This window comes from Rissa tridactyla, chromosome 2 (assembly GCF_028500815.1).
Source record: "Rissa tridactyla isolate bRisTri1 chromosome 2, bRisTri1.patW.cur.20221130, whole genome shotgun sequence".
Taxonomy (NCBI): domain Eukaryota; kingdom Metazoa; phylum Chordata; class Aves; order Charadriiformes; family Laridae; genus Rissa; species Rissa tridactyla.
This window is the reverse complement of record NC_071467.1, coordinates 43,805,102-43,877,190: the sequence shown is the minus strand read 5'-3', so window position 1 is coordinate 43,877,190 and position 72,089 is coordinate 43,805,102. Positions and strand designations below refer to the sequence as shown.

At 40.0% G+C, this 72,089-nt stretch overlaps 1 protein-coding gene across 2 annotated transcripts; it reads right to left on the bottom strand.

Moving 5' to 3' along the window:
* Nucleotides 1-26,200: 26,200 nt before the first annotated feature.
* On the bottom strand, nt 26,201-45,968 carry OPRK1 (opioid receptor kappa 1). 2 transcript variants are annotated; one of them, XM_054191610.1, is made up of 3 exons: nt 45,709-45,968; nt 31,411-31,763; nt 26,201-26,733 (listed from the first exon to the last, which is right to left on the bottom strand). In XM_054191610.1, exons 1-3 carry the CDS (start codon nt 45,966-45,968, stop codon nt 26,201-26,203), a joined length of 1,146 nt encoding a protein of 381 aa, XP_054047585.1. The 2 variants fall into 2 exon arrangements, with proteins under 2 accessions (XP_054047585.1, XP_054047586.1); XM_054191611.1 differs by having other exon boundaries at nt 26,201-26,723; nt 31,407-31,763; nt 45,709-45,884.
* Nucleotides 45,969-72,089: the final 26,121 nt, after the last annotated feature.

Genomic DNA, 72,089 nt, shown 5'->3' with positions numbered 1-72,089 from the left:
TGGGGCTTGGGCCTAAATCATTTATCTCACAGTAACAGTTAGTTGTTTGTGTCCTTCAGAGTTTAAGAACCTGCTTTAAATACCTCACTCCAAAAGCAGGGAGGTTATAAAAACAACTTCTATCTGGACTCCTTTCTTTTGATATATTCAATATGACTTATGAAATGAGAGAGTCTAAATTTGTTTTCTTAACATGATTTCACCAAGAGACATTATATGAAAAGGATGCCATTGATTTTTCCTACCAATCAATCAGGCCTGCTTTCTCAAAGTGACAAAATCCTGCAACTTCAGCCTCCTCAGCTACTCAGCAGGCACTCAACTGCATGTGGAGGCAGGCCTAAACCTGAAAACTTGGATGATCATGATTTTTATGAAACACACCAGAAAATCAGATTTTTATTCCTGATCTGTGGCATGCTGCACATCTACACGCTACATGTCAGGACCCAGTTTATTGGAGGTTATCAGATTCACTGATGTAAAATTAGCCCCCGACTCTATTGCTCTGCAAAAGACTTTCTATTTATTGACATCAAACTACAGTATTACAGGGCTTATTGTGCCTCCAGTAACCCAGTCACTTGAAGAGAGTACACAAAATCTGTTTCTGAGTGTGATAAATCCTGTCTGTTTGTCATGCCTGGCATATATATCTATTTAATTGTAGCCGACAGCGTGCGGGTAGGCCTGAATAGCTCCAAGTAGGAGGACAGAAATGGCAGTGACAAACTGGGATCAATACCGAGGCACAAAACTGCCTCTGAACACCCACCACAACTCAGCCCCTTCTCTTTACAGCAGTCTCCTGGAGCTGGTGTGACCCTGATCATCTGCTCCTCACACCTAACCCAAGAGAGGGGAAAAGCCAGCTTTGGATGCTTTCAGCCTAACACGAATACTGTCTTTTGTTCATGATGGTATTAAACTGTGAAGCAGATAGAAATAAAAATATGGCCACAAAGCAAGTTTTGTTTCTTTGTGAAAATTTAAGAGACATACTTTAGTACCTAGAGCTTTAACAAGCCTATTAATGCCTTTATGGCCCGACGGAGCACCGATGTGCTCCTAGGGACCCAGCACATTCATTCCCATCACCTCATGTAGAACATGTTTATGTTCTACATACAATACATCCCACACAATCCCATGCTCTTGGAGCAGCCACAACCTCTGCAGCTCTCCCATCGACTCATTTTGAGGAAGGAAAGGACCTCAGAGACAACTAGACTGCATTACAGCAGTCATATAATGCAGGGGTATATGAAAAATGATGACAAACTGGAATGGGCATTGTTCTGTAGTGTGTTGCTTGAACAATTCCTCTACCTCAAAACATTTCTATTTGGGATAGTGTAATTTTTAGAGGAGACTGTGTTAAGTATTAACCACTACTTTATATAACAGCTGAAACAATCATTAAAATTGTTTTAAATAAGTTTTGTGCAACAGAGTAATAATCTGTATCAAAATCCAATAATACCTCTTCATCATGCACTTCTCTACTGAGTTTTTGAAAAATGGCAGTCTAATTTGTTAACAGCTTTGAAAAAGTACTTCCTAATCACGTTCTGTCTTTGCTCTACGTAAATTGTTAAATAGTTACAGACCAATAACCTATTTCAACTGGTGTCATCTATATAAAATTATAGTTACAGAGAGTAATCATAGCAGAAATGGAACTTGTTTTTTGAGTGAGGCCAAAGTTTGGAAACTTGCAAGGTGATGATTTTTTATGAAATACATCAGAAATTAAGTGTTGTTATTCTTGACCTGTGACACCTTACATTTCTAAACCAAGCACGCCAGGATCCATTTATTTGATCCTACTGTTTCTGCAATTCTTAGAGAGATGACCTTTCACAAAAATACAGTAATAAATACAGGAAGATTATATAAAAAACCAATGTATAGATCAGAGCTTGTGTAAGTCTATAATTCCCGAATATACCGTTTTGGAAAATGGCTTTCTTAGAAAAAGTAATTGCTCCAGCTGAAATGTGGCAGAAGATACTCAGAGGCCAAGGGACCTGTCTACCAGGGGAGGAGTGAGATTTCACATTTTGCTTCATTTCCTTCACTTCTGCCATCACACTCTACAACTGCTTGGAGCAGGTGCTGACTCCCAAAGTCTGGTTCTCATAAGGTCAGTGGCATCTCCAGCTGGTAACTCAGAGGTTCAGAATTTTAAAATTTAAATGAAGCACCACAAAATATATGTCTCTCTGAGGGATGGTGCTCTAGCTAGGGGAATTCAGCTCCACAGTGCCATCTACCAAGGGCAGAAGTCAGATTTCACATTTCGATTCCTTTCCTTTGTTTCCAGCATCACGTTCTGCAAAGCACTGACTTTTCAAAATTGCTTATTTGAGGTCTGATCTGTTAGTGTGAGGGAAACAATTGTGTCTGGTTTTACAAGCTAATCACAGAAATATACTGAAGTTTCCTTACATATGCTACTGAGTATTTAAAATGGGGGTGGGGGGCATTCCTCTCTTTCTCTTCCTATTCACAGCCTATCTTGCCAGTATTCAAAATGCTATCAGGAATTCAAGAGGCTCATGGTTTTAGTTATTAACTGTAATTTTGTCTGTTCATTAATGTACAAGCACCTATTTTCTTCCTGCCTGGAGCTTTTCTCATTACTATCACATCTATTGTTACATGAGGACATTTTCCAAACAAAATATAGGAGGCCAGCTTCAGAATGCAGCTGAAATCTTTTCTGCCAGATCTGAAGTCACTCTTGCGTCTGTATTAGGAGAGGAATATTACTCTTTTCATTACTGTCATACGTTGCACATTTCAGTCCTCTTTATTCTTAGACTGTAGACTCTTATCTTACTGTCTTCTCACCTTCATTAGCTGCCAATCATCCTATTTTACGTGGAGCCCAGACGGTCTTAGATGCCATAATTAGCAAAATTAGTCACTGAGTACCTTAGAAGTGAGATTTCACGTGCATAGAGCTGAGACCTTATCCGTTGGTTTGGGGTGGGGTTTTTTTGTAACGAAGACTCTGAATTTGAAGAAACCTGCGTTTAAAGGTCATGTACATCTTCCACGACGCACCTTCCATGTTTATGAATGCTTCCTATGCTACGGTTTGCACTTGCTGTTGAAAGACTTTTGGTAACTTTGCAAAACTCAATGGTGTGCCACGATTCATTCATTACAAGAGAGGCCCAGCAAAAGGAAAGAAATCATTGTGCATGTACATGTGCTCATTTCTTCCGAATGGCTTTTAAACCTGGTGATCAAACGTCAATCAAATATGGCAGAAGGGCTGGCATCTCAAAAGTGTGCTGTTCCCACAAATTTCATGAGGTAATACAGCTTGTTAGAGGAGAGAAAAATCACCAAGAGAAAAGCTCTATCTTGAATTTATTAGTGTTTATAACCAGTTTTCCAGGTTTTGCATAGTACATGAGTGCTAAGATTCACAGAAGGATTCCAACAATTAATGTAGGCATAATTTAGACACTAAAGTATGAACCAGCCTGATCCTCAAAGCTTCTGCCTTGACTCATAAGCACCTGTATTTTCACTTGGTAAGTCGCTTAAACATGTAAACTCTGCTTGTGCTCACACCCAAAAGATTTTCAGTTTTTGGTGCTCAGCAGATACTTCATGCCTTTAACTGGGCCTTCTCCTGTAAAGCATCCAATTTACCAGAGAAGCTCATAAGTTCACCTAAAAAACAGGTGGTGACTGTGGTCTTCAAAGAGAGCAGAAATACCTGTCTTCACACAGTATAGCAGTCTCTTGACATAATTTTTCTTCAATGGCCTTCTGATCAGAGACCGCAACGATGCAGTTAGATTTTTCTCCAACCCAACAAAATTAAAACTATTGTCTTTTAAAGATTCAGTCAGAAAGGATCAGTACGAATAAAAGAAAAGCAACATGACTATTATTAGTGATTAGGCAGCTCCCTTGGGAAAGGGCAAAACCCTTTTTCTATCCATATTCTAAAATCTGTTGCTGCCTTTGTATTACTCAATCATTATCTAACATGTAGTCCTTAGAGTAAAAACATACCTAAAGCATCCCCAGTGTATAGCTTACTGCTCATTGCATGAACTTGAGAGTTGAGAGCTGTTTCAGACCCCTCAGGCAATGGCAAAACATAAAATAGGTAGTCCTACACTCTGGGTAAATATTTGCATCCCTATAATGATTTACTGAGAAGCGGGTTGAAACACTTCAGTTCTTTCCTAAAAGTGAATTGACTTGGACTTTCATCTTAAGAAGAAGATTTACTGAAGGAGGATAGAAGCCCATGAAGCCCAGGTTTAGATACTTGATCTCTGTATAGGAAGGACTTTAAACTTATTCCCTGCATCAAAGGATTTTCTTGTTCCTGGTTTTCTCTACTCTGCTTTCCATACACCGCATAAAGTATAAGTACCCTCTACAGGACTTGACATTTCACTGTGCAAGGTAAGTACCTAAGAATAATGGGTGCAAGGATCAGCCTTGCAATGCCCAAGCCCTGTTCTTCTGCCCAGAAGACGACATACAAAAAAAAAAGTTAACCTCTATTAGGTTATAAATCAGATGTGGTAGCTCAGGGGTCTGGGGTGCCTTCTCCTAAGAATGAACTAAGTGATCAAGCAGTGACTCTATTTAAATGTTCCCCTCCCAAAAAGAGTTGGTAAAAATGTTTTAAGACTTTCCCAAAGTTAGTTTTACAGGTTGGATCATAATTTAGGTTTGGTGAAGTGGACTGTTATGATATTGCAAAGTTGCTGAATGACAAATCTAGAATGCAGCTTAATGAAGAAAACGTTAACGAGCACTGACCAGATAGTGGTTTTACTTTAACTTAGAATATCAGAACACTGCAACACTAGAAGACCCCAAAGAGAGCAGAGAATGGAGATAAATGCACACAGAGGTAGGATTGTATACTTTTTTAGGACCAATGTCTTCATCCACCAACAGCTGCCCTCATGGTTTTAGTTTTTTAACTCTGTTTTTTCAACACCTCCCGATTCAGCCTGGCCATATACCAATCTTAGAAAAAACATGATGATCAATTGTTTAAGACCCTGAACTTCTGCTCCAGCCTTGAAAAAGAACAGCATTTGAGAATGACTGCAAGCTTTTAACATTGTTGAGAACACAGTGTACTGAATAGTGGACTCAGAGCAGAGGCCTTGTTTTTCTAAGTTTTTCCCCAGAATTCTCTTCATAATGGGTTTGTATAACACTAGTCCACTTACATGTTTTCAGGGAACATGACTGAAACCTGGAATGCCCCCAACCCCAAATGACAGCCGGCGGCAGCAGCCTCTCCAGCATGCCCGGGGCTCAGTCTGCCCCGGAGGTGGTTCTGCAGGACCATTGCCCGCTGGGTTTTCACACTGAATGTGACTCCTGAAAACCCCCAAGTTTGAGTTGCCCTGTTCACAGCCCACAGAGGCAAATAATGATTCTCACAGAGCTTTCAGCAGAAATGCACTTTGCTTTTCCAATGTTTTTGCAACTACAGTGAGAACTACAAAATGTTTTTGCACTTGGACTTTCAAGATATGTTTCCCTTAGAAAGAAAGCAGTGAAGAGATTCCTATTTCTTATTGCAGATCCACAGCTTTCAACAAATCCTATATAATCTGTAATCTTCTGATGACTTTAACAACTGAGCGAGAGGAAATCACACCATACTACAAAAAACTAACAGTAATACACACACCGAGTAGCTGCAGAACATTATTAAAGTGTTAGAGTCTTAACAATACTAAAAAAACAGAGTGAAGTCAATAAAAAGACATGAACCTATATATGGAGTCACAACAGTTTCCAGTTGCCCATGACAAGTTCTTTGCCATGTTTCTGCCTATTTACCTTTCTCCTGTCTTTGGCAAGCCTTTTTATAATTTTCATACATTGCTCTTTTACACCTCTACTCCATTTTGCATGCATGGCATGTCTACAGTCATCCACAAGCCCTTCCACATGCCCTGCATTCTTTCCACTGGTGAAGTCGCTGAGAGAGTTTCTTCTGTGATACAAAGGGAAGAGTTCCTTGTTGACCCAGTTCAGAAGCATCTGGGTGTCTTATGAACTGCTTGTTTTTAGGAAGCCAGTAAAATAATTCTCGTTTCACTGTCTTGTTCTTCCATCTCAACACTGCACTTATCTTTACAGCTATTTTTAACTGGGGGAAGGATCATGCCTACTTCTGTATTTGATGATAGAGCATTGTAGATTATACTGGAGAAATGTGCATATATAATCAAGATTGCACAACCAGCTGCTATATTTACATTTTGATACCAAAGATGTGCTTGGAAAATCAAGAGGTGCTTGGAAAATGTGGTCAAAAAGGGGTATGATCTAAAACCCAGCAAACCTAAGGGAAGACTCCCGTTGATTTTAATGAGTTTTGAAATAAACTCTTTCATACATTGTTCAGTCTGTTGTTAAAGCATTTTCTGAGGAAATTACCATTTTGCTATTACAGAAGCTTAAAATCCCACCATATAAAGTAAGCTACAATGCATAAATCATTTTAAAAAACTTCAGAAACTTTACTCAGCAGGAGGAAAGCTTGGAAAGATGAAAAAGAACAAATCTGTGCTTGCAAATTCATGTTTCTTTGAAGGCTGATGATAAAAATTAAACAGAAGCAAGAAAATTATGGCAAAGTAAGGTAGAAATTGAATAAATTTAAATTAAATTGAATTAATGCAAGGATGCTGCTAAAAATGAGTAAAAGTAATTTTTTATAAAAAGAAGCTCACACCCCCAAACCCTACCATAGTCATAACACAATATGGAGAGACATGAGAAATCAACAAATCAACTGAACATCACCAGGATCTTTGAGAATTTGATAGCCAAGAGACATGACAGATGGCTAAATAGCAAACACGCAGACATCCTTGTTCTTATGTGGAGCAAAGATTTCTCCAAATTTGCTCAAAATGTAGTTGCTTCATTTCCTGACTTAGTTTAACTCCTACATTTGGGAAATTCGTAGCAAAGAAGGGAGGAAAGTTTGCCAATTTCAGAGCATTCAGATATTTTAAAAGAGCAAGATCCAGAATCTCAAAGAGTTTTCATTCCAGCTCTGCAGATGGAGAAACTGAGGAACAGATGGATTGAGAGAGCCTCTTGTGCACTGAGAAACTCCCCTTGAATTCAGTCAGCGGTGAAGGCAGATTTGGTGAAAACAAGATTGCACAGCAGAGCTAACAACTACTGGAGTTAGCAACAGGATCTAACAGCTCCCGCAGCCTCACGCTTCAGGCGCTAGGTCAAAACAAATCTCTCCTCCCAAAATAAGAACCCGATAGCTTTTCAGAGCCCGTTCTCTGCTATTGGTTGCATGAGGTTTAATATCCCAGAAGAACACCCACTAATCTGTTGTTTCTTAAAACAAATAGTTTTCTGACTTGCCTTTGCCATAGAAATGTGGAGATGGACCTGATTTTTGAAAAGGGAGGTCTAATGTATTGCACTTTACTTTGGCTGACTTAAAAGATTTATATGCAAAAAAAGGGCAGATTTTGATGCGTTTTTTTGGGGGGAGATACCTGATAGTGTTGGCATATTTGGAAGAACTTCCACAGGCCTAGACAACCCTTCTCTGCCGCTCAAACCTATTTCCCGTGATTTCAGTCTTTTCACCAACAGCGTCTAGAATAAAACAATCTGTCCACCTAGATCCAACAGGCTTAACTGAAGGCACATAACTGCCTTGTCTTAGGCTTCTCACGTGGCCAACACTGTGGGATGTGCCCAGAGTTAAACAGAGGGTATCTAGACCTCGATAAGGAAAACGTTGTTGATATGACTACACTGCATTTCAGTTCCTGAAAGGAGTGTGCTCTCTAAGCTAGTGTCACTGTTGTCACACCTCTGCCTCACCTCACAGAGACATGGCGGAGCTCTCAGGCTTGCAGAGATGCATCTGGCAACCAACCTACCGGATGGCTCCAGATGCAAATCCCTCCCGTGCTCCAGCTGCTAACGGGCGCAGAGGCCACGGGTGAGTGCCCCAGGGCAAAACCAAGGGACATGCCCCTGAAAGACATATGTTGTGAACATTGGGTTCTCAGCACCTGCCGTTTCACTCCATAAATCCACTCATACTGAACCACGCTGTTTGCTAATGCAGACATAGCTAACTCCAGAACCAGATGCAAAAGAATTTCTTGTCTTGTATCAAAAGAAACACCATGATCCTAAAAAATCATTAAAATTGATTAAATCATCTATGCTATTTAGATCATTTAAAATATTTCCACTCAGGTTTTATTTACATTTGAAATTATCTAAATAAAATGTTTCATCTTGGGTTTGTTTGAGGATGTTTCTGTGGTAGGGTTTGGGGTTTTTTTTCTGTATGTTAGAAATAGTGAGTTAGACTCAGCTCATTTCAGAAACACATCTTCAGATGGTGATCTATCCCTCTGTTCTCCAACACTGGTTGTAGGATAGAAGAGATTAATCCCTGAAGATCTACTTCACTGGTTACTCAAGAAGCCTAGAAGTGAAATTTAGATTAGAAAAACAATATGTAAATACATACAGTGAAGCAAGGTGAACCAAGGCCTACATTTCATAATAAAAAGACATTTGATTCCCAACTTTATTTCATTTCTACAAATCTGAAATCAAATATGATAATAATAATAATTTCATAGCTCAAAAGAGAAGAAGTGCCAGTGAGAAAAATCCTTTTCCATAAACAGTTTTGATCTAAAATAACACTTTTTGCAACAACCTCCCCGTGTTTTAGTATATAAATATTTTGGTTAAGCAGGGTCAAACTGGACTTAACTCTAAGTTAATCAAGCGATTTATAGCCATGCCAGATATAGTGTTAATAAAAATGTAAATTACCTGAGAAATGAATAGGTCTGCTACCGCAGACAACTTTTAGCCCTTCTAGGCTCTATCTTAAAATTATAACCAAAAGTATATGGCATAATCTTTTTGCGTGCTCACAACACATCATTTCTTCTTCCATGAAAAACTTATTTTGCTGAGTTAGCATATTGTTATTTTTTACAATAGCCATACTAAATAAGCTTAGAAGTGAATGTCACAAATAATGTGACATTTTGTTAGCTTAATATGCAGTGCTGAGGGGGTATTGCCGAGCCCCTCTGTTCCCAGTCTACATGATGGGAAATGTGATAGAGAGCAACCATAAGGCCCATTTCCTCTTGCCCCTTCCTTCACCTTGAAGTGGTGAGTACAAGCCCATAGATGACCTGGGTCAGCTTTGTGTCTCTCTGCCCAGGGTAGGCACAGAGAGCTGATTGCCAAGCTGCAGAAAGATGCTGATATGAACCGTAAACAGTGAAGACTTCTCAGAACCAAAATGAGTCTTCTGGGGATCATGGAAAAATAATACTGATAATGTTTAGGATAAGCACTGAGGTTTATCAGTAATTTAAAAATATAAACAAAGGTGAACTCATGAATGAAGGACAATTTTGGCACAGCTGTTCCAGTGAGAACCAATTCTATTTACATCAATATGGGTGAAAATAGGAATAACTTGGCTTGAAGTTAATGGTACCACACTGATCTTAATCAGGGTCATGTTTATATAAAGGGCATTTTTGAGTTATGAGGCTGGTGTAAGGACCTGGAGCTGGCACAGTACAGGGGGCAAAATAAAGGTGGAGTTCTGAGTGCACGTTACTCTGCTTAGTTCAAGGTAAAACAATAAACAGCAGAAAAAATGTGTCTGCAGGAACTAAGAATGAAGGTAACTCAGACAAAAAGAAATTCATAGAAGTCTAGAAGACTATTAGACTCTAGAAACAGATGCATGCTGATTTTCCTACAAGTCATTAAATCCACAAAGGAGGTTGAGGACTATGGAGAATACTTTCGTAAACTTCATAACATAATACATTGGTAATAAAGTTTGTAATTCACATTCCTGTCAAGGCTAATGTTATTCATACCAGGAAAAAGGATGAAAGCTGACAAACTGCACTTTGCAAATATCACAGCAGGTACCAGAGATAACAAAGCATTTCCAAGGTCATCTAAGAGTATGTATGAATATGCATTATACTCAGTAATTTCTGCAGAAACTATTGCTGACTTTCCACAATCATCTTTAAAAGAGAGCTGGAATACATAATATTACTCAGGGAATTTCATTTGAATCAGATAACTTAGCTACAAATTTAAATACATTAATTAAACAGAATTAAATCTCTGAGTGGACAGTTTCATTCAAAATTAAAGTGACATCAATAGTGTGTAGCATAATTAATTTTCAAAGTGAATTAAGCAAAACCAAATTAAGGCTGTCTTAGTTCTAAGAAAAAAAAATCCCTGCAGATGTTCACTGGAATCTAAGCAGTCAATTTTAAGAGTTACTTTCTTAGTGTCATCTTCTAGTCTATTCTCTGGGCTTCCCTGAATTAACCCGGAAAGAATTTTAATAATGTATGAAAAATCTCAAGTCAGATTCGGTATTATTCATGCAAGGCAAATTCCCAGAAATTTAACAAATCATAAAATAAATTATAAGGCATATTCAACATATGATCTTCCTTTTCCACAGGAAAAACAATTAACAGCAACTACTTCTCAAATTAACAAACAAAAGAAAATCTTATTAACTAGTAAGGTAATTTAGTGAATTCAGTTCAGAAACATAAAATTCATGTTTATGAAGACAGCAGTCCTGGCAAATATGTGTTTATATATTAGTGGTTAAAATTAGGTGGGACACAGCCATTTTTCTATTATGAGATGCTCTATCCTAGTCCTCCATCTGAATTTGCCCTATGGAATTATGAATCATGACGAACCCATCATCCATGTCTCTTACTCCAATGGCTTCTTAAATACTGGGGAATGATTTTGGAGCTTTCCTTGCCAGATTAAGCCCTTTCAAAAAGTCCATTCTCAGGCAACTGCTGATAAGAAAACCAACTGGGAAGTTTGCTTGTATAACCTTAAATTACAAGGGTTTTTTGTGAAAACCAATAGCACAGTCAGTTCTATGGCACTTCATGTTCACTAATGCAATATTTTCCATATCCATGTGGTTAGTTTACAAGTAATGTTCCACTGATTTTTATCCCTATACATAACCAGCAAAAACAAGGCCAACTTGATTTCTTTCAATCTCATCTTTAATAAAAGGTTAAATTCCACTCTAAAAGTATATCCACACAATAATCATGAGAGGGGCAAAAGCAAACAGCTACTCAAGCAAGCTGAGTCAAGTCAAGTCAAGCTAAGGACCTTAACTGTCTGGTCAGGTGGGTGCAGATTTGAGCACCGGCTAATTTACCACACCCTGATGTATACCAATTATAACCATGAAGCACCTTGGTCTTCAGTGTGATATTGACCTACAAAGTCTCTTACCGTTGTGTTTGCACAGGTATAACTATTTTCATTAGGAATGTAGTACATTTACGTATTTAGGATTTTTTTCCAGAAGGAAAAGTAGTATCCAAATCATTTACTTTTAGAGTTCTAAGGTGTTCAATAGCAAAAGCAAGAGTGAAAATTTACTTTTTCAACAAAAGCAAGAAGATAAGCCTGGAATGGATAGTAAGTAGAAGAACAACCCCAAAAAAAAGTACCATGGCTGTAGTCTACTCTCTCAAAATAACCCCCAGCTATCAGTGGTTATGTTTGTATTTTTAATTTACATTATCAAATTATCATGCAGTACCCACAGTCAAGAAAAAACCCACATGAATTGAAATTAACAAGCTACAGTACTGAATTACAGCAACCTAAAATAAACTACCCTATAGAACAGAGATTAAAACTCAGTTATTCTTAGGAGGTAATGAATTCAATTAGACTCCATATTTCATTGGAAGAAAATCAGCAAAGTTCTCAAATCCTGGACAAAGAGTTTAAAGCCCGAATTATGTTGGCAATGTTCTAACAAGTGTAAGGGTTGTTTTTTCAGTCCAGGACTTTTATATAACAGACTAATAATTCATAGAAATTAAAGTGACATTTTGATCCTGACAAAAACCACAAACAATACCACAAGCACAGTCAGTGATAAGCTCTACTGCCCCAAAATAAAAAATCCCTGGAGATATGACTGTGGCTTTGTCTTCTATAATATTCTTTTACGTTAATCATATTGTTCTCTCATATTCCACTCCCCTTGCCTATTTGGAGACCTCATTTTGGCTTTGGTGAGGTTTTACGTTTGTCCTTGTGAGGAACAGGAATTTTATAACTAAAAAGCATGAAAAGGTTAAGAGAAACATTTCCTTCCCTGTTCCTTCCATCGAACAGCATCCCGAGAACACTGATGACGCAGATCATGGAAGAAATAGTGCCCAAGATAGGAAGGTTGTAGTCAACAGTAGCAAGATTAGCAAAAAAAATTCCTACAGCAAGGTACAAATAAAAGTTTGAGTAAGGAATGTTTGTCAGGAGATACAAGTTCTTATAACGGATAAAAATGAAAAATCTTTCTGGCATAGAATCCGAACAAAGAAATGAGTCAATATGTCATTACAGTCACAATATATATAATTCAGCATAAACTATCATTCGAAAGACAGAAGACTGAAAAAAATTACAAGGATAAGTTTTTTCTACTGTTCTGGATAAATTATTGATAAATGTAAAATCTGGGTGTCTGGACTGAAAAAATAAATAGCTATTTTATCATTAAATATTTGCTTCTGGATGTCACTTTTGATAATTCTTGGAAATCCATAAAAACTAGCACAAAAATAGGCAAGTAGGTTTAAAATGGTTTTGAATTAGTTTTATTAACATGTCACATACTACTTTAACTTCTGTTTCATGACTGGAGGTTCATGATGGTATAGGTTGGTACAGAAAAAAAATCAAAGATCCAAGTTTTCAATATCTCTGTTCTGTTACTGAACCACAGTTTTGTGTTGAAGGTGTTTCTTAGCAGCTGTTGTCTTTGCTCTGCTTAGTTGACAAGCTGTCCTGAGATTTTGCCAGTCATTGTTTGATGATCCTTTGGTTCCCCAGTAGGGTATATTATTTAAAAGCAAATAATAAATCAAAAAGAAGGCAAAGTAGAGTAGCTTCTGTATGAGATACTTGGAAACTGCTCATTTTAAGAGTGAGAACTGTATTCTGTTTTAAAAGAGTGCATTTCCCATTTTTAAAAAGCATTAATCCCTATATTCTTATCAAAGTTCAGTAGACTCTACAGAGCCTACAGAGAGTTATTTTTTTATTGAAAACAAGGTGTTCAGCTGCAAATATAGGTGTTTCTACCATGTTCAGTTCTCTATAATATGTCTAAACCATATGATTTTCATCAGTTTATCCATATCTTTATCTCCACACTTGCATCTACCCATCTTGAGGGTGAGGTAAGGAGTACAAGACTTGTTTTAAAGCCCTCAATGTTAAGGAAGGTTTCTCTAAAAAACTGTGAAGAATTTCTAATGGCCACCTTCTGATTCTTATCTCAAAATTCTATACCATAAAAAGGGTAAGCCAAGTGCGGCTGATGATATAAAACTAAAGAGTGAAGGTTCATAGCATGCCTACTTCGGGGCTACCCAAAATATGTCTACAGCCACCTCAGTGCTTGGAAAGGTCAAAGGTTACACATATGGCCTATGTGAATTGTTGCACGCACCTAAAACATATGGCAGAAATACTTCTGAAGGGGCCAAAATATTGGATAAAATTATGCAGTTTTGAAGCTCTGCAAAAAAAAAAATAGTATGTTAAAACTAAATAACTCATCAGCATTTGGGAGAATAAACACCAGAAGGAGCTCTCCAGAAGATGTGCCTCTTACAGCATTTTAAACAAATATCAAAGTAGTTAACTTTCATGATAAATACACTGTCACTTGATATCATTAATTTCTTAAAGGGAACAAAATTATATTTGTTTATCTCAAACAATTACCGAAATTGCCTAAGTTGCTCTGTTATTTTCAAGCACCATTTCAGTCCCAAGCACAAATTACAGAGGATAATTTCTGTTGTATTTCAAATGCTTTTGAACCACAAATTGTCCTACACAGGGAATTCATGCTCCATAAGCTTTCTGTGCAGAATTAATGCTATGCAAACACACTCTTCACCATTTTTTATCCCATCATATGCTAGCTATATCCTCACACTCACGTCTAGTGCTAATTGGACTACTTAAAAAATCAGATTTTTAATCATCAGATCTATGTTCTTGGAACCCACCTACCCCAACCCTGTCTCTGCAGTACTTAAGTCATGTGAGATTGTCATGGGTAGAAACAGGATTTTTTCATGGTTCAGCCCCTACGTGTGTCTCATATTAGGTCTTGAGTCACGCTCCCAACCAGTTCTGTCTGCAGCCACATACCCCAGGTAGGGGGCTCCTGGTCCCACCTGCCCATCACAGTCAGACCTATAGTAAGACGCTTTCTTCAGCCAACAGGAGGTGGTACCATTACAGCTATGAAATTACTTAAATCCTATAGACCATCTTTGCAAAGGTATTTGAAAACGCCGATAAGCCTCCAGTGTTATTTTTAAAACATACTGTCACACAACCCCTTCGGGGAGGCAGCTGCCTAAGCATTTCCAAATTAATCTTGCTTGAAACTACCTTGCAAAATTTGCCCACCTGTTTCCTTTGATCTTCCAACAAGTACCTGCGACAGTGTCCAGGAGCAAGCTCCAGTTTGACAAACGCTGGTTCAGGGTACCTGCAGGATCATCTTTCCACTCCTGAAGCTGCTAATTGAAAACCTAAACTATAAGCTTTGTTAGGGACAAAACATTACCAGCTTTTTTCTTTTTTTTTTTTTTTGTAAGCGCCACAAATATATCAATAGCTTCTGTTAAGAGGAAATTTTGAATTCATAGACAATTTCCACCAATACGAGTTTCCCATGGATATTATTTAGCTTCACTTGTTGAAAGTGAATTAACAATATTGTGTGGTACAGACGTCTGCGCGTTCACTTATGCCCAACACCCTGTGCTTTGGCATATGATACACCAAAAAATGAATTCTTACATGATCAAATCTCAGATAAATCAAAGCATTGCCTATATGAACTCTTACTAACAAAGCAGAGAGTAAAGAAATAAAGAGATGGAAAAAGAGGATAACTCTCTCTTCAACTGGAAGCAGCTGCTCAGGCTGTCTGAAAACAAGAATTCAATTTGTAGCAACAAAACTGAGACCACTTGAAAATGTTCAAGGAGAGAGAGAAAAATCCTCAACTCCAGACCTGACAGGCCTCCCACGCTTAGTGAGACACTCGTGCAGCTGGCTCCCATCTTGAGCTCCTCCTCAAGCAGAGCTGTATCCCACCTCTTTGCAGCGCAGTGTCACGGCCTCTCTCCTGCTCCATGACAGATGTGTCCTCGGGTGTCTCACCCAGCAGGTCTGACACTGCCTGGGCACTTTCCATGGAGCCCAGCTAAAAGGCTGTGTCCTGCCTTCACAACCCCTTGCGATAACGTAGCTTTTCCGAAGCCCCTCATGCAGGTCATTTCTTCCATGGGATGAGCCATTCCTGGGTCTGACATGCCTCCAGAGGAGAGGTTCGCATAACTGGAAAGTGACTGCCAAAGGATTTCATTTAGTCCAGGGATTAAGCTGCTACCTAGGACGTGGGAGATCCACGTTACAGGCCCTGAACACACCTTTGCAGCTGTACTATACCCTGTCTCCTGCATCCCCAGTAAGCTCGAGCACCTGAACTACAGCCCTTCTGGAGGCTGTCATGTTTGTTTTCACTAAAAATTACACCCTTCTCAAAGAAATCTCCCCTAGAAAAGTTTTATCAGAGCAAATATATTTACAAAGAATTTCAGTTTTGACAAAACAATACTTGATAGTGATAAGTACAGCTCTCATGGTTGCATCCTAGTGCATCAATGTGTGCTAATTACTGGGATGTGGTGAGCTTTGTTCGCTGTTTACAAAAACGAAAGCATAGGCATGAACTCTTTCTGTCAACTGTCAGAATTAGCAATAAGCTAGTGTTCACCGATGAAAGTTTCTGGCAAGTTGTCAACCAGAAAATTGAAAATCAGAAAGAGAACATCTATCAGACTTTAAAAACAAGTGTAGCATTTAAGCATGCTTAATGCAAGACGTGCTTTCCGTGCATACAGCTGATCCGTGAGGAGTGGAGTGGAAACAAACAGAAATGGGTATCTGTTGAGAGAGAAGGGAAGAGATTAGCCGACAAGGGGAAAAGTGTTATGGGAATTTGCAGGAAGGTCTAAAGCATCCAGTTTATCTTGTTTACTAAGTTGGAAATTTCTGGATGCAGCCCTTCCTTACCTGACCAATTTTGCATACTTGCTACACAAGTGTTTTTCATCTGGAGGCTCACAGTGAAGACATAATGGGCACAAGCTAGAACATGGGAAATTCCAGTAAGGTACAAGGAAAAAATAATTCATCAGAATGTTGGTCAAACACTGGAAAAGGTGTTCCGGAGAGTCTGTGGGATTTCCATCCTCACAGATACTCAAAACTACATTGGACATGGCTGCCACATAGTTGTCTCTGCTTTAAGCAGTGGTGGGATTAGATTGCCTCCAGATTTCCCTTCCAACCTGAATTATTATGAGATTCTATGACAAGCAGTTAATGAGATTAAATTACAGTAAGGCAGCTTGTTAGACAGGTAGATAAAACTTTCCAACATCAGGAAGAGTGAAACTCTGAAATCACTTGCCTACAACTCTGAAATCACTTTTCTACAGAGTATGAACATCACTAGAGGTTCCCCAAGAACAGTGTAGGGGAAAATGTCAGATAGGTGTCATTGGTCCTGTTTTGGGGTGGGATACTGGGAGCTCTACTTCTGTTCAGTGTTTAGACGATTTGCCTTAATGTCTTAAGCGAAAAGCCTCAATACCCCTTTTTAACATTCTGTGAGAAAGGAGAAAGATATTGACCTAATTAAGCCATTTAAAGGTTAAAATAAACACACGTAAATCAGATCTATCAACACGTCAAGCTCCAACTTTGAAATATGGTGCTAGAGAAAGGTAATGAGTCAAAAAATGTTCTTATATGAAACAGAAAATGCTGTCAGATTAACTCCTTAGAGGACATGCATAGAGAAGCATGAGACTGGTAATGGAGAGATTTCTGGTTTAACCCATTTTCCACAATAAAAAGGACAGACCTGGAATTGCATCTAGTCTTCCAAAATACCAACTTTGGGACTAACCTGAATCATTTCACTTTAATAAAAAAAGTTTTCAAGCAATGTAGCCTGAAGAGGCATTACCAAAGGTATTACCTTTTTCAGTTTAGCTGACTGAATTGCTCACAGTGCATTTGGGACAGCATAGTCTTTTCTGTGCATGTCACTTTTTATCTTGCCATGAGGTGCCACAAAGTTTGTTAGACTGCCATAAAATAGAATGACATACAATAAATAAAAAAAAGTATAAGTTCCTGGTGTCTGTAATGTTGAATGATTTATGACTAGAGCCAATACTGATAGACTGGATCAGATGAAAAAGTGATCTCTATTACTTAACTACGCTTCTCTCACAAACAAAAAAAAATCTTAATTCTAGTCATTGTATAAATTTAACTTAAGCTTTTTATAGCATCTATGAACAATATGGTGGCAGAGGAAAAGGAAAAGGTAAAGTAGAATAATATATCACAATTAAAACAAAAGCCTGCACTAAAAACTTGATAATTGTTAGGATGCAAATGGTACTACTCCATCTTCTCACCTGAGAATGGCAGTGCCCATGTACCCAAGGTACTCCTGCCTATATCAGCTTCTCAATCAGAGATCTCCAACACCGAAACTCATCCTCACTGGGATGGAGCATAGGAATCAAAGCCTTTTGAATACAAAGAGGTGTAAACCAAGGCCACTCCAGCAATACCTCTGTAGGTGCTTCAGCCTTTGCATTGCCTTAACCAGATACAGTTATTCCATAAAACAGGAGGTCCTCAAAGTACCATCTGAGGGATTAAGTATCTTCCAACCAACGTATCTTCCAGTCCTGTATCCTGCATGTTTCCTTCTACTTGGTCAAACCAATCCCTTTCCCTTTTCATGAGCCGCCGTTTGCCCTTTGGGAACATTTCTGCTGTAGAGAGATGCAAACCCCGTCTGCTCATTTTCTGCAAAACTACAGCATTTCCTTCAAAGGGGCTGGCCAGTTATAAGCCTGGCAATTCACCCACCTGAAATTCTCTGGCTTTGCATCTAAACAAAAAGGTCTTTTCACTTCTCTCAATAACCAAACAGCATGCTGCATTTCTTCAGCAGGAAAGAAATTTCTATTCATTGTATGTGTTTTGTAAAGTGCCTTGGGATCCCTCCAAATGAAAAGGGATATAAAAAGATACAGTTTTATTATTTTAATTTATTTAAGCTCTGTGTTGTTTGCTGAGACCAAAATGCTTCCTACAGAACAGCATAATGCTTGTCCTACCATCTGATTTTTTTAAGCGATATAAATGAGAAATATCCATTTATAAAACCTTTCTACCTTTTCCTATACTGGTTAAGAATTGAACAAAAATGTTATACATGTGTTGTACAGTGGTTGTATGAGGGAATTTAATCTGGCATGTTGCATGTGTGACACCAGGCGATATTACTTGAATAGGTAGGATTCAATTTGTGTGCTCCTGGCCAGAGCTGGTATGAAGAGTTAAGCTTGTAAGTTCATAAAACGAGGTCTATATTAGTCATCTGTTAATGGGCTTTGAGTTGCAGCTGTGATGTTCATGAGGTCTATGTGATTTAGCTGTATTTTATTTTCTGTTTAAAATTCATTTATCAGAGTGAAATCAGAAACGGGGTTTCTGTCACCCACAGATTACTTTCAGTACAAAACCTGTGAAGAGAAACATCTGCTTCTCTTTAGAGAATAGGTAGAATTTAACAGAATTTTGTATGCCAGCAGCATGCTTTCTATATCTTGCCCAGCTGCCATTTAACACCACAGAAATCTATTTAACATTACATAAACCTATAGGCATATACTTTTTCCTGAAGGTTTCTACATACCCAGATTTTTGCTTTGTGTATGCTGAGCCTGTGCCCAAGCCAAGCAACTCCTTGCCCAATTCATGCTTTTGCCTGACAGTTGTGGCTTGGGAACCTCTCCCACACGCCTCTTGGGGTTCAACACAATGAGCAGTTGCAGCTGCCACCATTTGGTGTTCAAGCAGGTGAAAATAACCCTCTAGTAACAGAATTGATCTGGGGACTGAGCACTCTACACCATGCTGAAATCCAGTGCTGAGATCTACAATGTGAGGTTCAAACTTGCACCGCTCTCTCAGCTGAAAGCACCCTGATAATGCACACAGAAACTCCTCTGTGTTGCAGAGGTTTGCTGAAAGTGGAAGTTGTAGGGATTTTTATACAGCCGATAACGAAAGCTTTTCCACTGTATAAAAACAAATAAAGCCTGTTGGCCGTAGCTGAAGTGTTCTCCTGGGATGAGAAGCGCCACTGTTCTCCCCCTGAGCCCAGACACAGTACATGCATTTTTTCATTAAATGAATGAAATGTCTCAAATGTCTCATTTTGTCAAGAAAAATATTTCAACTACTTTCATAACATTTTATATGATCCATTTATTATGATTGTTGTTATTATTATTACTCACTCTTATGGCCACCACACTGAGGAATCAATTTCTATGTATCTCTGGATTATGGCACAATCAATAACAAAACATTTTTAAAATGCACAAACACAAGCACAATTAAGAACTATTTATGTCATCACATGGTGCTGATATCTACAGGGTGCAGTAGAGCAGCTAAATTTCACTTTGCCCTGTCAGATAAGAAAAGAGAAACTCCATACCAAGAAACAGCTGCCGGGGAGCACTGTATGCGCGTACTTACATATGGGGCAGAACTGTAACACCTGCCACAGTCCACATAAGGTCAAGGAGCTGTATTTTTAATGTAATTCATATAGGTGAAGGTAATCACTGAGTTTTGGGGATATATAGGAGTTGCTAAAATGAAAAGAAAAAAAGAAGGGGGGAAAAGGAAGATGGGGATGTACAGATAACAGCTTTATGCCTACATATAAAATTTCTAAGTCCTTTTTTTCAGACGAGAAGACGACAGGAATTGGAGCAGGAGTGGCAAGAAGCGGCGGGGAGTGATACGGTCGGTAAACCTAATCCCTGGGTAGGAGCTGTGCTGCCTGTGGCAGCACCAGCAGCAGATCCTTCCTCAGCTGGTGCCATGACCCATTGCTGAGCATCGAATGGCCCATGCTTCTCCCCATCCCACCCGGGACACTTCTTGCACAGTGACACAAACCAGAGATAAGAGACATCACCAGACCGAGGAAAAAGGTGCTCTGAGAGCATGAAATACCAATTTACCTACTACAGAGGGCAGTATACTATTTTTGCATACTATGCATAATGCTATTTTTGAGCTGAATAAAGGCATTTTTGAATAAGGACATTTTTTGCCATACGAAATTCTTCTTCTAGAAGGGAAGACAGAGGGGAGGTATGTATCCCTAAAATCCGTCCTGACATTTCCTTGGCTAATTAACAGTGGTTTTGCCAACTACACAGTATAAGAGTATTTTCACAGATCAACCAAACAATTGTCCAACAGATGCAGAATTTCAATGCTGTGTTTCAGATTTTTAGAAATAGAAAATAAATACAGTCAACAGGTTTCTTGCCCATACTAAGCAATAACTAAAGAGCAACCTTTAGTCCCAGGTCTATCCTCAGAGTCCCTTCATGATTGCTTCCTGGTATTGCTTTTTGAAAACCCTGTACAGCAAAATATTTTAAGAATGGTCATGGCTTTTTTGGAGACAGACCGCTTAAGTATTTGCTTTGACAGGAGACAGTCTGGAACAAAACACCTCAGCAGTAATAAGTAGTCTTCTTCTGAGACACGTCTTCTTCCAAGACTTGATGGCCTCTACCAAGAAATTTGCAGTATTTCACAAAAGTTTCCAAACTCCCTTTTTACCTTGCACCTTTTTCCCACTATAGCAGGTCTTTGATATTTGAGTACCCACCTTTTCTACTTTATCTGCATACACTGTGGTCCTCTAAATTGTTTGTGTTTTCAAACCTTTTCAAACGTATTTCAAATTATTTGAAGAAACATAGGTTGCTTTTTTGCTGAAGTGATAGGAGGAAATATAAACTTCCGTCTTTCAGAAAATACATACAATTCTTTCAGGTTTTTTCTGAAAAGCTATTATTTTTCAAATATCATTTTCTTCAATTGTGAGTTTGTTTGAAAGGGAAATATGTTTATTATTCTTTGTCTGTGCCATAAGAGAAAATGCAAATTAAACAATTGTCATTTCAGATCAAAATATAAAATCGTTCTTCTATTAAAATCTTTTTAAATGAGATATAAATAGCACTTTGGAGTGCCATCCCATCTCTACCATTATTCCTCAAAGCCACATTGAAAATTTTCCTTTGTTAATAGTTTCTCTTCAATTTTATACCCCTCAGAATTTTGCGCTTCCCTTCAGAAGAGGAGAATATTTATTTGCTTCCTTGCTAGCAAAGCAAGGAAACTCAGACCCCAAATGTTAATGTGAGCAGGAGACTCTGAAACTGGTGCTTTCTAATTATCAGTTGCCTCTCAGTCTTGAGCTAACGCAGGGACATACTCAAAGCCATCAGATTCCCATTTAGGAGGCACAGGGGGCAAGGTTCCCATAATTTCTAATTAGCGCTGAAAACGTGATAAATTATTACAGACAAAAAAATCTTGATCTCTTACCTCCTTGATGTAGTCATATCTAACTACATGCTTTATGAGAAAGTTTCAGCCTTAGCATTTTACTTGCAATCACAGTTAAAAAGCTTCACCTCTTGAGATACTTTCATCAAATATGGTATCAAGTAATGCTGAGCAACATACCCTGCTGTTTGCGCGTGGTATGAACGCAGCAAGAGAGAGGAAACTGTTTATTTTCCCAGTTATGCTATAATCAGCCACTTGAGTAATTCGTGACAAATATTTATATTGATTTTGAAGATGTGGACAAAACGTGTGCCTTTTGAAAACAAGATTATTTTGTCAATTATCCCCACATCACACATGCAAAGCACTATTGCAGATACTGAAGGGGAAACATGGTTTTCACCTCTTTTATTTTTTGCAATTAGATCATTTTACACATAATACAGTATTGGCACTAGGGTAACAAGGTTTTAAAAGTAGTATATAGATCAAAATGTAGCACAGAATATAAAAGTATAAGGAAGAAATTATTAGCTGTTAAAAATAGCTGGTTGGTCAAACATTGCTGTGCTTCTTTATTCCCCAGAATTTACTTTATGAAAATGTCCATCTTTTCTTTTTTTAGCTTCCTAAAAGAGCACTTCTTTATTGTCCAGCAGATACAGAATGCCTTGGCACATACACCAAAGTACATCATCAGCTATTCCTTTCCTGAGCAATAGCTCTCATTTTAGATTCCATTTTAAAATTGTGGTTTCTCAGCCCTTAGGAAAAGCTGCTTCTTATAACTCGTTTCCCTTCCCTTTTTACATTGTAGTTCAGCCTAAAATTCCTGGGTATCCTTTCCAGAGCAGTATCTACTAAAATGTCCTGCTGCACTGAGCAGGGGCTTGCAACAAAGCTGGACACCAACTTTCCAGGACATTTGAGACACATGGATTTCACTGGGATTTTCCCCCAACTTTAAAAAAAACTAAAACAAACCCACTATTATTCCTTGTGGTGCAATTCTAATACACAAATGTGCAGAATGAGTTAAATCCCCAGGAACAGAAAGTTTTCGATAAGGTTTTCGATAAGGTTTCTAGTTATTTTTTACACCTAGTTGTTCTTTTGCAATCTTCCTTAAAAAGCACACAAAATTAACTATAGGGGTTGTCTAGTGGCAGCTGTAGAGTATTTAAATGTTAAGGACAGTTAAACTTACAGTGGAGAGAGAGGTGAGAGGGAAACAGCCCTCCACTCTCTAGTTAATCTGGTACCTCAACACTGCAAAAGTCTGAGATTTCAGAAAAGATGCTTAATCTGCAAACTTCAGTAACTCCGTGGTAATGCTCTTTTGCTCTGCTGCTCTCCAAAGCTGACTCCAAAGCCCTGAACCACAACACTGGTTTCCACACAAAAGACCTCTAGATGAAAAGAAGCAGGGAACAGAGAAGGTGACAACCTAATATCTACACCAGTTGTTTGGAAATTAACACCACTAGGAGGTCAAATAAGCATGTACCATACTTTTGCAACACCAAATTTTTGGAACCCCGCCTGATGGGAAGAGAGGTGAGATTGGGTGCAGCAGGTATGGCGGGTTCCCAGGCTGCCTGCACGTGTGCCCCATCTTGTTGCCTTCTCCCAGGACCCATGGGACAGCACAGCCTGTCCCTGCCGCTCCACCCCCTTCCCAGCGCTACAACGGCTGGACCAGGCAGCTCTTACCCCTTCCTCCATTTCTTGCTGCCTCTTGGAGATACAAGAGCAGCCCGACCACTCAAGAATGAAGGCAAGTCATTTGTCTGGAGTTACACAGAAAGTGAGGTGCTTTACAAGGCTTATATACAAGTTTCCGAAGTCACCATGCGCGTCCCTGTGAGAATAACTGATTTTGCCTGCTAGTCATTCCAGTCTGGGAACCGCTGAACAAACAAAGAGAACTTAATCATCTGGAAGCAGATTCTGTGAGCAAAAACATAGTATTATTTTTCAAAATACTTTCTCAGCTATAAAAAAAATCTTGGCCAGATTTCCTTTGTTGTTCAATGAAGTGTGATAAGCTGCCTAATTTGACAAGAAAACCTCCAAGACTCTTCTCTGCTGCATCCGGACTAATTTGTCTGTTAATGTTCCATGAAAGAAATAAATCTTTAGAACATGTTCTTATATCACTTTTCAAGCCTCATATTTCCATACCACAGAAAAATTACTAAGATCTCATATTTTCCTCCCACTATTATAGGGAAGACGGTCTCCTTACTAAAAAAATAATCACAAAATAAATAATAATTTATGATTACAAAGCTCCTTTTTACAAATTAGGAATATTGATTTTTCATTACAATGTTGAGCACTGCATATAATGTATATATATATAATATATATATAAAATAACTCTGTTGGAACACAGATATACATATGCAAATGGTAAATCATGAACAAGAGCACAGGTTATTTGAAATGACAATAATTCATTAGGGCTTGATTCTTTCACAGTTCATTTGCTCCTAACTTGATGAATAGCGTGGATGTTCAATTTTTACCTTAAACACTCTCTTTTTGTGACTGTTTAAGGTCAGAACCTTATTTAGAAAGGCGTATGCATGTAAACAAAAGAAAGAGGGACAGAGTAGGAAGATAGACTCACTCAATCAATTGTGTGAGCATCATTCATTTCCCCAGGTACATCAAGTGTCCTGAGATCAGCTATTCACTCATCATGTAGAAACAATCAGAGAGTGCTAGATTTGTCCAGAAAGGATTATCTTGCATATTTTCATTAACAAAGATAACTGCATTAGAGCAGCTAGTTCTGCAGTACCAGACTCCGTGGCCTGAATCTCACAGCTCTGCTCCACACAGCAGCGCCACTGGAAGGCTGTGAAAACCTCTGACTGTTCAGGATTGGTTTGGTACTGCAAGATGAATGTAGGAGCACTGCATTTATCAACCTGATATCAAAAATGTTTACATGCATGACTGTGTTAACCAAAACAATATGGAAGTTATGCAGAGTTATGCAGAGAAGTTATGCTCTACAGCGTTTCCACAGGAACTGTACTGCCAGCTACAAGAGCAAATGTCATGATTTATACTGGTACGCATAACCAGTAGGACCAAACCAGACGGCACTTCTGAGAAAACTTGCCCTGCAGTGAAGGCACCCACCTTATTCATGATATTGCATAAAGAACAAAGTTACCAGGAAGATGTCTGATGACCAGATCTGTTCCCGGTGAAGACAATGAGAGCATTCCTCCAAACGTCAGCAATAGCAGAAGTGGGGGTAGTAATATGTAACAATTAGGAAGACAAAAAACTACAGACTGAAAGTTAGGCTCAGTTTTACCATAAACTTACCTTCAGCAAGCCAGCAACTTGTGTAGCTGTGCCTTGGCATCTCCATCTTCACAGGAAAACAGGGGAATTTACTGAATTCATAGGACTTTCAAAGAAAATGTATCACCATCAATAAAATGGGAACATTTCCAGTGAAGTGCCACTAAAGCATACAGTATATTTGATCTTCATTTCCTTTGTATCAATCCAGTTAATCCATGCGCTAATTCACTAGTTTCTAATTCATCAAATATTTATTTTATTTTGTTTACAAATTGTCCAGGAAAACAAGTACAGCATTATTTTTAAGTGTGTCCGTTTGTCCCCTTTACTGAAAATGGAATGTGATTATCTCCCCCCATGGAATGACTGTGGCATGGGTTTTCATCAGTTTTGTAACAAGTGAAGTATTTGAAGTTTTCCTAGCCTTTTGTTCAAAATACACTCTGAAAATGCATATTATATTGTTCACAATCAATAGATATACAGTCACCTTGAAAAAACACACATAGAAAACATTACACACAGGTGATTAAACACGTGCTAAAAATATACTAACAATTCTCCTTAAATCCCAATATTTTTAAATGCCAAGATGCTTTACCATACGCAGGCACAATAAAATCACTTTGGTATGTAGGCAGATCATGCTTAAATTGGATTTCCACAGCACAGACAAATGTTACAGATATATTAGTTGAGGACAATATTGATTATAGCTCCGGCATTGTTCTACAGAAACCTAAACTGTCAAAGAGCATGACAGAGCAAGTTGGCAAACTACATAGTTCAGAAGCAATCACTGTTGGGGCAAAACTGTGTTTCCAGCATAACTCAGCGTTATGACCGAATGTTGCTTAATATAACCTTACATATTGTAAAGAGAAAAGCCAGACATTTTGTTACCCAGAATCAGCTGATACAACACTACCTCCTGTCTCCCCAAAAGTGCTTATTAGTACCGGCTCAAGTACAGCAAACATGGTGCCAAAAACTGACCATCAGACAGGTCCTTTTCATTTGAGCTTATTTTCAGGAGGTTCTTCTTCATTGATAATTGTGGTTTGAACTACTGGGATTTCTGAGATATTCCAGAAACGTCTGTCTGGGTGACTCTAGTTCAAACTGCAGTGGTAATCTGCGTCAGTCCTAGGTCGTTGGACTCTTCTCTCTCTGGAGGACAGTAAGACGACATTTCCACGACTAGTCATACAGGTTTGTTTGTCCCATCTGCTTCCCTCATATAAGCTGGGTCTTGCACAGTGTTTCGGACTCTGCTGGTGCTCTGCCTGTCCATCCTCATCTTAAAGGGGAAGCAGAAGTCCTTGAAACATCTCTTGAAGTTTTCATCCAAAAAAGCGTAAAGGATTGGATTGAGGCTGCTGTTGGTGTAACCCAGAGCGATACAGAAGTAATAGCTGGATATAGCGGCAGTACTGTGGGACACATCCCCTAAGGCTTCAACCAGCACAAAAATGTGAATAGGAGTCCAACAGATAATAAAAACTGCCACAACCACAAGAACCAACCTGGTGATGCGGCGCAGGTTTCGATCTTTTTCTCGAGACCCTGAGAGAAGCCGTACACTTTTCAGGCGCAGGATCATCAGAGTATAGCAAACAATTATAATGAGAACTGGAATAACAAATGCGAAGACAAAGACACAGATTTTCATGAAGATGTCCCACCACATGTAATCTCTGTCTGGAAATTGCAAGGAGCATTCAGTGCTAGCAGTATCTAGGAATGAAAGAAGCAAGAAAAAGAAAATTGCTTTATTATTAGATATTCTAAACAATGTAATAATCATAGCATAAGCTAGGAAAAGTGATTATCATGTAATGTGATACTAATAAATGGAGTTATCATTAAATCACCCCAAGGAAAGCTTTCAATTACTATTGAAACTGGTTTTATGCAGCTGTCTCCAGAAATTACTTAGAGAGATAGGGGCTTTTTAAAATCCATAATGTTGTATAAAATTTGTTTCCCATGGGAAGATCTAAAAACACGGGGTACAAAAATAAAAATTTGTAAAGATGTTTTCATTTGAATCTCACTGAGATTTAAAGCCAGAATGAGTACCCTGTTCAATGGAGTAGATATTTCATAATTATTATCAAACTACATATGGTTTTGTCTGTGGGTGGAGACAGACTTTTGGTATCATGAATGGTGAGAGCCAAATGAGGTTTTGATCATCAGAAGATTTTGCCAATATATTAAAATTTTGTAATAATCTTTTCCCACGTGCCTTCTTCAGTGCAATTGGAATACGCGTAAGTGCTTGCATTCAGAAAAAAACTTATTTCCCGGCTACAGCTTCTTTTCAGTTAAATAGAAGCAAATAAAATATGTGTGCATGCGGAGTCAAATGGAAGCTGCTCTTTTTTGCAGATCACAACATTGAAAATTCAGCCTGCACAGAGCCTGCAGGATGTGGGCCGCTGACACCAGCCCCCTCCCTTTCTGATTGCCCATGCCAGGATTCAGAGACACAGGCTGTCACTTGATTTTACGTCCCAGAAATATTCTATCTGACAAGAGGCTGCCAAGGGATGAAATATTTGAGGTTTCATTTGCTGACCTCACTGGAGCCTTCCAGCATATAAAACATATGGAAAACCAAGAAATAAGATAAATGGCAAGTCAAGAGAAGGTATAAATTTACAACTACTATCAGCAGTCAAACTCTACTGAAGACAAGTCAAAGTAACACAGGGATTTTTCACTGAATTGTAGCTTAGATTTTATCCTCTTGAGCACTGTATTATTCTTTGGATTTTTTTCATCTTCCTTACTGAATTTTGTCATTCCTCCACAAATTATTATGTATTGGCTTTTACTGAATCAGATCTAAGAGTTGAATGATTCAATATAGTCCTGCACATCACTTTTTCATATCTGCCTCCAGCGGAACTAGTCAAAAAAATTCCTTCAAGCCATATTTCCCTGCTATTGAAATACTTCACAAATCAAGATGATATTGCAGAGAATTTTTTTTGAAAAACAACTAGGGGAGAAGTTATTATTATGGTATCATATAGACATTTCAGCAGTTAGATACCAGAAAGCTGTTACTGGGTGATACTGAATACTAAAACATTTAAATAAAAAAATTGAAATCAAAGCTAAATATTTTGAGGTTTTATTTTAAATAATACAACAACTAATGAATGATTCTGAAAGCTGAAAAGTGAAAAGATATCTTTCAAGCCTGATGGAGGACGCTAAGCCAACGGCACAAGCATGACCTAACAGGGACTTGACACTCAGTCAACTTTTCTAAATCCTTTATGATCTAGGTTGTCATAAGTCTAGCTGCTTTTACTTAATTTTATTCTAGAAATGTCAACAATCATCTTCAAATTTGTTTTCATGTTGATTATTACTGTTATCTGTAGTAGATCATGGCCTAGCAGCAACAATAAAATCAGGAGGCAGCTACAATATCTAGACTAGCAAAGCTGCATCCAGATGTGCAGTTCTGGATGAAAGTGAGGTGTGATCAGGGATGACTGCTCCGGACCACATCCAGCTGCTCACAGGAACCCCCTCCCAGAGGAAAATGCCTCTTCAGGTCTACTGACGTGATTTCATATATTTATGAAAATGAGTAGGTTGTTGGCTACATTTTAATACAATTTGTAGTTGACAATGGTATTTTAGAATTCTAAATGATCGAATACAAATGTAATGATTGTCTTATATCTCATTACAGTTGACTTTCTATGGAAAATCTTATTCTATATTTATTAATATTTGTGTGTTTCACTTGATGTATATAATGCTATGAATTGTATTGAACCCATTTACATTTTCCCAGTTTGCAACTGGCAAACAATCAACAAAGATCCTTGTCATAATTCACAATATCATAATAATTTTCAGGAACTTTGGAAGAGAATAAAATTCAGTTTATATTTTATTCTTACTGCCTGAAAAGTTGCAGAATGAAGTGCAGCATCACAAGCAGAGTATTTGAGATCTCATTCAGACTTTCTCCATTCTGAAAGCCAAATATTCCAAATACATTGATATATTTAAGGAAAAATACTCCATTCTAGATGGTATTTTAGTATAAATATATTTTAAAATGTGTTTGATAAACTACCATTGAGGATTAATCTTAATCCTGACACAGGAAATATATTTCTGTTAGGTACATTATTAATTACATCACCTTCTGGCATCCGTACTCCTCTGTACTCAAATGGAACCTTAATGCCATTACTGAGAACACTAATAGCACCTCTAAATTTTTAATTTTTTTTAAGTGAATGATTCTTCAGCAAAAAAGGCTCTATTGAGGCCAGAGAAGGAAAATTTACACAGATGTAAACTTTATTCTGCGGGGAAAATGTATCCAGAAGGACTCCCCTGAGAGCAATCCTGAACTGCGAGAACAAAAGGGACTAACTGAGCATGGGGTGGGAACTTTAAGTATAACCACTTTCCATTTGATGTTTTGTTTAAACTTGAATGCAACAGAGGCCTTGCAGCATGTAAACAACAACTGTTTGGACTAAAATAGAGTTTCAGTCCCCAGCTCCAGGTGGCAAAAGGATTTTTTTTCCCCCTTCACCATTTATCAGTGCAATTCGTGAACACACCAGGCGAGATAATTGGCAGCAAATGCTCACGAGAGACCTTAGATCAGACAAACAGGGCTGAACAGTGGGGGCTGACAAGCATTTGCCAATAATTTCCAACCTCATTTGGCCCAGCTGAGCAGTGTATTACTAGCCCTCTGTTTCAGGAGGAAAAAAAAGGCTGTCTGTCACGTGGCATGGAAAAGGCATTTAATCATTGCTGGCCTCGGAGCAGCCCCTTGATCTAAATGTGACGCTTACAGCGAATGACAGTAATATTCTGCTAGTTAAACACACTCCTACAAAACACCTGACCGAGACAATGTCCCATGGCCTTCAAGATCTCATACGCAATGAAACAATCATTCTTCCCAAATGAAGATGCACAGAAGTGAATGTTTCCTGACCTAGAGATTGTTTTATAGAGCCTGTCAAAACTTTCCCAGGGAGAAGATTTACAGCACTGCAGACCAGTGATCCCCCAAAGGGCTGAAAGAAGAGTTTCCAGAGGACTCTCCTGTCACCTACCCACCAGAAGACCAACAGCCAGAAGAAAACCTATACATCTTCAGCCAATCAGCCCTTGAGCAGCTGTTACTGAAATGTTTTGTTTGCATTGATCTATGCCAAACAGTTTAACACACAGCATTTATTGTCTCTGCCAGATAAAAGTTTACCATTTGTCTTGCAGGGAGTGAAGCCTTTCTAATAGAAAAGGTTGCTAATTCAGGAATTTATTAATCATTCTTCAAAAGATTATTTACATCTCAAACAAGACTACCACCAATTAAATATGCATGTCTTGTATTTTATCGAGCCATTCTTAACAGATGGCCCCAACACAAAGAACATCTTTAGAGGCCTCAAGCTTTTTGGAGACACTGAGGTGCTCCTGCACCAATGTCATGCTTGTGGGTATGAAGCATATGTGTGAGAGAATGCTTCTCCTCCTTCCTTCTCAAGGAGGATTCAAAACAAGATTAACTCCATAGCAGGGCAATTTTGGTAATGAGTCACCAGTTACAGGGGCTAAATCCACAGCCCTTCACAGATTATAGATTTCAAGCAGAGCCTACAGGTGGTCTGCATACAGATCTTATTGACTTCACGTTCTTGTAGTTGCTTCCTTGACATGGTCTGTATTCCCAGTTCCTCTGCTGATCCTTATTCTCAGCCTTTCCAAGTCTCCATGTACATCCCCATCCCTTTTAAACAAGAAGTTGAGATGCTGTCATTTTCACAGAATTTAGCTTCTCTGTCCAGCTACTGGCTTTTTTCCTTTCTTCACCCCACCTTCAAGTTCTGTGAAATGGCTGCTGATAATAAGCTCCCAAGTCTTACTACTACTGATAGTTTTAATACTAATACTAATGATAAACAGTCTAGTTTCTACTTTTGGAGCTTCAGCAGAACTACTCTCACAACACCTACAAAAAAGCAGCTTAAGCACTTATTTCAAGTTTCATTCTAAACTGATCTTTGATCTGTCCACTGTGATCTAATTCCTGATTATTTTTCCCTGGTGTCTGCTATTAGTTTTTCATGGTCTCATTCTAGCACAGACAATGTTTCAAAGTGAATTTTGTTCTTTTACTTGGCAAAGGCATCTGAGCTTAAAGGATTTATATGTCATACTGTAATGTTCCACAATATATTTCAAAATGTCAGAAATTTGACATACTTTTTGAACCAAGGAATGCGTAAGGACATGCTGAGCATGCACGAGTTACTGAAAAAGGAATCAGTCAGGCTTAGCCAATATTACAAGCCACATTTTACATCATTTGAGAAACAGAGAGACTCAATTTTGAAGGCTCATACTCACCTTCCCTGACTTTGGTACCTCCAAGAACTATCGCAGATATGCCAACAGATGAGGACAATAGCCAGATACAGATGTTGATAATCTTTGCCTTGAGAGGCGTACGGAAGTCCAGAGCCTTCACAGGGTGACACACAGCAATGTATCGATCGACACTCATCATGGTCAGTGTGAATATGCTGGTAAACATGTTGTAATAGTCAATCGAAATAACTATTTTGCACAGCACATCACCAAAGGGCCAAGAGTTCATCAGGTACTCAGTGCTTTGGAATGGCATAGTCGTGGTAACTAGCGCATCTGCCATCGCCAGATTGAAAATGTAGATGTTGGTTGCTGTCTTCATCTTTGTGTACCTGAAGAACAAAAAAAGGAAGGTTTTATTATTTCAAAATATGATTATGCACATTCAGATATGTAACAGTTTATTAGTCAGGCTTTGCCATAGTTGTGGTTTTTTCTGTCATTTCTAATTTATGACAGAAGCGCACACAAATGCAAGACTCTTGCGATAATAACAAATACATTTGACTCGGTCTCTCAGCACCTGCATTAGCAGGTAGAACTATTCACCACAGGCAAAACCAGGTATATAAATACATTTAACTTGACTAGCGAAATGCTGGTTTCAGTTCTATCTTCTCAAATCTTTCTACAAGAAAATATCATTGTTACATTTGCAAGTGATCAAAATGTTTTGTGTTTCCTTTTCTTACAGCTAACTGTCGGTGATTGTGAGCTTTCTGGGTTTGTTTTGTGGAAGGACCAGTTATCCCATTCTCCAGTTAGAATCCATGTTAACTGTTACATCTGCCGAGCCGCATTGCCTCTTATATGAATGTTTCTTTTCCTTGAATTCACTGCAAAGATGTCAGCTTATACAAGTTTTAGTCATTTCCCTTCTTTGCTCCTTCATTTCCAATTTCTCCTCCTTTCTTATCCTCAGCTTTTCCCGGACCTCGCTTTTGTGACTGCTAATGTAAAAGATGACTGTTGTTTAAGTAGGATACCACGGGGGGGGGGGGGCGTGGGGGGAATGATCATAGCATTTTTTGCTGCATCCTTTAATTTCACAAAATTGAAGCACTTGTTTTGTCCAGCTGGTAAGAACCTGAGGATCTGTTTTTTTGAGACAGCGCTCTGCTTTGTTCTGCCCTGGGGACAGCCTGACTCTGTGACACAGCCTGTGTCCCAGGGCGTGGAGGACCGCTTCCAGCTCTGTTACGGGCACAACGGATGAAGGAGAACTTGTTAACATAGGGATATACCTAGCTCTCCTTTCAGAAATGCTTCCTCCCCCTAGTTGCTTTTGATCATTGCTATTAATTTATTTTGAGAGTCAATGACAGATTTTCCTTTTTCAGAACTGTTTCACTCACATATTTTGAACGTGTATCCAAACCACAAGGTGCACATGTAACACACACAGAAATGTATCTAGCTAGATTTTTATATGTATCATTAATAATTTATAGTGGAAATATCAGATTTGACCAGTCCAGCTAATGAACATTTAGGGCAACATGTCTATTTCCCTTTAAAGCTTTGATGTGTAAAATAAAAAATAATTTGGAAAAAAGGTGTTGATAAAATGCGCCCAATAAGTAAATTAGCTATAAATTAAAATATGGGCATAAATGTCATTTTATGACCAACACAAAACGTTAAAAATAACATCAGTTTTTGTAAAGCACTCTAATTACGACTTATTGAGAAAATGAAACCAAATGCTGGTTCAAAGCATAGAAAAGAGAACTGCAAGGGAAAAGAAAGTAAACCCGTCTCCCCCAAATACCATGCCCAGGCTCACGCCTTGAACAAAGCCATAGCCAGTGGAGCATTAGAACTCTCTGAGCAAAGACAGCCAAAAGGAAGCAGCGACAAAAGCTCTGCACTGGTGGTGTGACCCCCATGGTCTAGACTCTGTCTGCCCCAGTTTGAGCTTCTCCAAGATCAAAGGCAGAGCAAGGAGACACCTGCCAGTCAGAGCTGGGCATCTGCCCCCTCCCACATCCACCTCCTCAACAGGCCCTCCAGCAAAGGAGGCAGTCTCTCCTGTAGGTCACACTGTAGCTGGTAAGGCACGATTCAAACACAAATATGAGAGTACACAGCTGGAAGAAACAGATATAAGACACCTTAACAAACTAGGAGCTTTCCTCCTGATTAAAAAAAAAAAAAAAAAAAGCAGCTCCAAGTGCATCTCAGCTGTAAGACTGAACAAAAACTCACAAAACACTCAGATTGCAAATGTGTGCTAAAATGGACTTATTTCCATTAAATGACTGAAAAGGCACAGTAGAAAGGTGATTTTGCTTCTACGGACATCACTGATGATATTTGGAATTGTTGTCTTGTTCATATTGAAAAAAAAGAAAAAGACTATGAAAAGTTGCAAAGGATGCATAAAGATCACCACAAAATAAGTGAAAGGACTGGAGAAAATTCTTACTGTGAGTAACTTAAAGAGCTCAACACATTTAGTTTATCAAAAAGAACACTGAGAGGTGACTTGATTACAGTGTCTGAAGACCTCCACAGGGAGAAAATAGCAGGTACTGAAGAGCTCTTTCAGGCTGCAAAGAAAGGCGTAACAAGGACAAATACGTAAAAGTCAAAGCCAGACAAACTCAGCTTAGAAACAATGACGGATTTTTCCTGACAGCTAAGGTGATTATTATTGGGAACAAATTACACAAGAACGGAGTAATTTTTCCACCTTTTGATGCCTCCAAACCAATGTCTGCTGCTTTGCAAAGGGTGTGCTTCAGTCGAATACAAGTTACTAGACTCAATACAGGAATATTTAAATGAAATGCAATGGCCTGTGATAAGCAGAGGTGACGTAACTAATGGTTTTTCTGAATCATTACTTCTGTAGATCTGTAAATACTTCCCCAAGGGTTTGGATAGGGAAAGTTTATTTTCACATATAGAAGAATCGATTCAATGTTTTTGTGTGTTTGATGCTGTGACCATATATACCATATTTTCCCACTACCCTTTTCCCTTCTCCCTCCAGCCTTCCAGTGGCAGAATAGGAAAGACCCTCTGCAAAATAGAACTAGTTTTTTAGGTAACGTCAAAATTCAAATTTTTGAAGCTGCAACATAAAGTATGTTCTCTGTATATGTACTGCTTATACATGGAAAGTGATCAGTTTTGATTTTTTGGACTATGCAGCACATACACATATAAGAAAATTAATTTTCCTCACTGCTGTTGATCCAACAGGCAGGATGTCTTGTCATTCACAGGTAGTAAGAAATATAGAGTCACTCCAGTATCAGTATTTATCAACTTCCAGTGTAACCAAATCAAAGCTACGTAAGGCAGTGAAAAAGTAGCGGGGAAAAGAAAAAACCCACAGAGCGCCATTCTTCCCACAAAGCTCTGTGAAAGCTTTAGCTCATTTCAGGGGCACACATACACGTAACAATCCCAGCTTTGATAGCCTTGCCTGGTGTGCACCTAGTGCTTCCCCACAGCTCGCCAGCCTGGCAGTCTCATGAGTAGCTGGCCTTGTCCAAATCCACCCCAGTTCACAGACCACAGATGCCTCCTCGCACCACTCATTCTGAGCCAGAATAGGCACCTGACCCCTTTTCTGCCAGACTTTGAACAAGAAGGTGTGAGACCAATAAATACTACTCTGATATATATTTTATTACAGTTAGGCAATCAATTCCCCTAGGCACTGCAGAGGGATCATGTGTACCTAACTCAGGCATGGATGGTGCACTGGTTAACCTCAGCAATTCTAAGTCCAAGCACATTTTACTGATGCAACCTTAAAACTCATTGATCTCACGCTAATAATGTAAAGAGCTTGATTACTTTCACCTGAAGGCATTGGCCTCTGTGTAAATGAGATGTTGGCCTTTAAAACTGCTAGGCAATATAGATTAAATCATACATTCATTTAGAAGTTCATAAAATTCAGAAATGCCTTTGAGAATCTGGACTCAGTCATCCAAACTCCGTTCAATGTTTTTAATTAAACAGCTACAAATTATTAAATGCCTGCATGACTCTGAAGATACGTGCTTGCAGGCTTAATCAGAAGTCCAGTTAACTTACTGGAGTGAATGCTGTTGCTGTCAGACCCTTTGAAGTGGACCCTGATAGAATTTTGACTCAAACACGAGATGAGGTGCTTTTCTACAACTCATTCCACTGCACCAAAATACAGGAGGCCATATTTTATGTGGTTTGGGTTTTTCCCACCGTACCCTTCATTCACACAAATCTGCACTTGAGCAAGGTCAAAATGGTGATGGAGCAAGGGAATCTTGTCTTCCTTTGCAAAATTAAAGTTCTTGATCAAATACCTGAATTTCATTTAGGGAAAAAATACTGCTATCTGCTTTAATTAGTGTAGCAGAGCACACAGGGGAAACCTGAACATAACTACAGCATAGATGGCCCAGTGGTAATTAACGACAAAGATTTTCTTTGTGTCTTTGAGATTTGACTTTCAAAGACAATTAAAATATTAATAAACTATTGTTGTATAACTGTTTATGGGAAATCCTGTGTCTAGAAAATGGTTTCTTAAATGCTGGGATTTCAAAACAAGATGACAGCTTTTCTAATACTACATAGGAATGGAAGGTTCCTCTCTTAAATCAGGTGCTAGAATCTAACTTCAAGAGACAGAAAAACCTCTGATGAATGAAGCTAATTTGGTGGATCTCGAGATTGCTTGTCAAGCTACAAGCAGGCCTCAAGGCTCTGTAGACTTTAAATAACTGGAAGATATATGGAAACCCTGCAGAAAAATAGTCAAGATGAAAAATAAAAGTTTGGTTTGGATGTTTTGGGGTTTTTTTTAAGGATATGAGAGTTTTTAAGGAACAAGATTTAAATTACGTCTACTTGTCAAAATTTGCAAAACTATCACAACATAGGCTAAGTCCACTTTCCAAAAGTTCTTAGAGACTAACTTTAGACCGACCCTTAGAAAATTTCCCCTATTTCTCAGTTGACTCATTATTACTGCACTTTTCCTTCTGGAGTAGAATATACTTTGCATGTTTTTTTAAGACAGTAAAGAGGAAGAAATCACACCTCCAGACTACGCTTCTCAATGACACGGTGGTAAGAGAAGAAGGAAGAATGCTATTAAAAAGTTGGTGTGCCTTCAGAAAAACATCAAAATGCATTACCAGATCTGCTAGTAGAGCCCCTTAAAGTCATTATCTCAAGCAGAGGAGAGGAGTGTGATTCTAAAGTACACCGTAACATTAGTAAAGATAACAAGAGCTGAGAAGGAGGCTCTGGTGAAATTTTTTTCATGTGACTGTAATAGGCTGAAATGTTCCTTGCAGTATGAAATGAGGGATAGGGAGGGGAGCAAGACTAACAAATATACTGCAACAACATTGTCCAGTAGCAGAGTGGAAGTACAAAAACATGAAATACAACGAGGTGTAACAAACACATATTTTTGGCAGATACCCGAGTCAGTAAATGAAAATGAAAGTTAAAGCACATCTAAAAGCAAATTACAAAAACACCTATCAGCAGGATGCAGACTCTGTTCCACTAGGTTGCTCTGAATGAAGTATATATGGAGATCAAGCAGCTGAAAAGCTTAGTCAGGAAAGCTCTAAATCTCAAGGCTATATTCGGGGCACACACAATATCATACTGCGTCAGAACAGGGGGGGGGAAAAAAAACCAAACACAAAGAAACAACCCAGGAGGATCTATTCCAAATACATACCATGTCAAAAGGATGGCTCAGCTATCTTTTGGATCTTCATAAGTCAATATAAAAGGCTTATGCCAGTACAAAACTAAGACTGAGGTCTTCTAAAGAATGTAGAAATCAATATGCTGCAGTTTCAGTGTTCACATTGGGTTATATGCTATTACCTCATTTTGAATGACAGCCAGATTTTAGCAAGGGATAGGACCTCGGAAAACACTTTAAAGAAAGGCAATCTTTGTTACTGCACACATTTAATGGTTGCCTGTCTTTAACATCAAAATTGTTACGACCCTACAAAAAATCGTACATGTTGCCTACAAAATAGTATCCTAAAATGGAATTCTCTTTATTAACAAGCACCTGTAGATATCTATTTTCAAGCGGCTTAAAGAAGAAAAGCATGATCTTGTCTTTTATGCTCCCCTCAGGGAGGGGATGTCAGAATGTCAGAAGGTATCATTAAAATCCTTACAATTTACCACTACCATTACTCCTTTGAGCTAGCCGTAAACTGAGCCTGAACAAGATCTTGCAGATTTAGAGTAGATGTGGAAGCTTTCCTTCTTGAGTTAAAGAAACAGCTTCTGAATTATTGACAAGAAGTTCAAGTCTACATATATCCTGGTCAAAATGAAGAAAAATTCACACTACTTAACAAAAATGAACCTTTTTTCCTCCTTCTAATAAGGACTTTTAATATTTTATGTGAGTTTAAGAGCCTCTTTTTGAAGAAATATTCTCAATGCTTGAAACACCAATACTGCGGAGTTTGTGCTTCCGTGATTTTGTTAGGGGAGCTCAGAGAATTGCCAAGGTGCTGTGATTTATTGTGGCTTAAACTGAAATAGTGATAATGCAGAATTTTACAAAATCAGTACTTTATCCAAAACCAGTATGTCTAATATTATTATTAGAGAGCCTGGACAATTATCTTAGACTATGTACCTGATTTTTGACCTCTTTTGGTAAGTAAGATGAATCCAGACCTTGTCAAGCAGCTGACTCCGTCTCTTGAGAAACTTTATGCTGCTGCAGGTATTTCCCAGTGACCAGTTGTGCTATGGGGAGTTCCCAGGTTGTTGCACGGCCCGTCCTAATACTTCTTACTTGCCACAGGTATATTGCCCTGATGAGTGCTGACTCTCTGTCTTTGGTAACATCCACCTTTCACATTGCTCTTCTCTCTTGGAAGGAGTATTTTTTTTCATGAAGGACACGAGCTCCCTCAGCAGAGCACAGTGCTTCCTATGTGTTTGTGGAAGAGGGAAGCATTGTCTGGCAAAGAGAATAAATCTCATTGCTCAAGGGAATAGGGGTAGCAGCTCCAGCAGAAGATTTTTCAGGGTCTTACTTTCCCTCTTACTGACTGGAGAGGCTCTGATCTCCATAGGCATTTATGTATGCAGAAGCTGGTTGGAAGTAGACAAATGTTATTGAACATTTGCTTCCCCTACATGTTTCTGCAGGAGAGAAATAATGAAAGAATTCAGAAATCTCTCACAAAGGGGTCTTGGGGTGTGGGTATCACTCTTGTTCTCAAAATAAGGCACCTGGACTCCATTCTACCACAGGGATGAATAATAACTGCCACTGCTGGGAGTGTTTTATAGGACAACTACACGCTCAGATGTATGGAGACCTGAAGCTCTGGTCAGCACTCCTGTAATAAATTCGAATGGGAGATAAGGGACCTCACTCTATAACAAGTATAAGATTATGTGGTAAGGCAACAAATGCATGTATCAGTAGTGAGCCAGCTCAGGGAAAAGTCATCAGTGCCTCATAGGAGGCAGCTGGAAGGCTTTCTCTGGACTCTACCCATTCATCTGTTTTCCTCACCTGCCTCACCTCTCCTTCCCAAAGGAGATGATACAAGTGAAATGCAGAAAACTTTAAGACGCAGTCAACTGAACAGCAGTTCAGTTATAGCTGAATAGCTTCCATGGTGAAAATATTCTTCTTCTCCTGTGCACTGTAACAAGTCACTCATTCTGAAAGGCCTGTGTAAGCCTAAGTCCTGAGGCTGTCCATCAGCCAGCAGCATGGTAAAAAAATTTTTCTGGGTGTGAACACTAAATGAACACTGAATAGCTTGTCTGAACTAATCCAACCATGCAGATTCCCATCTGTCGCTACTTAAGGAGGCCTTTCCCAGTTGCCCTATGGTAGCCACAGTGGCTAGGCTACCTACAACGCAGTGGGAAGTGGATTTAGCTATGTAGTAAGACAGGAAATATAAAATCCTCTGTCTTCCAGGTGCACAGTAACTAAGTTTAGGAACCCTAGATATTCACTCATAATGTACTGCTGAATGGCACTGACTTTTAGAGCAGAGAGGAGCAGCCAGGCAGAGCACCATGTGTTGCACAGGTGGACTGGTATGAGGCACAGAGAAAACAGAAAGAGTCTGCACATGTTATTGTCACGTATTAGTGGAAACTCGTGCACTGAAGTAAATCATGTTAGGCTCTCATACTCATGCCGAGAAGACAGAGGTTTCATTGTAAATAATGTCTCAAAACTGAAAAAAGCAAACAGTCTACAATTAATTTTCAATTCCCTGGGGATTAGAAGGTGAATCTAATGAAAGCTGAACCATCTGGCTTCAGGAAAAAGAAATATTTCAAAGATGATACACGGGCTAGCATGCAAATTTCCCAATAGGACTGTGGAAATGCTGTGTACCCTTACATATTCTTTACATGTATTCTTTTTACATCTTGCAGAATGCTGCCATGGTCAGATACTCCTCTTTCCATGTTTCATCTATACACAGCCCTTCCCCACAGCTAATTCAGTTTGTGCACTCACATCTGTCCGTAGACAAAATGACATTCATGCTGCCATTTCCTCGTGCCTCTCAAACTCCACAAAAGAGACTAACAATAAGCAAATCACAAAGTCTTCCTTGAGGAGAGGAGCACTGAGCTCACACTTTGCAAGAATTACCTGATTTTCATAGATGGGAGGACGAAAACAGAGACGTGAAGTAAACTTCACAGAAGTAGAGTTTACTAAAGTTTTTCTGGATGCTTTTCCTTTAGAAAGCAATATGTAAGTGAAATCAAAACTCTCCTTGGGAACTCATCTGTTTCAGAGCATTTCACTTAAGGGACAAACTAGTCACAGTTTGACTAGACAATGAGAGTCAGCAAGCCAGGAAGATTATCTTCCCTTGCTCTTAGCACATCCCAGGCCACCCAAAGTCACCAAGTTAAGAATTTCCTGCCACAATATCTTTCCATCAAATTCAAAATCCTCTGTTGGGAAAAATCAAATGAAGGGTCCCCACTCTTCCCTTGCTCTGTCCCCTTCACCAGAAGGGCTTAGCCAGGCTGCCCCCTACAACACCATCTCCACACTGTGCGGCCTCCCTGGGTTTCAGCCAGGAGCATGAGCTTCCCCACCCTCTCCTGGCTGAGGACAGGCAAGTTATCTCCAGCTTTCTGCCTTGCCAGCAGCCAAACTGGAAAGTTCTTGTAAGTTTTCACTTTCTGCCAGTCCAAAAGAGCTCCCCGTAATTTGTCTTGCTTCCAGACATTGATTCCAGTTATGCCTTTCTCTGAAATAAATGACTACCTGTCTGCTAGCCCAGCGGAAGTGACTGGATGGATACCAAATACTTTTCAGAAGCCAAACAGATTACTCACTATAAACTATAGCCTCTCTCTAATACTGTCTCTAGTAAATGTCCCTTCCAACCCTTTCCTGTGCTCTCTCTGCTTTTTCAGTATCTGCTCTTCTTATCTTAGCATCATATTGGGAACTCACGTTGAGATTCTTGTCAGCTTAAAAACCCCAGGTCCCACTTAGTCATTGTCTACCAGAGTATTAAAAGTATTAGAAATGTTCAAATTGTGATTAAATAAGCTGTGCTTGTCAAACTACCAACACTGTTTTTTAAACCTGTCCTCTTCCCTGTTTCCGGTTACCCTGGTCTTTGTGTCATCTGTAAAAGCTGTTCGTAATGATCAGTCTTCAAAGTCGTGATGAAAATTATGCCAGCTTTGGCCAAACCCTGAAAGAACCTGCCAAAATTACCTCCATTCAGTGAGGTAAGGCCAGATGCTCTTTGAGGTCCTGAGATGAATTACTACCAATCCATTTGATGCCTCTGTACTGATAATAGTAAGGTGTCAAATGTTTGATCATGTAAAGAAAGCTTAAAAGCCATCAAATTCACAAAGTATAGTACAGTTTGACCTTTACTTTTAGCAGCCAGACCCTTGATTTCATAAAAGAATGAAATCATACCAACTGCAAGTAATAAAGAACAGGTAATTAAGTTAGGTTGACTCTTCTGGACCTTCATTTTTCATTTCAAAACAATATTCTTTCCAACTATAATTTAATAAAATTAGAACAATAAATTTAATCAAATTAGCAAGTAATCTTTTGATGTTATCAAAATCTATTATTGATTTAAATGAATATATTGAATCAATTTCATTTCTTTATCCTTTTTTTTTAATACTTTCATTCCCGTTTGGAATGAATGATGGAGAAGATTTAAAAACAACCTGGAAAGGAGTTAATTTTATATGACATTTCTTAATAGACTCTTCCTGTTACATAAGATGCCACTCGGTTTGATGAATATAAGAACAAAAATGTATTACTAGTTCCATTTTTTATTTCAACATTAGACTAAGCAGAGGAATACAAGCTTTCTCTTTTCCCTTAGGAATGAATCTACATATCTGTGACACAACCTCTTGTTAAAACTGTTTTTAATTGTAGAAAATTATTCCGTTCACTGGAAGCTTGAAAGATAATTTTAAAAGAAATACAGGATTGGCTATTTAGGATCCTGATGATAGCAGCTGCTCTCAGTAAATGACTTCAGGAACAATGGGGGTTAGGTGCATACATAGAAAAAGTGAATCTGGAGTGGGTAAAAAGACAGCATCTCCCAGAGTTTTTGCCAGAGTATGTTTACAGTTTTGATAAGGGCAAATCCATAATTAAAGTTGTAACTTTAGTCAGGAGACTTTACTTCCCCTCCAGCTGTCACAAGAAAATACCGTTTTCTTTAAAGTCAGCACGAAATTTTAGAGAAATAAAGTCAGTAGGGAGGAAGAAAGGAAAAAGAGTTATGCTTCCAAGGACAAGTCATTTTATCTATCAACTTCAGTGAACTATTTCACCTCCAGAAATATCTTCTAAGACCTCAGAGGTAAAGCTAATCTCAAAAGAAAAGCTCTGGGGTTGAGATAGATTCTGATCCTTCCAGGACACACGTAGCTGTATAACTTCACTCAGGTGAGGTCACATAAATTCACCTGGTTCCTACAAACCCATTTCATGCCTCCTCTCCTCCTCCACAGGGTGGGGACTGTGCTTCCCACACGGTATCTGCATTTCCCACCAGTGCAAGAGGGAACGTGGTGCTCTCTTTCTCTCTAACCCTCTCCCCAGGAAAATCAGCAGCCACAGGAGAGCGTTACATCCCATGTGCCATGGCTTGGCGTGAGCTGGCCTGACAGCAGACACCCTGGGGATGGTACACGTGCCTCACAGCTGGTGCCAACACCGGGAGTGTTCCTGCAAACCATCCACACCGTGAGAGACGCCTGCAATGGGCGTGCAAAGAGCACAGGTTGCACTGCATACCCAACACAGAGCTTTTTCTGCACATTAAAAACAACCTTTCTCAATATGCCTGAAGAGTCTGGGGCGCTTACAGTAGTCCTGGTCTTGATCTGTTAGGATTTTTAGTGACTGGTCTTTGGCTTTTAAATCTAACAGTTGCTGTGTGTTTAAAGACAGTGAACCCCAGTATCTCTCTTTTACAAATGAGGAAACCAAGTCACAGGGTCATGAATTGACCTTCTTAAGACAGGACAAAGTGTTGAAGCATGGTAGTAAAACCAACGGAAGAATCCAGGTCCCCTGAGATATAGTTTAACAGGCCAAGCTGCCACCATCATACTAACGTACCATAACCATTCTGCTTTCAACACAAATCTCTACAGGAGCTGTACCAACTCAGTTACTTTTCTTTCAGGAGCTTGTACATGTCACCACAGTGCCTTATTTTTCCCTCTGAGGGAATTCTGAGTGGGTTTTTCCTCTCAGTAGAAACACATCCCACCACACTTGGAGGAGATTTTGGACACCCAGCACTCTGCATGCAGGCTGCTCAGATGCTGACTCGCTGGTCTCCATGAGCTTCTTCAGCAGCCCTTGTGCAGAAGTAGCAAAACAACCCCTGACAGGGCACTAAAACAAGGAACAGGCCAAGGCCTGCCTACGCCACAGCTTATGGCTGAATGTCAGCCTGTTTCTGAGGCATCTCAAGACTGTTTGGAGTCTCCTAAATCTACCACAGCATCAGTGTCAGCCCTGAAGTGGTCAGGCAGTTGGATTGGGTGATCATTGTAGATCCTTTCCAGCTGAACTATTCTAATGATATCAGCTGTTGTTTAAAAGAGCAAAGGGAGGAGGAGCTGTGCCTACTGGTCCAGAAGGGGTTAGGAAGAGGAGAGCAGATCTGGAACTCAGAGAGATGAGAAAAGGCAATGAGGGGTCTCACACAAACCGTGTGCTCAGCTGGAGGGTAAATTAGAGTTGTGGCAGCTGGAGGAGAGGCAATGTGGGATGCCTGGGGGACACAATCCCCCTCTCCCTTGCCACCTTCCTTCACAAACTTCCCACAGACCTTGGCTTTCCATACAAAAGGACATCACTCCAGCTATGTTTTTCAACAGGTCATGAAAATCCATCTTGAGATGCAATCACGCAGAGAGTGGATGTGAGTGAAAGAGAGAGGGAGTGAGAGCTTAGGACAGAAATGAAGAAAATACACCTCTTGCACGAATAATTTGGAATATTTCAAAATCATAAGAAATGTTTGAAACTGTATGTTTGTGTATGCATGCACTTCATCTATGATTCTAGCAGTGTTTAAAGCATTTGCCACAGGGAAAACCTGGGAGACAGGGATACTGAAAAAAAAAAAGAAAAAAACAACAGGTGTTTTGTCATACTTTTTTTTTTTTTTGATCATGTAATCAAGAGATGGACCAAGAGGAAACTGAAGCAAAAAGCTAATGTAGGAACTGGTAGGAGAGCAAGCCATAGCTAGCTGGACGCTCAAAAAATAATCTTAGGAGGGTAACAGAGGGAGAGAAAAAAGGAAATGCATATGCACCAATATAATCCATACTTGCTAACTCTTAGGTCTCTGGCTAAGTTTGAATTTATTTCCACTGTCCAGGCCAGTTAATCATTGTTAGTGACAGATGGCTTAGAAAATCTCTGTCTTTGCAGCTGTGTGTGTGTCAAGTATGGAGTCCTTCTTCTTGCAAGAGAAACGCAAAAAGAAATGAAATCTCTACTCTGAATGAAGGGCAAAAGGGCATGCGGGAGTATAAAATTACAGCATCACAAAGCTAGAGCAAACCAGTTTCTCCATACTGACCACAGGCACCTTTATTTATTGCACTGACTATTAAAGGGGATTTTATTTCCATTATTCAAGGGTATTCACCTAGTTATAACGCATCCTTCATAAAGTACCTCATCAATAACTTCACTGCCTCGAGTTAACTTCCCCCTATGTCAAGTCTGACAGTTATTTCACCATCCTGCAGTTGCTCGACCCTTATCACGCATGTTTTACTAACAAGATCCCTTCCAATACGTCCATTTTTTTTTTCTGTGTACAAGCTGATTTCATTGGAGCAATGAATACTCCACAGATGGGTTTTTTTCAGAATTTTTTGCAGGATTCAAAAAAACTGTGAAGTAAGAGTCCAAAAAGTTGCTTGATTTCAGTCCCCTTGATTGCTCATTATTGCCCTGCTGATCTGCACTGTCCAAAAATTTTTATAAATTGCTAGTGAAAAGGACCAAAAGAGGGAGAAATCATAGTGCAAGTTAAAATATACACCAATACACAAGTGTAAGTGCAAGTATTGCTGCATTTCAGTAAGTAGTTTAATATGAAAAACTAACTCAGATACATAGCTTTCTCCTGTTTCCTGAAAAACAATAGGAAAGGTATTTCAGCATCTGCTTTTCTTTCTTCAGTCCAACACCAACCACTGGAGTTAAACACCACTAGACAGAAAAACAACATCCCTTGCTTTACATTAAGCATTTCCACATATCTTTATCGTTTCCTTTTTTCCCCACCTTATTAAACAAGCCACTGGGTGACAAGGCAGCAATGTATAAGTGTCCACACGATTAGACATAAGATTAGACGTAAGCCATCCCTCGGGGACTCCTCACAGGGGAAAAAAAGCTACCTTGCAGAAGTTCCTTTCTTCCGCTTGAGCTTTCCCTCGGATGCGAGCAGCCTCTCATCCCTAGAGGGCACCCAATGAACACAGCTCCAGGGCACAAAGTGCCTTTTCCACTGGCCGCAGGATTTATCACTTTTAAACAGCTTCTCCCTTCTAACTGCACGTCCAGGCAAACCACTGGGACTGAAAATGTTTGGGTCATTCCAGTTACTTTCTCCCAACTCCTCATGTAAGCACACCCAGAGAGCATCCATAACCTACCCCCTCCCTCCACTGCCAAATTTAGGGACGGCCATTTGCACCTCTTCCAACAGGTACTCCAAAGGCCCTTACCTTATGATGACAAACATGACCAGAGAGTTTCCCACCAAGCCGACAACGAAGACCACCGAGTAGACAGCGGTGATGATGATGGGGATGGCGGGGGAGATGCTGGTGTGGTTGTGCTGGGCGTCCCCGAAGGCCCCGGTGGCATTGCTGTCGTAGTCCGCCCAGCCCAGGAGCCAGCTGCTGCTGGTGCTGGGGGGACGACAGGGCCCTGGGGAGCAGGTGGAGTCCGGCTCCTCCCGGAAAATCTGTACAGGGGCATCCATAGGGGCACAGCCCCCACGGGCAGGAGGGAGAACGGGAGGAGAGTGCAGACAAGCAGGAGGCAAGTACACTGGAAAGAGGGAAGAAAGGGAAAGAAACAGAAGTGCTATTACAGCCACTGGACTTTAACACCTCTAAAAATGTTCACATATTAAGGGGAGCTCTGCTGGGATGGGAACTGTAATTTGCCAAGCGGAGATTTAAGCAAGCCACATTCATATTAAATAATTACAAGTTTTACATCTGGCTATGTAACAGGTAAGTGCTGCTCCTCCAGGTGCACAACAAAAGTTTTCCTCCACTTGCAGAGATTACACAGAGAAACAAATCAGATGGGAAACAGCTCAGATCCACCCACACACTTTAACCCTGTCTCTCCCATCCTCCATATTTTAAGTCAAACAGTATCCTAATGACAGGGGCTCCTTCCTGCCTAAGCTCTAGTATAAAGGGGGAGAGAAAAAGAAACTCACCACCTCCCTGTACATCTGCTTTGACACCCCACTCTGAGTTATTTTGTTCCAAATCCCATAGCTGCTTTCAAAGAAGAGACACATTAATGACACAAAATACCTCTTTCTGTCCAGGAAAAGGAGCGGAGTCCTCAAACAGATGTTCTTGGCAGGAAAAGTGAAAAAATAAAGCAGCCGCTTGGCTCCTGGAAGTACCACCGACCTTCTTAGGACTTCTGAACCCGAGGCACCTGCGCCTTCAGAGAGGAGTGCTGGCAGCGGAGCTGATTCCCAGGCACGAGCTGCGACGTGGTAGCAGCAGTTGCTGCTGTTCCAGCTCCCACCACTTCTCCTTCTCCCTCTCAGGCTCCCTCTGCCTCCCTCCTGCTCTGCCGGGGCTCCAGCAGCACTCTGCACTGATGCACACGTTCGCCTCTGTCTCTGTCCCTGCAGCTCAGAAGCTCACATGACTTCTCTCTAAACACTGAGAGGCAGATAAATTAAAAGGCGAGCAAAACACAAGTTCTGCAATGAATGAATGCTTATTCCTAATACACTTTTCCAAGTTGCTTTTCCTCATTCCCCCTGCACTCCCAGGCCTCCAGTAATGATCCTCTCTGCCTTATTGAATCCCACATGCTTTTACAGACCAGTAGGTGCTGAATAAAACAGGAGTTTTCAGCTTAGATGCCTTGCCTGCTCCATCAGCTCTTTCGTGCCTCAGCTCCACGATTGTGCATCCAAAAACACTTCTCGCTGGGTGGCTGTGCCCCTGTTCCTTTACTCCTTTAACTTGGAGGAAAGTCAGAAGCTGGCTACCAAAACAGAGAAAGACACCCCTATTACTGTCCTTAGTTTATTCGCGCTGTCCCACACCATGTGAGAAGCCAAGAATTCTGTATCACTGCCAGAGCTCTGCTCTCCCCAGGCTCCAGCTGCAGCCACGGATGGAGAGACGGTGTGTGCAGAAACCACATCCCTCAGAGCTTGTCCCTAATATACTCCATCAAGCAGGGGCTGGGAGTGCACCAATCTGTGTTCAGGATATCCCTTAATCTGCAAACAGACTTTGAAATCTCCAGCAGGAGTCCCTCCAAATGGCAAATTGGAGAGGTGAGGCAAGACCCTGAATTGTTCCCACTCCCTTGGAAGAGGTTGGGAACAGCCAGGCTGGCTGGATCTCAAAGTGCGTAGCAGGAAAGCAGGTCTCTGCAGGGAACAGCAGATGGTCATGGCTGTCTGGGAATTTGGTGAAGAGTAGATGGCTGGGAAAGGGGTTGTGGGTTTCCTTCATCCTTTTCTAATGTTGAAACTTTACTTTGTGCTCCTCTTGTTGAGTGCTATCAGGCTGAGGTTTCTATTTCTAAAACAAATTTTTTCTAAACCTATAATCAAGATGAGAAATTATATCAGCTGTAGAGTCAAAAGTCATGAAGGAGGTTTAAAAGGAACAGAATCCCCTCTCTTAGAGGCAGAGGCTTGTGCAAACCTGGTGATGGCTTTGACTGCAGTCACTGCTTTCTCCAGAACATCAGCATCTGCTCACTATCATCCTTGCAGAGCTGTCTAAAAGTTTCATCCTCAACGAAGATGCAAAAAAATGCAAAACAGCAAATGTGACAAAAACACCCCCAAGCCAAATACATTTTAAGGATGGAACACAGACCTGCAATGATAATAATTTCTTGGAAGATAAAGGGAGACCCTAACATAAATGTACCCCTGTCGCGTTTTTAATCTCTGCAATTCATGGGCTCTTGCAAATGTACTGAAGGGAATTACTACTGTTGCTTCTTCTCATACATGGTTTTACTTGGCAATTTTCAACTTCTTGTTAACATCTTCCCCAGACTTCTCCGCATTCCAGAAGTAAAATATACAGGAGAGCTGCAAGATAGCGATATCTTAGCATTCATCAATAATTAATCCCCTATGAGCAATCATTTTCTTTGGATAAGCACCTTAAAGTTGTGGATGCCCCACCCCTGGAAGTGTTCAAGGCCAAGTTGGATGGGGTTTTGAGCAACCTGGTCTAGTGGGAGGTGTCCCTGCCCAGGGCAGGGGGGTTGGAACTAGGTGATCTTTAAGGTCCCTTCCAACCCTAATCATTCTATGATTCTATGACTCTAAATTTGAGCATATGCAGCTGCAAAATCATCAATCAAATGGATTCTAAGGGTTAGGCTGAAGTGAGGGACAAAGAAGCAACAGTTTGTCACTCTGCAATTGCTACAGGTGGATCAGAAACTTCTATATGGGGAAGAAAAGTCTATTATTGCTCTGCATAAATCTAAAGTACAAATGATGTAAAAAACTCGGTAAGATTAATAGCAGACTCAAAGCTTTTTCAAGCATCAGTGGCTGGACATTAAGCTACTCTTTCTCTACCTAAATTATGTGCTGAAACTCTCCAGTGATCTTAGAGGTAGCCCAAAAAAGATGTGCTCACAGATATGGTCACTGACCCTTAATGGAGAGTGCATTGCAACTACATGGGACCGGCATGCGGTGGAGTTTGACCACAACACTGGAAATTACAGGGTGAGCCCAAGACAACATTTAAGTTGCCCGGTGCTTTCTGTCTGTGTGGGCTCCACGTTGGAGGTTCAACTCTGGCTCTTGGTATCTGTAGGCCTAAAGAAAGCATTGGGCTAGATAAAGGCCTTTTCATCTGGAAGTCAAGTGAAATTCATATAAACAGTTGAAAATAATCTTTTCCTTTCTTGTGTTTGCTTTCTTGATGAAAACTTTAGTATCTGGATTATCAGCAGAAACTGGTCTCACCACAGGTACTGGAAACACCTGCAGTGATATCAACAGAAAAAACAAGGGTAGAGGGAGAGCCACGCTCCATCACAATCTTCCTCTCCTTCAACACATAGCTGCTCAGCACCTCTGTGCCCTTCCCCATAGTCCTGCGGAAAACACCAGGAGTCTCCTGAAGTCATGAAGGAAGAGAAAGAAATGATCTGCAGGTGATCCAACCTGGTCTGTCCACGCACCGATGACAGAAGTCCCTAATCCCTCTGAGGGATCGCATTAGAAAAAAGGCCCTGTTCTTTCAAAGGAAAGCAAGGAAAGGTTTCAGGAAGACAGACAGCATAAAAGCACAGTCTCACCGCTCAGCTACAACCTTCCTCCAGTGCTGTTGTTACAGACCCGTGCCTCACATGCCCCCAGATTTTTTCACTACAGCACTGTAGAGTCAGTGTTCACCTCACAGGACTTTGGGAGATGCAACAGAAATCACCTGGACCTTCTTTCATTAAAATGCAAAACCATATACCAAATTCTATATTTAGGGAACATCGTTTAAGCTGTGAATTACAGCCCTCAGAGGTAAAGAAATTCCACACTCAGTTGTCCAACACCTAAGCACTACAATACATGTGCATTTACACAACTTTTTTTTCTGCCTCCTCTGACTCCTTCACAGGTCAGCTACACAATATTGATACAGTTAAGTGGAAGGACAATCATAAATTGGGAATTTTGTACCTGTAAAGAATTCTCTTTTGCAATCCTAGTGAAATTCTTTGAATGAAAAAGGAACATGGGGGGAGGGAGATATGTGATACTTCACAATAGTGGGTAGGAAGGGCTTCAGCGTTGCCTTTTTTATTACCAAAAACTAAAGTAAAGAGCTGCCCCCATCAGCGCGCTTCTTCAAAAGCTTAACAATGTGCCAGGACATTAATTCAGCCCTGACTCAGAGGTAAGAATGAACTGCACTGAATCACCGGCACGACTCCGTGCGGCACTCGCTCTCTGTGCCGCAGCAAAGACCCAGCTCCATCCCTCCAGCACATGCAGGCTTTGAGCGAAAGCTGCCTAGTTGCCGACATTGTTCCCTAGAGCACTGTGGCACTTCCTAGGTCTAAGTTAAATGTGCAGGATAGGGCAGACCTTGAAGTTCAACCATGAATTGTAACACTGGATACTTTGATACGGGATCATTTGCAGAGGTCACTTTTTGTCCTAAAGGTTGGGAGAGAGGCCAGATGAGTTAAGTGGAGCAGGCTATCGAGATGCTTTTTTTAGCTCATAATTGGTTTTACTACCTTATTGACCAAAGGCTACAATAATAGTGCACCTGAGTAAAGGGAGGAGATGCTGGAAACACTTTCTGGTGGCTCCAGTTGCCAGGGCAACAAAGTTCTCCTGGCTCTCTGCATCCATAAACATTATCTGTCTGTGTGAATGCAGCTCTCAGGAAATGGTGTATTTTGTCCTCCTCAAAGACCAGCAAGGGAGAGGAAGGGGAAAAAGAGAGTTTTTGTACACATATTTCGGTCATAGCAGACTGTAAATATTCAATGTAAGACTTGTGCGTTGTTGTTTACTTGTAGATGGCAGAAGTTTGTGTTACATTTAAATTAAATTAGTAGTGCAGATCTTCATTCTTACCTTCAGAACCAACACAATAAGACCCTGAGCTCTGGGGCAGCTTCTGTGGCCTGTCCCAAGCCACATCCATCTTCCATGGGAAAGACCTTGGGAGGGGAGGGTGCAACCAGCCAGCTGCAGGGAGGCACTGGGCGGCTATTGAAAGGTTTCTGACCCCAGAACTTAAAAAAGGAAGGCTGTCGTACAAACAGAAGTTAACGGACAGCAAAGAGGTTGGCATCTGGGACTAAGGAGTTCAGCAGGTGATAACAGAAGGCCATTTGCTCTGCTGTCCTGTCACCCTGCTGCTCCCTAGTCATCTCTGGCACACAGGCCAGCACCTCAGAGCAGGGGCAGAGTTGTCAAAGCAGGTCCCCACTTTGCCGTCTTCCTTGGATTTCATTTCATCAAGGTCCCCAGCTGGAAGTTTTGTATCTTCCCACTTTTCTGGAGCAGGCTACAGCTGTGACTCCCAGAGGAGATGCAAGGATGCTGAGGGAGGTTGAACATGGGCTGAAGAGCAAATTTTAGTGCCTCTCTTTAAACCATAAAATTGTAGTATTCCTCAGGTATCTGTAGAACAGATACAGATATCTGGTCTACAGACCAGGTCATCTGATCTAGGTGGGTTTTTTTAACTAAAAAAAGAAACTCAACAAAACCAAGTCTCTCTAATTATTATTTACAATTGCTTCTCCTGTGGGGCGCTATCAGTTAATCATCTGTCACAGCAAGTTGGCTTTCCAGCATGTGAAGTGTGGTTCTGCTGGTAGCTGGTACTCTGCTCCAGTGAGGGAATGGGGATCACCTAATGCAACCTGAACTTCCACCCAGCCTCGGCTCTGAGACACCAAGTACTGTTGATGCCATTGATAAGTTTTGTGGAAATAAATAAAAGTCATTTTAAGATTAGCCTGGTCGTTTCTTTTTGGGATGATCCCAGTGGATTATGTGGGATAAATACTGACTTCTCCCCAAAGAGCTCGAGCTCCCGCAGAGCCTTCTCTTTAGCTTTCTGACAAGAAAAGAAAGATGATTCATTTTCAGGAGGTAAGAGCTGTGTTGATTATATGCCAACGATACACAAATCTTAATCTTCTTTGCTTCAGACTTGGAATTGTTTGTTCGCTTTTTCTGATGCCTGGCAGAAGTAAGAATCCGACTGCAAACAAATGGTGCAGCTGGAGCTAGAGAGAAGCAAATTTTATATACACAACCCCTAAACCTCGCCCCTCCCACCTCCTCTGACTCCTGATTTTAGCACCTCCATTCATACATAATTAATTGCTTGAGCACAACAGCGCTGTGATAAAAAAGGGGTGAATTTAGTTCTCTGAATAAGGGGTTGTTGTACCTGCACCAGCTGACTAAACTGTCTCTGCCGACTCCAGGATAGAGCAGGGAAGGCTAAAGGTCCTTTAGCCACCCTCCCTTCCTTTTTCCCCATTAATCGAGTCCCGTTAGTTTCTCAGTCGATACCACCGAGAACCTAATGGAGCTGTAGGAGTGAACAGCATGTGAACAGTGACGCCGAGACCAAAGAGCATCAAGAAAAATCAAGCGTGGAGGACAAAGCTTTCCCCAGTGCAGGAGCAGGAGTGACGAGAAAGAGGGATTTTTTTTTAAATACATATTTACCCGTGATACTCGCAAACCAAACCCCGAATTGCTGGAGGCTGATTGGGTTTATTGGAGCCCCGCCGAACAAAGGGCTAAGAACAAGCAAGCAACTACTCAAACACAAGGCTCGGGGGGTGGCGGGGCGGGGGGGAAGCCTGAAATTTGTCAAACTGCAGAAGGAGCTCATTTAGCCAGGGGGACGCCCGGAGAAACGCCAGCCCGGTACGCGGCGGGGCGGGAGCACCCGCGGGAGGAGGCACCGAGCACCCGCGGGAGGGGGCAGCCGGGGCCCGGGGGAGGAGGCAGCCGGTCCCCGCCCTCGGCGCTGTTTTCAGAAGGAACAGCAGAGGGTGTCGGTGCCCCGACACGGTGCCACCGAGCAAAGCAACCTCCAGCCTGGGGACCCGTCCCTTGTGTCCTCCCCCGGCCTCGCCCGGTTGCGGGGTCGCTGCCCGGCCGGGCTCCCTGTGCGGGACCCTGGCGGGGGTGGGGGGTCTGTCATGTACCCGTGTTCATTAATTTTCCCCTGGTAATACTTCTAATTACGCATCAGTGTCAAGCGGTAGAAGACATACTTTAAGCCTTTCGCAGCCATTTGCTTCAGGGTACGAAATAGCAACATCTGTTAGACGATAAAGAAAAAAGACGTTTAAGCTCACGTACAAAATGTCACGAGGAGGACAAATGGGCACATTACGCTATATTGTTTGTTGCTGTTACTAAATTGTAGATTACTAAGTGTGAAAATCAATCTGAAAACTCATGCCAATGTTTTGTAGCGCATGAGACGCTTGTTTAAATAAGTGATGCAAGAAGAAAATGAGCCTGGGATCAATTTGTCCATTGCTTACAGCCGAGTTCGGTATCAAACTGGAAAAACTGTTGCTTCGCTTAGAATGGTACTAAGTGGGTCACATAAAATCCCAAAGCCCAATTTTATTGCCATTACTTGCTGTATGTAGTGACACTAAATTCAGTAATGCTGCTCATGGAGTAAAAATACCAGGCTAAAAATTTCTTTTCTAAAAGACAAGGAGGAGGGGAAGGAAAAGAAGATTCTCACTGGAAGTATAACACAGGAAATTGCAAGAGCAACCCAAGCCGAACAAAACCCGCAGAAGGAGAAAACGTTGACTAGGTATCATTAGTGGCACCAAAAAGAAACATCCAGTGTAAACTGAGACTTTGGCAGGAGAACAAAAGAAATCATCAAAGGCTTAAACATTACACTGAAGTATATAGCATGTGACTGAGCTGTCTTCACCTTTTTTTCTGATTTCACCTCTTTTACTGTTATTATAACTGCCTATTATTACAAATTATCAGCATATTCATAAAGTAAATGGCACCAAGGCAGTTCCTTTTTATCTGAATAAATTAGAATCCCATACCAGCTAATTTTCCAAAGTACTTTTCAATTGTGGTGAAAGAAGATTACTAATTGCTTTACATCACTAATTGCTCTATGTACTGAAGGATATTTTTTTCATAAATGCAAAGATCCTTCGAAACCTCAAGAACAGAAAGTGTTTTAGTGCCCAATGTTTTTATTTCCATTGTTTTAATGTAAGGCTTTAAGTGAAGACACCCATGTGCCTTTACTGCCTGTGACTTCTTACTTGTTCTGTCACGCAAAATGCCAGAAACTGCTGCTTTCTACCAGTAGGGAGAGTTGGCCAGTCAGGCATTTTACACAGCTGGCTGTTACTGATGGAACAATCTGGGTTTTGTCCACACTGGCTATTAAAGGACAAGGTATTAAATATGCTTATAAGTGCTTATTTCATATGACACAAACAAATCACTGATTAGCTTTAGAAACCACAAGACGTGCATACCGCCTGTCACATTCCTGACATGTAACCCTTTGGTTCATTTGCATCCTACAGACAGGAACTCTCCTAATATCCACCTTAGAGGGATGGAGACCAGCCACCAGCTTCTTATGCAGATATGCAACTTCTAAGAAAATCTGCATCATAACTAAAACTGGTGTTACTCCTAAAATTTGCTTACAGGTAACCAGAACATAGAAAGCTTTTTATAAGCTCTAAGTAATTTTGCACAACAGACAGACAAATTTCCCTGAGACTGGCCTGTGATCAGCTGGCAAAGATACTGTCTTGTATAGCAGGTTTTCCTCAAGCCAGACAAGCTCAAGTCTGCAAATAACCCACTTCCGAATTTCTTGAACACAAAATTTGTAGAAATTATTTCGATGGCACTTTGTTACTGCTGACAATGGAAGATGGATGCATATACACAAATACAGGGAGAGTGAGAGAGAGGGAGCTCCAGCATCTGAGGCTGGCAAATGGGTTAGGGTTACAGAAACAAACCATCTTTAGGCTTTAGCCTTTCCTCTTGGAGCCGGTTCCTTGCAGATAAAAAGGTATTCAGAGAAAGACAGGCTGCTGTCTAGTCTAGTAGCTAAAACTCCTGCTAGACATGTAGAAAGCCAAGGCTCATTTCCTTCCTCCAAACGAGATATCATAACCATCTTGATCACCCACATGCTGGACAAGAGAGCCCGTCCTTGTTGTCTTCCGCTGGTAATGTGTTTGTCCAGAACATTCCCATTTAAATTGCCAATTTCTTCAGTAGCCTGTAAATTCTAGTAATAAAATTTAACTATTTCGACGTAAAAGATAAAATCATTTTGCTAAATTTTCAGATGTGAATCTGGGTGCCTAACCTCAGTCATTCAAATAAGAAGTTTTGACTGTAGATTTCGACTTATATTTACCTTGAATTTTACCAAGTGTTTAGGGGTTGTTGCATAGTTTAAAGCCACACAATGCTTGTAGAATGCTTAATCCACCTCCTAAACTGATGAAGAATTAGGGAAGTCTCAAAACGCATTCAGATTAAATTTACTCTGTTAGCAGTCAACAATAAATTCAGACACAATTATGGGTCCTATAGCAAGATGGGTTTATTATTTATGATGTTAAAATTGATATGGAAGAGGCTAAAAGTTATAAAGAAGAACTTCAAGATAAAAACTGTTCTACTGTTCTGGAATAGTTAGGCAAGTCTGGGAGGATCGAAATATTTATTGCAGCATTATAACATCTGTGTCCTGCTAATGCTGCATGGCAGTGACCCGCACAGTATTGTTTCAGAAATCACAACTCACACACGTCATCTCAGAAGAGAGTTTCAGAGATCGTCTTAGATGATTGCAGGGATGAATCCGTGTTCCACATAAATGAGGGTCTGGGTTTTATAGACAGGTCTAGTGAGTGCAGAGGATCACGGTGAAGTGTTCTTTACGATATTTCAGAACAATGCAGGATACCTCTTGTCATTAACTTTCCCTCCATTATTAGAAATACCAAAAATACAGGACCAGCTTTTAGGAACCGAACCGGATGAAAGAAGAGGGAAGAGCTATTCTACAGAAGGGGCGACACTCTAAATTTTGTGTATGGTCTGGACAATACAAGAATGAACCATTTGAAAGTAGACAGCATCAAACAGAGGCCTCTGCTCTTGTGCCTTTGTTTCCTCTGGAAAAAAATATTTGAATGAGCCAAAGACTGCCACAAAGAGTTACATTCCTGGGTTTCTGTAAGTGTCTTGAAGGGAAGAAAGCAGATAAGCTGTTCTTATAAATTACTTGTTTTTCTTCTTTTGTGTGTCTATGGCAACAAAATAACCAGGGATTTTCAGAGTTCATGGTCATCCCTGCTGTTCATCCCAGCCCTGCGGGCAAGATCAGTCCCACCATCCCTGGAAGTGCTCCAGGCAGGCACGCTAGGTTTTAAGGTGAAGGCCCTCTTTCGTGGATGTTGCCATGGAAGCTTCTTAGTAACTCGTCTCCAATAAGCCTTTACTGCACAATTGCCAGCTGGCGGTTTGGCTCAAAAAGCCCACAGTCCCTCGGCACTGTGATTAATCCAAAGACCCATGGTGTGTTTCAGCTGGTATCATGCCCCTGTGGTTTTGCTTGACTTGTTAGCCCTCATGGTTTTCCTGGTTACCCGTTCTCCCTGTAATTCCTACTCTGTAGCTGCTGGTTTATCCCCATGGGTTAGTACATTATACTGTATCTTAAGGAGGAAATCATTTAACGATAAACTATGGTAACTCAACCATCTCTGTACACCTAAGACAATATGATAGTCATAATCAGGTGAAATAGTAATCTTGTCTGCATAACCTGAGCCTTCTAGAGACCATTTCTGCAGCAATTTATTTTGACAAATTGAAGGCCAGTTGTATTTAGTAGTGTCCTTTCACAGATTTTGTCACTTGAAAGGATAAATAAGAATTTACAGTTTCCAGATAAATAATTCCTCCTGAAGAGAAGGTGTTTCTGGGAAAGGATTCAGGTTCAACATTTTTGAACGTACATACCATATATACACACAGTTGCTGCTTTCCCTCTGTGGCTGCCCCATGTTGCTTTATAGCAATGCACTAAATGGATTTTGGGGGTACACTCCACTAAAGCAATTTTCCTCATAATAATGTGTCCAGACAGGTAGAGGATTTTTAAATCCCCCGACTCTTCTTTTATTTCCCTATGGGCCTGCATAACTGGGCACAATTAAATAGATTCTGCCAGCAAAATTGTCTGAACCAGCCCTGCATGGAGGAAGAAGGGAAACGCCACTAGTGGTGGAGGCTTTCTGCATTTTGTGCATTCTGGTTAATTCTAGCACAGTGTTTTAGAAGCTGCTTGAGCACTGCAATAATGCTGTCAGGCAAATAGAGTAAAAAGACTCACCATCTGTAAGACGGAGAAAACACATAAAGGTTATACTGTGTTTCCAGACATACAGAAGGAGTCAACAAGAGAGCCATAAGCAGACTCTAAAGTCTTTTTCCTTATTCTTTCCTTTAGCAGATGATGTGCCTGGCCTTTCTGCAAGCTTTCCTGTCATTCCTCTTCCTAAAGCTTTTTCCCCACGTTAATATTACTGGCGAGTTGTGCATCAGACCTGTGAACCCACTGTGGGTCAAATAGTCCATCTCTATCAAAAGCTATCCACCAGAGGCTGGCAGGACTTGGTCCAAATAGCCCTGCTAGTAAGGTCCTGCAGGACACGCCTTTTAAAATAGTCGATTTTTCTACGATCCCAGATCAATAAGAACAATAGAAAATAAAAACACGCCTAACACCATACCCTGTTAAAACGTTTATTTTTACTATTTCTCACCACCTGCATATTTGGGAAATTATTGGCTTTCGTAGTCTGAATGCAGTTCTTTACCATGCAGGAGAAAGAAAGGGGTTATGTCAGTGCCATGTATTCAACTCCAGACTGACAGGAATTTTACTGGTATAAAATCCATATGCTATTGGTGCTGTAACTTTATGACAGAAAGAATTATTAATTAGCGTGCACAAGAATAATTTCAGAAACAGCAGTCCCAGCAGCTAACTTATGCCTCAGACACCAGTCTTCAAAAAAACCCAAAAAACTGTTTCCACAAATAAAAATATATATACTCAATACATATATAATTAATAATTAGCACTGGCATTGCTGGTTTACTTTGAAAGATATAAGCAATAAGTAATTACAACTATAAAAAAACCCAAAATATGTCATTTGCCTTTCTAGTTTTCATTTTACTTCCCAGAAAATAAATAAATTGTACATGATCTCATCACACCTATATTTTGGTAAGATTTTGTACATCTTTGAGGTTTGGAAAAGATGGCTTAGGAAGCATTAATTGTTACATTAATTGCTACGTGCAAATCTTCAAGGTTGTTTAGCCTTAAGTCCTTTTCAGTGCAACCAAGAAATAAGAAAACCAGAAAATAAGAAAGGATGACACATTTAGTTTTGACACTGATATATCTGTAAGGTACAACCACCATAGATATGAAATACAGTTACCAAATCATAATTTACCCCTCTTGGGGAAGATTTAAATTTGGGGGCTTTAAAAATTTATCCAATATTAAAATAGAATTGAAAAATGGCTCCAAAGTAACTTATTCATTCTTAAATAACTGACTCCATAGCTCTTCTTCTACAATAGATGTTGCACATATTTTTTGCTCCTAAAATATTATAGGTGGACACATCTTTCTTCCTATGATCATCTCCTCAGACTGCATTGGTATTAAACCTTTCCCATTCTTATTTTAAGAAAGTGTTTTTCTTTCATCTTTCTTCATTTTACACTCAGCAGAAAAGAAATACTTCCTTTTCAATCAATTCTGCTGCAACTAAATTCTGAACATATAATTACTAATCCCTTGACCACGAGATCCACAACTTAATCTCCACTATATACCTATTTGCCTCTTGAGACAGGGACATAGATGTGTGGGAGATGCAATATGAGACACCATGGTATAATAGATTCCTTGGTTCAAATTTGGAATTTTTATCCTCTGGAGTACCAAATTTGTCCAAATCTAATGAGCTTAGCAACCCTTCCTCAATAAAACAATTTTGTTTTACACCCATCAAGTATTTCATTTTTATAGCATATATACAGTTATATATGAAAAACACTGATAGGTGATATTAAAAAACTTCAGACAGTTTTACCAATACTATCATTCTCATTTTCCTGTAAAGTCAAATTGTCAGTAGTTAAAAATCATCAAACTCACAAAAGACAGGTAGTGCCTGGCTAGCAAGGAGAACACTTCCAGAATGAATAATATTTTAAAAGCATATTTAACCTGCCCTGGCCTAAATATGCTTCCACTGAAAACAGGAAGAACAGAATAAACATTTTAAAAATATGCTTCCATTCAAAAATGTTCCCAATGACTTTGATGGCTACAATTAGTTGGCAGGACTAAGCTATTTTGCTGAATTACCAAATTCAGCAAAACAAGCACAAGTTTGTGGCCCCCCCTCGCCTTGCCCTACAGCAGCCAACAAAAAACTATCAGCAGCAATCCTTGGAGAAAAATGGGTGACATCCCTCTACAACAAGCAAAGAAAGTATCCTCCTGCCCCTTCCCACAGCCTCCGGTGGGAGGCTATTCCTAGAGAGTTTCAAATCAGCCTTTAAGAAGTTACTCCTGCAGTAGGTAGAGATGCTCAACCATTGCCATCTGAGAGACAGTATTTTTCAGTTTTCAGACAAACTTTTCATACTAGATCTGTTTGGTTTTTTCTTCATGTTAACTTTCTGCCCTTAGCCTAATGATTTTGAGAGAAACTGGTGAAGAAGAAAAGCATTTAGCCACTTCAGAGAACAAGGTTAGGCAGTTTGGGTTTACCTTGTCTTTTTGCTGAGGCCCTCTGGTGTTAACACATCTTAGCAGAAAGACTCCATATTTTTCAGAACGCAGTCACCTTGAGCTATGAGAGCACTGCTCGTATGGAAATTTCCCCAAACGGTGCTACGTTGAAAGCTTTTGAAAAATCTCACTTAGTAAGTGCCTCGAGGAAACTTGTCAGACCATGGGAAGGTGACACCTCCATAGAGTTTGCTCACCCCCAGCAGGTTGACTCCAGCTGAACACAGCAATCTCAGCTCATCAGGTCCTGCCCCGGTGCCGAGGCAGCGAAGAGGAAAAGAGAAGCACCAAGGGAAAGGAAGGGAAGGAGAATTGGGCTTGGATTAGATGACCTCTAAAGGTCCCTTCCAACCCAACGCATTCTATGATTCTATGATTCTATAAGGCTGCTGAAACTGGACAAAGAAAGAGGCAGAGACGGACAAAAGCAGCTGCCTGTTTGCCTGCTGCCTTAACTTAGGAGACGTAATAACTGTAGACCCTACATGGAAAAACAGATTTTTAATTATAATCTCTGCAGAGAGATTGCAGTCTAGCAAAATAGGCTGTGATTATTTTTTTTGCTTTTTAAGAGAGACAGTAAACATAGTTCTGATTACTTGAATACTTTTTCCTACCTATTCCACTTTAGAATTTCTTTTGACATGTATCCTTATTTTCAGTAGCCACTCACCACACAAATAATTGAATAACATAGAATAAATCAAGTTAAAAATGCAAAGATTGGAATGGTATCTCCCCAAGATTTTCCAAAATCCAGCCACAGGGCAATAACTTTCAGAAGCTTTGGTCTGCCTGGTCTGGAGCTAGCCATGTCTCCAAGTCAGACTACAGGGAATTACTACTACAGAGAAAAACAGCTAACTACTTCCAGTAGCCAACAGGGCTAATAAAATGGAGGTAATAAAAACTGGAGTAAAAATAGAGGGAAAATCCTGACCATTTTCCAGTCAAGAGAAAAATACCCATTGACTGCATCACCATCATGACTGTGCCTGTAACTTCCAGTAGTTATAGGTTTTAGAAAACATTAAAAGGGAAATTTTTAGTATGTGAAAGATGGAAATTTCCTACACTGAATTCTTCCTAACTGCATATCCTGCCTTTTTTAAAAATATTTAGACACTTTTTCACGAAGGTCTTAAAAGGAAACCTTTCATGTAAGTTTTCACAAGACGAGTTCACTGAATTGCTTCTTTGTTGTTAATAAAAATATCTGAATTTGGAAGGGCAGTTATGTTGACATTTGGGTGTTTATAGTTAAATATACATAAATTAACCACCATGCATAAGTGCCTAAGGAAAATAACATTGATTTAGTATGAAAGCATGGCGTGTTTTTTTTTTTTTAATTTTCAAGCCTATTTTGATTATGGACATGATTTTAAGAAGTATTTAATATTTTAAAAGGGGACCAAGGATGGATATCAAGTGACACTTTTTAATACTAGAAAAATGTACAGATAACAAACATTTATTTTGCAATGAGGCTAACACAATCTTCATGGCCAAGCTAGAAGGCAAAGCTATAAACCAATATAACAGTCTGTCTGGTTTATATATGTTCTACAGAGATGACATGCTTCCAGTCTAGAGAAAAACGGAGAACAACGTGTTGTTACTGAAGTTAATCAACATGCTATTCCCAGAGAACCACTCAATCACAGGCTTAGATGCAGTAATGGATTGGCAAAAATGCACTGTTCCAAGTGGATAAACGGTGCTCAAACTGGCATTTGAAAAACACAAATTTATTAAACACTTCATCATATAGTGCATTTTTAAGTGAACTTGCTTTGGAAGGAATTAGGCACCCATCACTTCTGTCTGTTTCTATTATTTCCCGATATAAATAATAAAATAGGACACTGTGCCCCAGACAACTAGTCTAAGCCAAGCCAGGTCAGTGATCATCATGGAGATCTTTAAGAACTCATAAAAGCTTTAAAAATAAAATAAGTTGTCCTAGAAGAATTGGAACAATTCCTGTCCCGTTTAAAACCTCCTTCATCAGCCCCTCCCTTATATGGGGCTCCTAATGTGTGCTCTCTTCTCCATCCAACCATTCAATTTCACTAAACTTGTCTCACATGTATTAAATCGTTTTGATTATTCTTTTACAAGCTGGGTTAAAATTTGCCAATGGCTTTAAAAGCCACTAGGAGAAAAAGACAGAAAGATACATGTGGTACTTGGTTCTGTTCTTCTTACCCAAAAACAAGTAATGCAATTTGATACCTTCTGAACTGTAGGTGTTCTGTATGTAGCACAATAAGACTATGGCACTGCCAGTAATGGCATACCTTCAAAATTAACCAATATCCTATGGTTGGAGATTAAAAGAAGATATTTTTCTGAAAACAGTGTTTTCCTACCCTCCAGTTCCAATGGAGTTGAGATTTTATAAATAGGAACTGGCCTCAGAGAAGTTAAAGATGCATAGAAATTTCTCCTGTTTCAAGACAAATGTGATGCAGAAAAATGAGACCCTATAGTGGAATGTAGTGGAATGCACTGGAGATATGGATTGTAGCAACAGCAGGAAGAATGAACTATCTTCCAGCAATGACCATCTAATCCATTTTCTTGAGAGGTACAAAGTAATGACAGAGACTGCAACGTGAGTTCTGATCCACTGCTTCCACCTGCCAGAAGAGGAAGATGACATCAGCTGCCACAAAAGATGAAGAATGTCTGAGCAAGGAAAATGGAAAAAGAGAGTCACCGAGGAAAAGAAAAAAACATGGAATGAATAAAGGCTTTGAAGATGAGCTCAGCTACAAGAAAAAATGTCAACAAAAAAATAACTATATGTGACAACAAATCCTTAACAGAAGTTTTTTACAAGAAAGATCTGTTAGAGCAAGTCCAGAGGAGGGTCACAAAAATGATCAGAGGGCTGGAGCACCTCTCCTGGAGGTGGAGCACCACTATGAAGAAAGGCTGAGACAGTTGGGGTTGTTCATCCTAGAGAAGAGAAGGCTACAGGGAGACCTTGTCACAACCTTTGCATACTTAAAGGTGGCTTATAAGAAAGGTGGGGACAGACTTTTTAGTAGGGTGTGTTGCAACAGGACAAGAGGTAATGGTTTATATAAGGAAGAAATGTCTTACAACGAGGGTTTAGCCAGGCACAACAGCCTGCAGATGGTTCTGATGTGGGGAATAAAGCTGCCCTAAAGTGCCCTAAGGAACGAACTGTACAGTGATCTTTTGTTTAGATGCCTTCATGTTTGGCATCTGCTACATCATGGCCCTAATTACTGGATTGGAAGCTAACACGGGAAAATGAAGAATACTCATCTCTAGCCACAAACTACTTTTGCTGCTCTTAGTGGTAAGAGGTGTATTAGACCCAACTGGATAAATGATGGGAGCATTCCTTCTGCCTAATCTATATCTGCTATATTATTTCCACCTATTATGAATTTATCATACTGCTCTTTTTTTTTTGGCTTTTTTTTTTTTTTAATCAAGGTCTCTCCAATATTTTAGATCTCTCCTCTGACATTTATGTGCCAGGAACTTCCAAAATTGCTTTGTGCTAACCTGTTTTTCATATTGTAAATTTTCAATTAGGAGAGATGCAATGAGAAGCATCTAATATCTATAACAATCCACACCACTGCCATTACACAGGCAGGAAAGAAACGCGTTATCTCCTCTTACCATATGCTACTTCTGTACAGCACAGAGTCACTGAGTCACCCTCTGCCCAATATAGAGAAATAATTCCCAAATTTCAATTCCAAATGAGATAGAAACTCTGAGCCCTCTCTCCTGTGAGACAGGAGTGCCAGAGGAGACTCACGGTGGGCAGCGACTCATGGTCATACCTGGCTTCAGTACCCACAGCCAAGACAACCATTGCACTGGAAAGTGCTTCACTGATTGGATTCACAGGAGCATTTTGAACGTCACCAGGTTCCTATTCAATATCCATCATAGCATCGGTGCTTGCTGGCAGCATGCTTAGCACAACCCTGAATTAAGCTCCTTTGTAACGAGCTTCCTACACAGAGATAGTGGTAGTTGTGCAAATTGCTTACACACCAAATGGACCAGGGAGCCCACCTGAGGGGCTCCCCTTCAGCCCACTGAGCCTTTGCTGTCTGCTCAAAGTTAGTCCTCCAAGAGACTCATCATGCCTGAGGTGGGCAGCAACAAGGCTGGGCTGACCTGATGCTGAGGACGGCCACAGATTATTTATCTTAAATCTAAACCAACAAACTATGAGTATCTCAAATCACGTAGTTCACTTTGAGGGTGTGTGTCGGAGGGGAATTCAGTCCAAGCATTAGATCAGTTTGGAAAAAAGCCCAAATCATACTCTTGGCTACAAACAGAATAACTGATATTAACTCTGCTAAAAGAAAGTATTGTTGTTAAACCCAAATGTTCAGTAAAGCGTTCTCCAAAGAATACTTGACTTAACCACACTTCTGTAGCTAGGAGGTCAATAAAATGCTTCATAAATTTTGGGATTGCTATTAGGTCTTCATGAATAAATTAGTCTATAGCCACTGTAAGCAGGCTTTATTCTTTGCCTCCTTTAAAATGCTAATAGTCAGGTTTACCAATCACAGTTCAAATGGTTTGTGCCATTTGATTAGACAAGTACTTTATGCCTACAGACTCTCCTAGAGTTATTCTCTAGCCTGATATTAAAGTTATTCTTGAATATGGAAGGAAAATTCTTCAGAACTGAGAATCTTCCCCCCTGAGAAACCCACATCCACATGTAACTGGTGTTACATACAAAAAGTTCAGAGCATCTTCACTGCTCTAAAGAGATTATAGTCCTACAGGGGTATGAAAAATTTATTGGAGCTTCACAGACAGCTATTTTTTTCCTTTCCCTGGATCAATTGTATTCTGTCTGGAGAGAATGAAGCACGGTCTCCTGGCCTTCTGAAGTTGACTGTGATTACTGTGCTAAATTCCCCTCTTATTTAAATGCATGTATCTTTTCCTTCTTGTTTCTGTTTGTTTTCCCTGAAAAATCATGTTTAGATACAAAATTTACTTTGAAATTGCCGTAAGATTTGACTACTTCATTGTGTCAGTACATATCTACACTTGAATGTAGCAAATAGGGTTTTAAATTAAAATTATTTTTGTCCCTAGGAGATAAAAAATATAAAATACCTCCACAGTTACTTCCTTTCATTGTATTTGGAGTACTCCTCCAATTCATGGGGTACTGCAAGAGCGGCATCATTTATTTTCATGGTTACTGTGTCTCAATACAGTATATATCAATTTAGAAATAAAAAGGTAGCTTTCTAGCCATCTGCGCCCTGGCAAGTCAACACAAACTAGAAGACTAGGAGGATTTTATATTCTTTTTTTGCCGTTATGACCAGGAATAAACATTCTGTAGACCAAATGTTACCCTTGCTTATATTTCATGTCTTTATCACCTCCTTTTGGAAGCAGCTGTAACACCATCACACCTTGCGCAGTGAGATTCATCAGTGCATCCTGTCCTTCAGCAGAGGGTGCGTATCATACCAGCTAATATTTCTTCAGTGTGACACTAACTGTGGCTTTGCTTGAATAAGAACACTCATGCTTTCGAACATGATCAAAAGGTTATTTCGTCTGATCAAGGTTTAGCCTAGGAGTCCCTGGGTTTTCTAACACGGTGAATTTCTGATAACGATAAACCAGGTAATTATAAACAGCTAATTTGTTTCAATACAGCTGCCATTATCTAGGGCAAGGGCAAGGCAGTTTTTAATATGCTTTAATAAAATGTTTTAATTAACAGACATTTTTGTCCTCGTAAGGCTGTCTGAGGTTGAAATCCTGGCCTCACTAAATCCAGTCTGATTATATCAAATGTGTTGGCATGTCACTTCTGCCACTGTCTCAGCCTATTAAGAACGAAAGGGTGTGACAAAACCAGGCTGCAGTTTTTCGAGCAGTTAGTTACAAGAGCTTCAGGGGGTGTTCTTTGGTGACAATATATAAATGTTTTCCCTTTGATATAGCCCAGCTATGCTTTTCAACCTTGTACACAAGAGGTCTGTAGCACCAACAAACCTCACCCTGCTCTTTAGCATCCAGCTGGTTGTCCACTAGGACTTGGAATGAAAATGTTTTGCACTCACATTAAAAAAATTATATATATATGGATGGGTTTAGACACACAAGGACTGTAAAATCTTGACCACTTTACTGTGTCTGTAACGACTACGGGAGCATTCATTCCCCTGCTGTTAGTGTGCTGGAGTCTTAATGGTCTGGAGCATGTTTTCCCTCAGCGTGGCCAGCAAGATCCCCACCAGCACAGCCCAGGACCGTGTACTGCCATAGCCCTGTGCTACTTCAGGGAACACAAGTGTGGCATTTACTTCCATATGCCACACAGACCAAATTACACAAACCAGCAACGCTGCAAAGCTGGCCAAGTATAAAAATAAAATAATAAAATAAAATAAAATAAAATATAAAATAAAATAAAATAAAATAAAATAAAATAAAATAAAATAAAATAAAATAAAATAAAATAATAAAATTAAATTAAATTAAATTAAAAATAAAATAAAATAAAATAAAATATAAAATAAAATAAAATAAAATAAAATAAAATAAAATAAAATAAATTCCAGAGAGTAAGCACAAGATTTTTAAGAGAGGGTATTTTCAATGCTTTTAAACTTTACCACCAATAATGCCGGCTATCATCTTCTGGTTTACCTTGAAAACCAGAATTCCTATCATCCACAACGTCTTGGCATAAAATAGGTAAGACATTGGTCCAGTACAACAATATGTATTAATGTCAGTACTATTATCATTATACAAATGCTTCCAAAGCTAGCCAACCCATTTTTATCCATTTGGTTTCTTATTGAAATCTCACTGGGACTCAAAGTCAAGTCCAGACTGAAGACTAACTTGTCCTTAAAATGTATAAAATTTGCTAGTTTGTATCTTATACAAAAGAATTTCAATTTGAACAAATGCCTGAATAAACATTTGTCATGGAACCACAGCATTTATTCAATCCAAACACCAAAAAACAAAGTAGTAGAACATGAAGGATGCCATGTATCTTGTAATGTCCATACATATTTGCAATGAACACAAAAAAACATATTTAATCTCAAAGATCCTTAATTCTGATCTAACCTGTAAAAAAGTTGGGTTTTTTCAATAGCATTTTTAATCTTGATTCTGGTATCAAAATGTTCTTTTAAATGTCACTAGTAAACAGACACTATTTTTAGAAAATATTAATTAATTGACAAACTTTTGATAAAGTATTTTTCTTATGCGAGTCTTACGTAACTACTGAAAATACATAATATTTTCTATGTATATGTATGTATGTATGTTCATATGTAAACATAGATATAAACATAAATATGCAGATGTACCACTATAAAAGTTGACTTAAATTTTTAAATGTATTTTGTGCTGTGCCCATGTCCAATTGCACTTTTCAGGTTACCAAGGAAATGGTATTTATCTTGAATTACCGTGGTTGAAATTTACTGATTTAAGTGCAAAATTTTCAGTGTGGGAAGCTCCTCAGGCTGGGCATGGAAGAGGCAGAAAAGACAGAGGGACGGATGCTTGGTTTTGACTTGGTTTCACGTGTGCAACTCTCCCTCCTGTGCATATGCATTACCATGGAGATTTTAAAGGAGATGAACTGTTTTATTACCTTCAAGATTTCTGCTTCATGCAGGGAACACATTCAGCGGAGAGATGTAGTGAAAAGATCGGTACAGCTTTATTCATTATGATTAGTGCGAGCTGGCACCAGGAGCACCCCAACATCATTGTTGCAGCTGAGGGATCCTGCGGGAGTTCAGGTTCCAATTTAATCTCAGCCCCGAATTTCTTCATCATCTTGAACAAGTCCTACCGGGTATCGCATTTGTTAAGGGGAAGGCAGCAATATTCCTCAACCTTACAATGGCAGGTTAAGGTTGAATTAAATAACACCGTGCTACAAGCAAGCATTTGCTTACAAGTTGTAAAAGAAAATAAAGTCTTAATTCAATGCCGGGTGAAAATCAGAAGTTGTATGGGCTGTGTGGCAGCACCTCTCTCCACTCTGATCTTGGGTTACATATAAATGTATAAAGACTGCGCCTCTCATCACAGACTCTTTAATTTACCAACTGTCACAACTACCTATCTCCATAGTTAGGAAGGTGAAGGAATCATAAGTATATTCATCATCCATTCGATGTCCACTCATTTCTGACCTTGCTCAGATCCAAAATCCCTCAGTTCAGAACGAGGCTGAAATTAGATTTAATTTCCAAAATGTCATGTCTTCTTCTCCCCTACCCCAACTGGTTCTTAAATGGTGTCTATATGCCATGTATCTGTGGTGGATTGACCTTGTCTGATGGCCAGGTGCTCACCCAGCTGCTCTCTCACTCCTCATCCTCAGCAGCACCGAGGGAGAAAATAAGATAGAAAAGCTCATGGGCTGAGATAAGGACAGGCAGATCGCTTACCAAGGGCTGTGGTTCCTGCCAGAAAACCTGCTCCTGTGTGGGCTCCTCTCCACAGGCCACGGCTCCTGCCAGGAGCCTGCTCTTGTGTGGGGTCTGCACAGGCTGCAGGGGACACATCCACCTGCTGCAGCACAGGATCCTCCACAGGCTGCAGGGTGGATATCTGCTCTGGTGTCGTCCTCCATGGGCTGCAGGGGAATCTGTACTCCAGGGCCTGGAGCAGCTCCTCCCCTCCTTCTTCACTGACCTTGGTTTTGTCTCTCATTTTCTTACTCCTCTCACACACCTGCTGCACTGCTTTTACCTTTTCTTGAATATCTTTTGCAGAGGCACCACCAGCTGATGGACGCAGCTTTGGGCAGCAGTTAGTCCATGCTGGAGCCACCTGGAAATGGCTCTGTCTGACATGGGGGCAGCTCCTCATCTATTCTCACAGAGGCCATCCCTGCAGCCTCCCCCCGTACCAAAACCTTGCCACATAAACCTAGTACAGTCTGATAACCTTTCCTGCATCTTCTCAACTGTATTTGAATACTGGTTCACACTAGGCCATCGGTATGAACACATCAAAACTTTGGGCACCTCAGACTCCAGTGCGTACGTGAGAAACTATGAGAAAAGAAACTAAGGATTCATTAAAAAGTGTGGAGTCCTTCAAAAAAGGTGCTGAAGAATACCCTTTATACTTCATAGAAAGTGAGAAATATTTCATTAATCTTCTCACAAAGTATTTGCTCCAATATCTGCAACATTTGATAAAGGCAATATTTACCATTTTCCTCCATAACATTGCATCGTTCACTTTTAGTACCACTTGAATGACATGACACTTTTCAAAACCTACTGCAAAGGCAGTAAATCAGTCTAGTGCTTAGAACAGATAAAATTCATTATTCAAGCACAAGTGTTATTGACAGTATATCAAAAAGGTCAAACGAGCAGATTAAAAACTTGCAGTATGAATTAAACACATTGGTTGATCTTTATGACAGTGAATACATTTCACACAGACAACAGAGATTTGCACATTTTCTGCTAACAGATTTGGGCACATCTTTTGCACTTTCTGCTTGAGGAAGTGCAAAATATGTTTGGAGAGAGGCAGATGACAAGCAATGAGATAATAAGAATGTGAAGTTTTGCATATTGCCATTTTAAAGGGAAGTGCTGACTGAGAGAGTTGTAATAGAATGAAAAAGTGTAATTTTTAATCCTCCTAAATGGAGAAAACCTTTCTGACTGAAGAGATGGGACAAAAATTTGTGCACATGAATACCACATATACAAATAGATAATTTTCCTTTTTTGATCTTTAAAGCATTCTACAAAGGGTTTACAGCAGTCAGATTCAGTTTGTAGGCTGTACGCTGTCATTGCTAATCTAGGAAGCATGATTTTAAACAGAACACTTAAATTAGAGTCCATAGGACTAAAAAACCCAGATCATAGGAATACAAAATCCAGACGCGGAGAGTAATGCAGATTTCTAATCATTATACTAAGCAGCGCAGTTTGATCTGCATTAAAAAAAAAGAAAAATCAGGAAAAATATTAACTGAAAAACATATATATTCCGTGTTGCGTTTTTTTCCTGGTCTCTGAAAACAGCAAGCTCCCAAGAAAGCAGCTGTGACTCCTTTTTCTCACGGACCTCTTTCAGATAGGAAGCCATTCCTATACTGGAATACATTGGAGGCACTAGTGTTTATAGTCAACACTCCTTCAAACAGGACTAGTTTGACAGAGCTTTGTTAAGAAAAGGCCATGCACAGGCTTTATGGGTCACAGTCACAGTTACCACAATTTTCAACATTTCCACACTTCACATTTAGTCTAAATTTTCGAAACAGTAAAACCACTGGATGTGAAAAACTAGTGTTTCCCATGTAATCAAGAATGCTTTATAACTCTTTTGCATCTCTTGTGTTCCCCTGTGGTCATCTTTGGTCTCAATTTAGATTTCACATTGCTGTTTGACAGACACCATCTCTCCAGAGGATCACAGGAAAATTCAAGTTAGAAGGATCTACAGGGGTCCAACCACCTGCTTGAACTGGGCTGAGCCATGAGGTCAGCCTAGATTGCTCGGGGCTTCATCCAGTCAGGTATTAAAAAGCCAACTGTGCCTGTGCTGCTGATTGACTGTCCTCATGGAGAAAAGTTTTTCCTTGTGTGCAGTCTGAACCTCTCTTGTTTCAGTTCATGCCTGTTGTATCTTTTCCTCCCACCATGCAGTGGTGAAGAGCCTGGCTCCCTCTTCTCAATGACTTCTCCATAGATACTGGAGGTCTGCTGTTGGGTGCCCTCAAAGCTGTCTCCTCTCCAAGTCAAACAAGACCCTATCCCCCAGCCTCTCCTCACAGGTCAAGTGCTCCCTGATGGTCTCAACAGCCTTCTGCTGAACTTGCTCCAGTTGATCAATTTATATTTTTTTTTTGTTAGGCACCCGAAACTGAATGCAGAATCTTGATGTAGGCTAAACAGCATTGAGTGAAAGGGGATCGTCATTTCCCTCAACCTACAGGCTGTGCTGCTTTTGATACCACCCAGGATGCCATCGGCCTTCTTTCCAACAGGGCACACAGGGCTCACGTGCCACTCACTGTCTGCCACGGCCCCCAGGATCTCTTCAGCAGAGTGTTGCCCCTCCAGTCCGTCCCCATCCTGCATCGCTGCCAGCCATTCTCCTTTCCCAGGGGCTGGACTTTGCAGTTGTCCTTACTGAATTTCGTAAGTTTAGTGTTCCTCCAGCCTGTCCAGGTCTCTCTGGATGGCAGCCCTGCCTTTGAGCAAATTGACTGGTCCCCTCAGTTTGGTGTCATCTGCGCCTCTGATGAGTGTGTAATGTCAATTCCTCCAGGTTATTGATAAAGACGTAAAACAAGACAGGTCCCGGGACAGACCCCTGTGGTGCTCTGCTTCTCACCAGCCTCCAGTTAGAGTATGACCTGTTAACTCTCTGAGCCCAATCATCCAACCAGTTTCTAGGGCTTGGCAGTGCCAGGGAAACACCTGTCTGACGAACAAAAAATTAGCACACCCCTATTGATCATGCCGGGCCTTTGGTTCTCCCAATCTGATGGAAAGATTTTTCCTAACTAAGGTTTCTTGCCTGATTAACTGCACCTTGCAGATGTCACATAAAGAGAAAAATCACATTAAACAGGCTTGCTTTTTCCACATGAGACTATTTACATTGTGCCGGGCCATATTAGCGTTCATGGCTCTACAGCAATAAAATACACATTCAGACAAAAAAGAGAGAAGAGTGACAAATAATCCATGGGAGACCAATGTGGGGAATCAACAACCATAAAAGACCGCTGAGAAACAGAATAGAAAGAAATATTAGTCTGAACCCTATGGAATAGTTGGGCTATTTCTACTGCTGTTCTTTTAGACTTTAAATTACCAGTTTTCCACAGCAAATTAAAGGAAAAAGAAAATAACTACGGTTGCATCCGCAGGTGTCTGTGAAGTATGAGAGCCGAATCAACAACAGCACTACCAGAATTGCAGTTACGCTTGGCCAAAAGGAATTCATCACAGGAAACATCAGATCACTAGTTTAAGAGGTCAATGACTGTTTCAGGCAATTACTGTTGAAACACATGGATGCCTCCTGATTTCGCAGCAGAGCAGTGGCTAGCTTTTTGCTCATAATAAGTTTCGAAAGTGCTATATAGTGACAATATGCATGCTCCTGTGATAGTGTATACACAGGTTTTTATGCATTCTATAAATTTGTGTAAACTTTGTAAACATAACTTGGGTAATCTAAGTTTATGTATGTCAGTGGTTATCAGGTACCACCAAGTATTCCAGTCCTCCAAAATAACACCTACCACAGCTAGAGAGCATACTGCTGCCAATGTCCAGACCTCTCCTTCAAAAAAGCATTTAGCTCCATGATCTTACCTGTCCCCAAGCTTCAGAAGAGAGGTCACACAC

Excerpts from the sequence above, each read along its gene's own strand:
- OPRK1 (XM_054191610.1), bottom strand. The coding sequence starts at position 45,968 with ATGGATGCCCCTGTACAGATTTTCCGGGAGGAGCCGGACTCCACCTGC. Across the intron at positions 31,764-45,708 it reads GTCATGTTTGTCATCATAAG|GTACACAAAGATGAAGACAG; the intron begins GTAAGGGCCTTT and ends TTTGTTCTTCAG. Across the intron at positions 26,734-31,410 it reads AGGTACCAAAGTCAGGGAAG|ATACTGCTAGCACTGAATGC; the intron begins GTGAGTATGAGC and ends TTTCATTCCTAG.